General features: G+C 54.6%; 4 protein-coding genes across 6 annotated transcripts; 1 reads left to right on the forward strand and 3 right to left on the reverse strand.

The window, feature by feature from the left end:
* Window positions 1-4,758: 4,758 nt before the first annotated feature.
* Window positions 4,759-5,691, forward strand: SOX12 (SRY-box transcription factor 12; the record flags this gene model as incomplete). Its single annotated transcript, XM_082292723.1, has 1 exon — window positions 4,759-5,691. The coding sequence occupies one exon, from the start codon at window positions 4,759-4,761 to the stop codon at window positions 5,656-5,658; it is 900 nt and encodes a 299-aa protein (XP_082148849.1). The 3' UTR covers window positions 5,659-5,691.
* A 4,697-nt stretch (window positions 5,692-10,388) lies between these two features.
* TBC1D20 (TBC1 domain family member 20) lies at window positions 10,389-21,000 on the reverse strand. 3 transcript variants are annotated; one of them, XM_082292633.1, is made up of 8 exons: window positions 20,871-21,000; window positions 18,442-18,627; window positions 17,237-17,317; window positions 15,583-15,769; window positions 14,689-14,790; window positions 13,678-13,819; window positions 12,841-13,028; window positions 10,389-12,707 (listed from the first exon to the last, which is right to left on the reverse strand). In XM_082292633.1, the coding sequence occupies exons 1-8, from the start codon at window positions 20,911-20,913 to the stop codon at window positions 12,452-12,454; spliced, it is 1,185 nt and encodes a 394-aa protein (XP_082148759.1). In that variant the 5' UTR covers window positions 20,914-21,000; the 3' UTR covers window positions 10,389-12,451. The 3 variants fall into 3 exon arrangements, with proteins under 3 accessions (XP_082148759.1, XP_082148758.1, XP_082148760.1); XM_082292632.1 differs by having other exon boundaries at window positions 17,237-17,320; XM_082292634.1 differs by lacking the exon at window positions 20,871-21,000 and adding an exon at window positions 20,435-20,513 and having other exon boundaries at window positions 17,237-17,320.
* Window positions 21,001-22,377: 1,377 nt separating this feature from the next.
* CSNK2A1 (casein kinase 2 alpha 1) lies at window positions 22,378-45,198 on the reverse strand. The gene is made up of 13 exons (XM_082293037.1): window positions 45,103-45,198; window positions 33,038-33,228; window positions 32,007-32,118; window positions 31,021-31,122; window positions 30,560-30,610; window positions 29,774-29,833; window positions 29,043-29,126; window positions 28,535-28,645; window positions 27,619-27,720; window positions 26,617-26,717; window positions 25,740-25,888; window positions 24,375-24,461; window positions 22,378-23,712 (listed from the first exon to the last, which is right to left on the reverse strand). Exons 2-13 carry the CDS (start codon window positions 33,136-33,138, stop codon window positions 23,597-23,599), a joined length of 1,176 nt encoding a protein of 391 aa, XP_082149163.1. The 5' UTR covers window positions 33,139-33,228; window positions 45,103-45,198; the 3' UTR covers window positions 22,378-23,596.
* A 6,023-nt stretch (window positions 45,199-51,221) lies between these two features.
* On the reverse strand, window positions 51,222-54,093 carry TCF15 (transcription factor 15). The gene is made up of 2 exons (XM_082292596.1): window positions 53,487-54,093; window positions 51,222-51,661 (listed from the first exon to the last, which is right to left on the reverse strand). The coding sequence occupies exons 1-2, from the start codon at window positions 53,961-53,963 to the stop codon at window positions 51,587-51,589; spliced, it is 552 nt and encodes a 183-aa protein (XP_082148722.1). The 5' UTR covers window positions 53,964-54,093; the 3' UTR covers window positions 51,222-51,586.
* Between the last annotated feature and the right edge of the window lie 4,522 nt (window positions 54,094-58,615).

A 58,615-nucleotide genomic window follows, 5' to 3' on the forward strand; every position in this document is an offset into this window, starting at 1 on the left:
CTGCTGTGCTTTGGCTGTTTCAGTATGAGGAGGAGCAGAAGCAGGAGCAGGGTGACTGCTCAGATTGCGCTCAGAGGTGTCCCGTTCCCTGCATGGCAGTCCTGTCCTCAGGGGTCACCAGGTGGGTGGAGGGAAGCCTGCCTTGTGTCAGCCTTGCCACCCTCTCTATGTCCCCAGGGTCCTGCACTGGCTCTCAGTGGGGACAGCCCAGATGCTTGTTCTGGGACCCAGGACCATGCAAGCAGCTGGAGGAGCAGGGAAACACTTTAAAACCAGGTGAGGGTAGTGCCCAGCTCCTGTTTAGTGTAAAAAAGAGCCAAACCTGACCCCCAGGCAACTCAGCAGTATTTTCTCACGCCTCGTGGTCTGCTACAGTCACTGACCGCTCTGCCAACCACCAAAATCGGTTCCAGCCCAAGCCCTCCTCCACCAACCTCAGACCACCCTCTGTATGGCAGGCTCAGCTCTTGCCAGCCTTCCCAGAGCAGCAGAGCCAGATATAACTCCTGGGGCTCTGAGAGGGAAAAGGAATGAATTCAGCCACTCTCATTGTCAGTCCTGAAAGACAAACAGAAGCAGAGAAAGCCTGTTGGAGCAGCGAGGTACATCTGCTTTCTCGCAGTGGGGACAAGCGTGGCAAGCTGGGCTTGCTCAGAGCTGCCTCATCCATCTCCGTCTCTGCCAAGGACAAACTGTGTATCCAGAGTGTCCCAGCATAGGGCTCAGACCTACTGGTGAAATCCACCCAGAGCCCCTGGGAACAGGAGGATTTTTAAGGAGGGGAAGCTGAAATGCAGATGGGAATGGATACAGGGGGGGTTACAGCCCCTCTGGGCTCCACACGCTGCCAGCGACATGCAGGGACCTAGGGAGGGCCAGCATGAGCACTGTGCTCCTCTGCACCCTCACGTTCCCAGGCTGAGCAATTTGTGGCTGATTTTGCTCTTTCAAGATGCAAATCCAGTGTCTGGAAGCAAAGAGTTAATTAGCAAAATGAAGGGCTGGTGATGTCGTGTGAAAAGTTGCAGGGAGGTCAGTGGGAAAGGGCTGAGGATGGTGGAGAGGGCTCTGGCACAGGCTCCCGCTTGTCAGGGCGGGTAAGCACCAAATGCCTGACTTGTGATGTTACAGAAACTTTCCACTTGGGCCTTCCTGCTATTTTTAACTCTCCTCCCATCCACCCTCAGTAACCCCAGCCCCACCAGCTGCTGAGGCTAATTAATTCCCCTTTTTCATAATTTTTTTAAACAGAAAAAAAATAAGTTCCACTAATCTATCACACAGCCACTCGCCTCCTCCCTCCTGACATGTTCCAGGCTTTCCTCCTCCTTCAGCTCGTGCCTCCATAGCTAGAGCCATACCTGTCTTCCAGCTAAAACCCAGACCCGGGTGCAGGAAATCCAGTCCCCCTTGACACCCACACCACTGCTGCTCTGCTGGGTGAGTGGCTGCCCAACAGGGTGATATTTTCATGAAAAATAATCCCTGTGTGCACCCGGGGGGCAGGAGCTGGGACACGCCAGGAAGGAATGACCCCATGAGCAGGCCCCCCTGAGCACAGGTTGCTGTGTGTCACAGGGCTCTCCCCCCCCCGGCAGGCTGATGGGAAGATCATCCCCACAGAGCAAATGGGATTCATTCTCAGGAATGGAATTGTTTGACATTTGTAAGATCAACACAGTGTCTTTAACCGAGGATGGAAAGCAAAGGTAACATGACTGTACAGACTCATTTCACAGTGATGTGAGCAACTAGCTTCCCAGATTATTTTCCATTGTTTTTTCTATATCCTGGAGTTCTGCCCTCACTGTGTCCAGCCAGTTCTGACAGCAGGTCTGCACCACTGCCTTCATCCTCTGCACAGGGAGAAATCCAGTCACTGCTCATTCCTCAGAGCTGGGAAATGTCCCCTTGCACCAACCCTGACCTTACCCTCAGGCACTGCTGCTTGCACTGGCAGCACGGAGGAATCTGTCACCGTGCCTGGTGCCACTCCACACAGGAGCGGCTCTGGGAAGCAGAGCGGTGCTCCAGCAGCCAGCTGGAGCCAGGGACAGTATGAAGGAATGGATTTAGTGGGCTGTTGCAGGGGTGATACTGCTGCCGATCTATGGAGAACCCCTCCCAGCTGGCTCTTTTGTCCCGTTGGCAGCCACTGTGCCTCCTGGGACAGCCCTACATCCCATTGATCCTCATCATCCTCTGCCCAAAGGGGACCCCCGGACCCCATGGTCCCCCGGGAACCCCTCTTCACTAAGGCTCCTGGGGATGCCCCGTACCCCCCGAAACCTGAGCCGGTCCCCACGGCGACAGCGGGCGGGCTCGGGGACCGGGCGGGGCCCACGCTCACGGGAACGGGCGGAAGGGACGCCCCCTGCTGGCTCCGCCCCGGCACCGGATCCACCGGGCGGGGTCTGGGTTCCCGGGACTGGAAGAAGATGCGGCAGCCCGAGCAGCCCGGCGGGACTGGCCGCGTGGGGCGGGGACTCGGCTGCTTGCGGGGCGGCCGGGGCCGGGAGGGAGCAGAGGAACGGCCGTCCCGGGGAGCCTGGGAAGAGGCGGCCCCGGTGCACGGGATCAGCGGGGATGGGCAGCCGCCTCCGGCCCCGCAGAGCTGCTCGACGCCACGGGCGTTCCGTGCTAATGCACACCCACCCGGTCCTGCCGGCGGAGTGGCAGCGAAGACCGGAGGTGTGTGGGAGAGGCCGAGCAGCTGCCCCGTGCCAGGGCCATGCGGGTGACCGGTGCCGGCCATGACCTCCGGCTATACCGAGCGGGAACGGCTCGGGGAGGCGCCGCTCGCGGGCCCGGTGCAAAGCCGCGCTGGAGGACCGTGTGGTGTTACCCGCGCGGCGGGGCTTCGGGACGGCGTGGGGAGCGCTCGGGGCTGTGGGCCAGGCCGGGGGGAGGGCGGGCAGCGGGGCAGACCCCGGTGTCCCGGCTGGCCGCAATGTCGGGGCAGCCGGCAGGGGCGGGACAGGCCGCAGCTCCCGCTTAGAGCGCAGGACGGCGCCAGCCCGTGGTGCCCGGCCGGCCGCGGTGCCCGGTCGGGTCGGGCGCGGCTCCGCGCGCTCCCCTGTCACCACAGCAACTGGCGGCGGCGGCGCAGCCAATGGGCGCGGCCCCCGGCGGGCAGCCCGCGGTCTCCGGGGCAACAGCGCCGCCGCCGCCGCCCCATTGGTGCCGCCCTGCGGAGGGGGCGGGGCCTGGCCGGGGGGCGTGGCCCCACTCGTGGCACCGGGGAGCCGCGTGTCCGCCTCGTGGGCAGCGCGTCCCGCGCCCCGCGCTCCCGTCCCCGCCGGGGGCCGATCCCAGGGAGACGCCGCTGACATGGATGGCTGGGACATGTCCACGAAGGCGTCGGTGTTCCCACATGGCGTGTCGCCGAGCGGTGCAGGCCCTAGTGGGCGGCCCGGGGACTGTTCCGGGCCACGGTTCTGGCGAGGCGACCGGGAACAGTGGGTGTCCCGGGAGCCCGGCGGGCCTGCAGGGCAGGGGTCAAGCGCAGCATTCCGGGGTAATACTCGGTGTCCCGGCTGGTCACACCCGTGCAAAGACTCCCGCGAGGGGTGTAGGTGCTCCCGAGGGTGCGGGTGTCAGGGTCACCGGGGACATCGGGGTGCCTAGACCGGGGGAGCAGTGGATTACTGGCAGGAGCTGGAGCATCCTCGGTACTTGAGGGCACAGAGAGGTACCGGCGTACCGGGATGCTTGTCTGAAGGTACCGGGTGTCACCGGGGGTTCTGTGCTGTCCAGGTGGGGATACTGGGGGCTGCCGAGTTGCATCGGTATGGGGGGCATCGGCGTGCCGGGTTACCGGGGGGTAGCGGGGCGTGCCGTGTCTACTGGGGGGGTAGTGGGAGTACCGCGGAGAGCAGGGGTAGCGGGGCGTGCCGGGTAACGGGCGGTACCGGGGGTACCGGGGTGTGCCACCCTTCCATTCTCTCCAGCAACCCCTCTCGGCGGGCGCCCATTGGCTGAGCGGGATCTGCCCCCCCGCGCCGCGGCCAATGGGCGGCGGGGGGCGGGGCCCCATTGACAGACCCGGCGCGGCGGTGTTTACCGGGGCGGCGGGGGCGGGGCGGCCGCGGCTATAAGAGCGGCACCGGGGGGCGTGCGGCTCCCGGGCTGCCCGCACCGCCCCCGCGCACCCCCGACCCGCACCCGGACCCGCCGCAGCCACCCCACGCCGTTCCCGACCGAAGCATCTGCCGATTTAACCGGGGAGGCATCACCGGGGCGGCGGGGAGCGGAGCAACCCCGGGGCGGAGCCCTCGCGGCGTGCAGCATCCCCGGGCAGTGCGGAGCATCCCCGAGCCGGTACAGAACATCCCGGAACATCCTCGAGTCAGCACCGAACATCCCCGGGTTGGTGCGGAGCATCTCCGAGACGGTACAGAGCATCCCGGAGCATCCTCAGACCGGTACCGAGCACCCTCGAGGTGCTACAGAGCATTCCGAAGCATCCTCGGACCGGTGCAGAGCATCCCGGGACAGGACCGCTGCAGAGCGTCTCCGAGCCGGAGACCACCGGGCTGTCCCGGGGCCCCTCCGGAGCATTGCCGCGGCCGCCGCCCCGGCGGAGCCGGCCCCGCCGTGCGCCCCCGGGCCCCGTCGCGGCCGCCTGCGCCCCGCCCCGCCGCCGCCCGCTCCGCACAATGGGGGCGGCGCGGCGCGGCGCGTAGCGGCGGGCAGGGAGGCGGCGGCGGGAGGGGAGGAGGAAGAGGCGGAGGCGGCGGCGGGGTACCCGGCTCCGGGATGGTGCAGCGCGGCCCGCGGGGCCGGGGCGCGGAGGCTCGGCGGGAGTCCTGCGCCCCACTGCCCGCCCGTGACACCGAGCCCGCCTGGTGCAAGACGCCGAGCGGGCACATCAAGCGGCCCATGAACGCCTTCATGGTGTGGTCCCAGCACGAGCGCCGCAAGATCATGGACCAGTGGCCCGACATGCACAACGCCGAGATCTCCAAGCGCCTGGGCCGACGCTGGCAGCTCCTCCACGACTCCGAGAAGATCCCCTTTGTCAGGGAGGCCGAGCGCCTGCGCCTCAAGCACATGGCTGACTACCCCGACTACAAGTACCGGCCTCGGAAAAAGGGCAAGGTGGGCACCGGAGCACCCCGTCCGCGGCTCCCAGTGAAGATCAAACCCTCCGTGTTGGGCCGCGTCTCAGCCAGCCGCAGGCAGCCTGCCAAGCTGCCCACCGGCCCCGACACCCCGCAGGAGCCCGCACCAGAGGTGCCCGCTGAGGACAGCCCTGTGGTGCCTGGCACGGCTGCCTGGCACCCGGCACCCGACGGGGAGCACAGCCCCCAGGAGCCCCCTGCACCCCTGAGCCCTACCACACCCTGCCCGGAGCCAGGGAGGTCCCCAGAGAGCGGGTCCCCCTCTCCCATGTCGGCTGGGTCCCCTCCCTCTTCCTTCAGCTCCTCCGATGAGGAGCTGGAGGAAGAGCTGCTGGGGATCATGCCCGGGCGGGCGCCTGCCAGCGCCACCTGTGGTGCCCTGGACTGGTCCGTCTTCGACAAGGACCACGACCTCTTCCCGCGGGGAGGCTCCTCTCACTTCGAGTTCCCGGACTATTGCACGCCCGAGGTGACGGAGATGATAGCAGGGGACTGGCTCATGTCCAGCATCTCGGACTTGGTCTTTACCTACTGAGTCCCACGCTCTGCAGGTAACGCTCAATTTTATTTTCACCCACAATCAGGTCATATCAAAAAAACAACCCAGGAAAAAAACAAACAAACCGAAACCAGCTGTTTACATGCAGGAATCAGGTATTTTGCCTTGAAGCTGCTGGAAGGCAGAGCCCCTGCTCCCCCGCCCCCTGGCACGCACCCATTCTTCATCCATCTGTCTGTCCGACTGTCGCCTCGTGCCCGCAGGACGCATGGCTGCCCGCCGCGGTTATTTGCCCATGAAATGCATCTCATCGGGTTTTCATTGTCACACCCGGCCGCTTCCCCCCATGGCCCCGGCGCTGACAGCCATGGCTGCTCCTGGCCGCTCCCATCTCTGCCAGCACCGTGTGCCCTCCCGCTCTCCAGGAAGCAGGAGCATCCATGCCACCCCAGCTCTTGGTGCCCACCCTACCTTCCCCATCCCTTGGAGAATGGCTGATTCCGTTTGGTTTTTGACTGCATTGAACGCATGGCTTCAATTTTCTCCTCTTCCTCTTTGCAACCCTTGGGGAGGGATGCCGAGCCATGCCAAACTGTCCCTTCCCAACTCCCTATTTTGTGAGGGGTCCCTGGCTTGGGGGGTTCAGAGTCCCACAGCAGTGTCTCCTTCCCTGTGGCATGTGCTCCCCGCCACTCGCTTTGGGAAGAGTGAAGTTGCACACACGTGACAAGCACGTGGGCGCGGGAGGCTGTGTTGTTTCTTTTGCCAGGCAGTTGTGCAGGGAAAGCTGTGCCACGGAGGGAGCCCGTGTCCGGAGTCACCCCAAAATTGTATGGGGACGAGCCCTTCCCTGAGCAGCCAGCCCTCATTTTAACCTAGGAGCCTGTGCCTGTGCAGGACCTGCTCTGCATTGGCTGACCTTGGCCAGTGGAGCCAGGTCTCACTGTGCCCGGCCGTGGCGTGTCGTGCTGCCGGGATGGCAGGGAGCAGCATGGAAGGGCAGGGTGGCAGGGAAGGCCAGCTGTGGAAAATCTGCCTTAAGCAACCACACAAACTGGTCCAAGAGCAGCTGCAGCCAGTGCTGGTGGGCGTGTGGGGTGTGGGTGATGCTCTGACGCAGAGCTCCTCCACACAGCACCACTCTGGGCTCTGCTGCCGGCCCCGCCAAGAGCAGGAACATGCTGGCAGGGAAGATGCTGCTGCAGCGGCTCCTCCAGCTGGGATTTTCTTTGCTTTTCCTAATGGCTCCTGCCTGCAACAGCCGCCTCCTCCCACTGCCGGGAGCACGTGGCTGCAGTGCTGGCTCGGCAGCTGCCGCAGGCTGTGGTTGGGGGGGCAGGGGCTGCGCTCTGGTACAGCTGTGCTGGGTGGGGACCCCACACGTCCCTGGGGACGTGGTCATGGCTGGGGCTGGCGGCGTCTGTAGGAGCTGTACTGGGCTCGGTGGCAATTGCTGCTTGAAGCAGCCCTTGCAGTCCCCCATGACCCCGATTCCCCAGGGGCTCTGTGTTTGTGGGGGCCCCTCAGAACCTTCCCGGCCAGTGGGGTGCTGGCGGCAGCGGAGCACCTGCTGCCTGGGACTCTGCCTCCCTGTTTTGGGGCTGACAGTTCCCCCAGTCACAGGCTACCCCGTGCCTGCCCCTTGCTGTCAGGCTGGACTGAGCCATGACCAGGGGAAGGACATCCCCCTCTCATGTCCTGGCATCCCCTGAGGTTGCCTCCGAGTAGGTGTCTGGCCCTGCTGCTGGTGGCCCTGGCTCAGCCATGGGGATAGGCACTGCAGTACAGGGAGAGGTGTGTCCCCAGGCCCTTTGCAGGGAGGCTTGATGTCCCCCAGCCCAGTCCCTGGGGGCCTCTCGAGGCCCCCCGCGATGGTCAACCATCAGCAGTGTAGATGTGTTGGTGTGTAGCGGTAGCTGTGCGTGTGTGTTGGCATTAGCCACGGTGTTTCGGTACCCCCGTGCGGGTGCCAGCCTGCGGAGCCAGGCGGGCATCACGCATCAGACACGTGTTCCCTGGATAGAGCGCGTCCTCTTCTCTGCGTCCCCTCCCTCCCCGGCCATCCCCCACCGGATCCAGTCCCGCCCCCAAAAGGTGGAAAAGCCAAATAAACGCCGGGACAGCCGTGGTTCTGGCAGCCTGCTCCCGCCTCACCGCCGCCTCGGGGGGACTCTGCCTTCCCACCCCCTGGGCAGCCCCGCGCCAGGAGCATCTGAAGCCCCCTCCCATGTGTGAGCCGGGTTTGGGGTTCCCGTGGGATCCAGCGGCCCCAGAGCTCTCTGACACACACAGATCTCACCCAGCACCTCGGTGCCTTCTTGGGGTGCACAGCCACCCCGTGCTGTGGCCAGGGGTTTTCAGGGAGGGCAACGAGGCTGACGGTCACCTGCCCTCCATCCCTGTCCATGGGGAAGCCAAAGCCCCCAGGTACCAGCAAGGCCTGAAGCCACACTGAGGGTCTCGCATCACATGTGTGCTTTGCTGACCCTGGAGCTCAGGGCTCAGCTTCCATTCCTAGGGAGGACATGGGTCCCAGTGGTCCCCTATGTGCTGTGCATCACCCTTGAGCCAGGGTGATCCCTCCACAGACTGTCAGGCGAAATATTTCCTCAGGAGCAGGTTCTGGGTCAGTGCCAGAACTGGAGCCAGTGCCGGGGTCCCCTGCCCTGGCCGCAAGCACAACATCATCCGCTTTGTCCCTGTCCCCACCCCTGTCCCCCTCCTCGAGTCTCGCCGGGTGTGTTTGTCAGGGAGAACCGTCGTGGACAGTGGTGGATTTTCTGTGCCGTGTGGTTGTAGTGCTTAGAGACCCCCCCAGCGTGCGGCCCCCTCCCGCTGCGCCCCCGCTGCCTGGTGCTGGCTGGCATGCGTGTGCGAGCGTGTGTGCGTGCGCGTGCGACATCCCGTCATCACTCCAGACAAAGCGAATAATAATAATAATAGTAATAATAAATAATAAAAATAAACCAAACCTCTCTCAGGAAGCAGCTGCCCTGGTGGCGGCCGAGCGGGCCGGGGGTCCCCGGAGCTGGCGGGGCCCCGGCGCAGCCTGCAGACGGGTGCCAGCGCTCGGGGTCACCTTTGTAGTGTTGTGTTAGTGAAGGGTCCCTGTGTCTGTTACCGTGGAGAAACAGGATTTTAGCCGAGGGGCAGTGACGACCCCATCTGGGGCCGTCTCGGGGGTGTGACACTGCTGGCCCTTGCTCTGTGGAACCTCGGCGAACAATTATCCTGACTGTTGTGATTATGGAATAAAGTGTGTTGGTCTGCTCCCCACGGCTCCGGCTCTTTCTGTGCTGCCTCACTCCTCTCAGGGGAATTTGGGGTTCCCAGGGCTATGTGAGGTCCCCAGGGAGATGTGGGATTCCCAATGGCCAGCATCCCTAGCATGTCCGTTCCCACCCTGAACCCCGGTTCCTATGGGCTCTCCCACACTGGGGAGGTTCTCCCTCATCAGTCGGTGTGGACTGGGCGTCCCTGGGAGCAGTGTGAGCATGTGCACGTATGTGCACGTATGTGCCTGTGCATATGCAGCCCCTGGCCCCACCCGTGTGTGTGTGCGTGGGCAATCCCGGCACCACCCCCGACTCCGTTCAGCCAGGGGGAGGGGACCGAGGGTAATAAACGGAGGGGGAGGGGACCGGGGGTACTAATCCAGACCCACAGGAGGGCCCAGGGGGGGCCACGAGGTCACGCGCCACTTGCATCACACCCAGACCCCCGCCCCCAGTCTCGCCGCAGCTGTTGCCACGGCAACAAGAGGAGCCCAGAGCATCCCCGGGTACTGCCAGCCCCTCCTGCTGCCCCGGCGCTGCTGGGGACCGGGCTGTCCCCGAGGGAGGGAGAAGTGCAGGGGTTGCCCATGCCACGGTGACCCCCAAGTCTGCAGGCTGCACCCACGGTAGAGCCCCCAGCACCGCCCGCAGCCTGGGCGGTGCCACAGGGGCAGCGATGTTCCAGTGTGGCGTCACCGCAGACCCCGGCCGTGGGATTCATCTCTGCAAAGGGACACTGCCGAGAGCAGGGGGGACCATGGGGCAGCTACGGTCACAGCTCACTGGTCCTCCTGACCTTGCCAAAGGTCAGGGCCACACGGAGCTGGTGTCCAGCCTCCAACATGGCCTGCACAGGCACGTTGCCACTGGCCTGGGTCTGAGTCACACATGGCAGTGGCCTCTTGGCTGTCCCAAAGGTGCCACATACCTCCCACCACCACTCCTCCTTCCCCCCTGCCGCCCAAAGGCTCTCCCTCCCAAAGGGCTTTAAGCGCTATTGAGAAAATGGCTCCTGTAGAAGCCACAGGGAATTAAAAAGAGCTAACAAGGCTGCCAGCCTTGAGCCATCCAGCCAAAACTTCTTCCAGTCTGGTGAAGGCAACTGTATCATCCCAGCTCAGTGGACCATGCCCTGGGAATTGGGCATCATGCCCGGGATCTCCTCCTGCGGCCAGGCACCCGGCCTGGGGTACAGGGCAGGCCGGGAGGTCAGGCTATTTCCAGCCCCACACTGCTGATGGGGGGGGACACCCCGGAGAGCCAGCAGCACACACAAGGCCTGGCATTGGCCCAGAGGGAGGCAGATGGATGGAGAGCAGTGACCGGGGCATGCACGCACCCTTTGGCTCTGCTCCTGCTCCTCTTCCCACGGGCTTGCTGGGTGTGAGGCCATGCTGAGCTGGCCTGGCCACTGCAGGGAAGGTGCCAGTTCTGGGCCACAGGGTGCCACAAGACCGGATCTGGCAGCCCCGGCCTGGGAAGAGCAGGAAGTGTGTTTAGTAACTGTTTATTTTACAGTTTTAGGGTTTGTAGAAATCTGCATTTACAGGGGGTGTGTAAGTCTTTGTACAGAGTAACCGAAGCACCCGCAGCCATGGTCTCCTCCCAGGCCCTTCCCCCTGCCAGGGACAACACAAGAATTAAAGTGCATCATGGCCAGGGAATGGAGGGGCTGCAGGGGCTCCTCCTGGGGGGCTTCAGCCATCCTCCTTCAGGGTGGTGTACAGAGCAGTCCCGGGCCCTCCAGCAGCATCCCCAGGTCACCACACTCTCCTGCAACCAATGGTTTCTAAAGTGCTAAGTGACCCAGCTCCCAGTCCTGCTCTGCTGCTCTGGGAGTTCCAAGGGAACAGGAATTGGCTCTGCCTTCAGCCACACTGGGAGGAGCCCCCTGAGCAGCCCCAGGTCTCTCCAAGGGCACTGGCACCATCGAGGAGGGAACAGGTCTTGGTGCCTGCCTGGACAAGGGCAGTTTCACACACTCCACATTTCACCTGCAGAGGCAAAGGGAACTCCTGCTCAGAACTTCATGGGAACACAAGTCAGGAATGACAACTGCCCACCTGCCCTCTGTCCAGAAAGGCACAGCCCTTCCATGAGCAAGGGCCCACGGAGCAAACCAGAACATACCCAGGGCAGTAGTGGGCCAAGAGGGGTGGAAGTGGGGGGTGCTGAGCTTTGCAGGGGATGAGTTTTCTTCTCTATCCCCAAATCCCTTCAACTAACACCTCATTTTCAGGTGTGCAGCCCCTGGGCATGGCACAGATGGCTTTGGGCACAACAGAGCAATGATGAGGCAGCAGGAGGGAGCTGTGAGGGACAGGTAAGGGCACTTGAGGGAGATTTAGCAGCTTGGGGGAGAGGTAGAGGCATAGAGTGTCTATTGGCTTTGTCTCAGTGGGACACCGAGTTGTCTAGAAGGATTTGCTGCTTAGCTTGGAGGGCAGGGAGTGCTGGGACTGCCAAAGGGACTGGTGGGGAGATGGAAGCTATGCAGGGGTCAGGGTGGCCTTTCTGGGAAACCCCTCATGTTGTTTCCAGAGGCGATGCTGAAGCCTGATCAGCTTGTGGGGGAGGTTTTTTGACACATTTCCTAGTGCAACTTCTATCCTGTGCAAAGTGTTTCACAAGGTGGAAAAAGCCTTTCTCCATGTGGGCATGTTAGTGTCCACTTCCAGAGCTATTAAAGAAGTCTGCAATGGGTGTTTACAGTGCCACTAAGACTTGTGGTAGCATAACCTGGCACATGACAGCACGCACCTTCGGCAGGGTGACTGCACTTGTGTCTCACTTCACTGACCCCAGATATGGTCACAGCACTGCCAGTGCAGCAGTGGCAGTGCCTGAGAGCTGAGGGGAGCTAAGGTCTGCTCCTGCCCCCTGCAAACAGATCAGGCTGCAAAGATGAGGAAGCAAAAAGAGCCAGGGAATGTTATACACTGAAGAGAAGCTCACAGCATTGTGCTGGCGGGGGTGTGGGAAAGGTTTGGCTCTACTCAGAGGGTGCCTACAGGACAGGGAAGAGCTGGAGCACCGGCAAAGCTGAAGGCAGATCGTGGGGCAGACTGGAGCCATGAAGAGCCAAAGGGCTGCCCTGTTCCTCAGGAGTGCAACAGACCTCCACGCCCACACACGCAAGCACCCAGACCAAACCCTGTTGGACTCTCTCCTCCAGGCAAGGATCTGCTCTCACTCCCACTAGTTTTCCCCAATGGAGAACGCAGGATCATTTGGGCACAGCCCACACACAGCTCTCCTTTTGTACAGTCACCTGAACAGCCAAACTTGTCCATACCTCTGTTTCCTCAGGGGACAGCGGCAGTGCCTGTCTGCTCACCCTTGCACAGGGAGAGGGGAACAAGGTGAGCACGGTGTGGGAAACCGTCCTGCTGGGCTGGTTCCCTCAGTCTGTCACAAAGGCCAAAAGCGTCACTGGACGCAACAATAAAAAAAAATAATCTTCAGACAGGTCGTTTCTGGACACGTCCTTCATCAAATATCAGCACTTCCCACCCGGGAAGGATGCAGTGACAGGGAAGGCCCTTCCTCCAGCTTCAGGGGAAAATCTGCAGTTCAAACTTGGGTGCCCACTCCAGTGCGCTCTTCACAACGGCCAGGGCAGCTGCTCCCAGTGCCACCGTCAGCCCCATCACTGCCAGCTTGACAAAGCGGTTGGTCCGGGGCTTTGTCAAGATGGATTTTGTCCGCTCCTCCCCTCGGAGCCGCTCCCTGAAGCGCTGCCTCAACACAGTGTCTGGTCTCTGCTGCACTGATGCCAACTCAAAGTCCTTAAAAGTGGAAGCCGCAGTTCTGCAAGAGAAGGAACAGGTCAAGGAATGTCCTCCGCTCACCTCGGAGACCAGCCTCCAGTCACGAAGATCTCCACAGGGAGGCAAGACCTGGCAAGGGGATGCAGGGAACACATGGGCTGCCCAGCACTCACCGTTCCGCCTGAGCTGCCTGAGCTGCCTCCTTGGTGAGTTCGGATGGTGGGAACTGGACAAAAAGGTCCCCAGCTTTGCTGATCAGGGACTCATAAGGAAGGTCCTGTGGGATCTGGGACAGGAGGTGGTGGACAGAGGCCATGTCACACTCGCAGTCCAGAACTTCCTGCTCCCGGTGCAGCACGATCTACAGAGGAGTGAGAGGAGGACAGACAAGGAAGTGGGGACAACTCCTTGGTACATGCTGGCACTTGCTTCAGAGCCAGAAGAAAAAAACACTTTACTTCCAGCTGAAAGACCTTCTTCAGGAGGACACACTGCAGTGAAGCATTCACTGGGAAGAGAAATGCCAAACCCCTTCTGAGACTCTGAGGCCATAGAAAGCCTCTTTCAGGGTACTTAGAGCCTGCTATTGGCAGGTCAGAGGTGTGGGCAGAACCTCAGCAGGGTTTAACTCCATGACTTGCCCTCTGCCATAGGAGGATGGGCAGGGGGACGCATAGTGCAGGGCTGTCCCCAGCCAGCCAGGCATCCCAGCATGAGACCAAAAGCAGGACCAGCACATGAAAGGAAATAAAAACACTGTATCATGCTGCCTGCACAGCACTGAACTGGTATGGCCTGCACATTTGGACACTCTCAGGCTGCCAAGTTCCCCTGGATCCTACCTGCCCTTTGTCATCACCAAGGACATCACTGACCTTGGGGGGCTCTGCAGAGCAGGGTGCAGCTGGGGACTGCACCAGCACTGGGTTTACCAGCCTCCCTCTGCAGCCCCAAACTCCCACCACTTCAGAACAGCGCAGTTAATCCCCGACCATTCCATCAATACCTACCACAGCCGCAAAATAAATGGGCATCAGTGGGTGGCAAGCCAGGAAGAAGTCATATAATCGCACAACGTGTCGGAAGTCGGACAAAACGTGGCCAAACCAAGTGATCAGCCAGCTGAGAGCAAAGATGGTGCCCACCTCCGCACTACAGAGAGAAAGAACCATTAGGTCAGCCTGGAAACAGGGATGAAATGCTCCCAAAGCCACCCCAGCCGTGCCTGGGGAAATAGAGCTGGCTGTCAGTGGAGCACTGAACCCACCCCCAAAGCAGGAACTGCACCTCTGACACAACCCCCAGGCACAGTGATGCCACTACTTGTGTCACATCCAGTGGGGGCCACAGCAGAGGCCAAACGCTGCTTCCAGGGGACCCTGAATGTGTGATGTATCATGGCACTGTCTGGCTTGCTGGCCTGAGGGCAGCTGAAGCCCTGCAGCACAGCCAGATGTTTGAGTTCCTTCCCACCCTGAGGGCTTACTAATTCTGGGAGTTTGCAATCAGGGTTGGTACCCAAAGACATCCTGGCTGTGAAACAAAAGACACACCTGCCCCAAAAAGGGTTCTGAACTGACTCTTCCCATTCACCTTCCTGCTTCTGCTTCATCTGCCCAGGCACACTTGTGTGTCCCTAATGCAACATCGGGGAATTATCCCCAGAACTAACAACAAACCACAGCAAGGTGCCACCAGCTACACAAGTGGTCACGTGAAGCAGTTGTAGCATTTTGTACAACACTGTCCCCAAATCCCCAGCCTTTCCAACAGACTGAAGACAACTGGGATGAAGATAGCAGCATGTAAAGCCCCTCCAGACAGGCAGCACAGGTTTGAGCCTGCTCAGAAATGAATGCCACATGGCTTTGGGGTGTCACCATCAGCTGTGGGACAGCTGTGGACTCCCTGAAAAAGTCACTGTGGTGCTGGGGATGTGCTGGTGCAAACGGCCCTATGAACAGTAACCTGAGACCAGCAGCAGGGGAGAGCCAAGAGGCTCTAAGGGAACATTTGCATACCTCTGCATGAAGTCATGCACCTCAGGGTTCACCCGGTCTATGATGGGCATCAGGTAATTTAAAATGTGCTTGGTATTATCCATTGTTGGGTCCATAAAATCCCTGAGGAAAGATTTAAAAAAAGCTTTGTGAAGCAACAATGTCAGCCGGCTCTCCCTCCAGGGAGGCAGCAGAAGGTGAAGTACATGCAAGAAACAGCCTTGCTGGCAGGGTGGCCCCCAGCCCCAAAGAATTCTGTCTCTTTGGAACAGCCTCCTTCCTGCTTGTCTGGGACACACAGGGCTGAGCTGCACACAGAACCCAGGCCCAGACCATCATGCTGCTGTCAGCTGACACTTCTTATTTTGCTGCTGTGCACACAAGAACCTCAAAGCCTTTCCAGCACCCAAGATCTGACTCCTGCCTGGGAGAGGAGAGATAATCCCTCCAAACCACACTCCCCAGCTGGAAGCCTGCTCTTATCTTATTTCAGCGCACAGACAGGAGAGACTCTTCATGTGAAGTACAGGACACCGGCAATATAGACCCCAGTGCCCAGGGCTATGCAAGGACAAGTGGGAGGCAGGTGCTGAACCAGCCCCCAGGACTGGAGAGGCTCTGACAGCCACACAACCATGAATAATGCATGTCCGTTGGCTTTTCCAGCTCCAAGAGATGCTACAAATTAACTGACAGCCGTCAATTATCCCTTCCCCAGGGCACAGCTCCCTGCAAAGCCACGTGCTGTTGTGGGTCAGGCTGCTCTCACAGCACCCCTCTGGGTACAGGCACGACAGGAAGCTGCTTTAACGCAAGGCTCTGCCTTCCCAGCTCCCTTTCCAGGCCAGCTCCACCTGCGCAGGTATCCCCACAGCCTGACGACACGCAGTTGGCTCCTCTCCTCCCACTGAGTACCTGAGATGATGCGTCGAGAGCTTCTCCACCAGTGCCGTGGCCAGCCTGTCCCCCACCACCAGGAGGAAGGTGACCACGATGTCATGGTATCCCTGGTAGTAGTGCAGCTGGGGGTTGCGCTTGAGGACGTGCAGGATGATGTCGATGAGCTCCTCCTGCAATACTTCCCTCTGGTCATCTGGCATCCCTGTGGGAACAGCAGAGTTGGCACAGCTGTGTCACCTACCAGTGCCTGCTGTGGGAGCAAGGACGACTGTGGTGTGCAAGGAGCACCTGTGCATTTACTAAATTGCCTGATCCCAAGGGAAGTGGTGCACAGCGGAGGGAGGTAAAACTGGCAGAAAAAACTATTCAAAGCCCTAATGCTGTCTCCCAAAACTCTCCAGGCCCAGGGAAAGCTGACCAGTTGCTGAGAGGTTTAATCTTTAGATCTGCAGAACCCTTATCTGCAAGGAAGCCACTGTGGAGGATGAGAGCAGGGTTTACTGATGTTTGCACAGTGCTGCTGTGAAGAGAGAATTGTTCTGCACATCCAGCACTGATGAGGATGTTTTAGTAATTTCTAATTTCCCAGGAGTTCTAGAAAAAAATTCAACGGGACCCATTTTCACAGAAACTGTGCCAACTGCATCAGACTGCGAGGCCTCCACCAGAACAACTTTGTATCAGTCCCCTGCTAACAACGTGTTTAGGGACAGGATGTCACAGGGAAAACATTGTTCCTGCCCTGCACAGCTGCAGCCAGTTTCTGGCAGTCCTTGTCAACAGATAAAACGCCCAAAGGCCAAGCAGAGAGTCCCAGCAGAGATCCTGCAATGACAAAGTTCTCCTTTTCCTCTGCTTCACTAATGTGGTTAAAAATAGGCAGGAGGCTGCCATTCAAGGGCAAAAAAATCCGTAGGAGCAGAGCCTTCAGGAATCAGGCCTGCACACAGCATCCACGCCTGCAAGAATCAGAGCGAATCAAGTGTTTACACAAAATAAAAGTGGCAGAAGGGGGAAGCAGGTTCTGGCCAAAAATAATGACTGCTCTGCACAGAAAGCTGCTGGATTTAGCATTTTATAAATAACACAAGGCACAAGTCTCCCATCAGAACTAAACAACTGCAAAACCATTTTTCTTCTAAATGTTCCAAGTTCTATTAAATTTGGTGCAAGAACCTGATTTTGAGACTGTTTTATACCAGGGGTTGTTCTAAGCACAGACAAACCCGCCTTCCCTGGCCCTGAGCTAGACCATGGACTAAAATAAACCAAAGCAAATGGCATGTTTCTCAAGATTTCCATCTGTCCTAATCTCAAGAGGTCATAGTGCACAAGATCCATGCAGGATCTGTCCTCTCTCTGCTGCAACTATCTACCAGTAGAAGCCTGCTGGCAGAGGGGCTCAGTGGGGCAGGGGAAGTGCAACGTTGAAAGAGCCACATCAAAAACCATCTGTGCAGAGACAGCTGAAGGAAACTGATGACTGCAGAAGGGCTTCACTGCAAGAAGCAGCTGCTGTGAGCTCACCAGAAAAAGGTTTTCTAGAAGTCAGGCCCCTGGAGTAATGGAGTGTCACCTTCTGCAGCCTCCCAGGGAGGTCTGAGCCAGGAGGAGCCCCATGGCATTGCTCTTGCCCCCACAGAGTGGGAAGAACAGAATTCTCCCTCACCTGGTGGGAAGCGGCGCAAGGATCGCCGCACATCCAGTAACACTTGCTGGTAATCCTTACTGTCCTCTCGTAGCTCCTTCCCTGCTGAGAAAAAGAGGAACAGGGTTCACATGAAGTAGCGCAACCGTACTGGGAAGAGAATGAGGTGAGGGAGCTGGGAAGATCCCTGCTGAAGGTGGACATGAGGCTGCACACACTCCTACTCCACTGTATATCCCCTTTTTCATGTCAGCCCTGTCCCTGCACTTTTACTGCCACACACTCTGATGCTAGCAGCAAATGAGGCAATTATTTCTTTAAACAACACATGTTAAAGTGCTTAAACTGACAGCACTCCCAGCACTCCTAGAAACATCTCTGCTCCACAGTTTTGCTGTGCAATTCAAAGTGTACTCAGCAGCAGAACCGGAAGAGTGCTGTGGAGACCACAAAGAATCATTTATAAAATAGAAACAATTCAGAAGAAAACCTCACCCAGGATTAGTTAAGACAGTTAAAACAGAAAAGTTCAGCAAGCCAGCAAATTCTTTCTATGCGATCATGTAAAGTTAAACATTGTCTTCCAGCAGCTCTGGTCACCTCACATCACCCCTAATGTCACCCGGCTCTTGACTGAGGCGGGGGGGTGCACATTTCCAAACGACCACAGAATCAGGAACAACAACAAAACCTGTCCTAGGTGACTATAAAAGCTACAGGACCCAGAGCTCCTGCATTGCTAAGGTTTAAAAACCATGTGGGTACTTCACCAGGAAGGTTGTTGTCCCTGTGCCTGTTCTGACCAAAAACCACACATGCTTCACACAACAAACTACTTCCTGCAAGTGACACCTCGGGAGGATTTTGGCTATGCCAGGGCTCAGCACAGCCACCTCTTCATGGGAGCAAAACAAATCAAGTCTGATTCTTTCTGCTGCAGGTGAACATACATATGTCAGCTAATGCTCAGGGCCACGCTGACCGCATCCATAATGAACTGATTCCATGACTATCACTAAAGGAAACAACAAATGTTGTTTTCAGGAGTCGTGTATTGTTTACATACAGCACACTATTGGTGCTGCAGTGAGTCCCCTTTGTACATGAGCTTAGTGGGAAATGCAACACACAGAGGGAAAAGACAGGTCAGAAAGCACGTTCCTCCTCTAGTGACAAAGGTCACTGAGCCGTTCTTCCTGAGCAGCTGCGTCCAGGCTGTTCCATACCTGGAAGAGGGGGCAGGTCGTCTGTATTAACACTGAGCAGCTTTGGCCACACTTTGCACCGGATCTCGTCCGTCAGGAGCCCGCCCTCGCTGATTGCCATCCGCCGCAGCACCGCCACGTCGATGGGGTCACTGTTCAGAGCCTGGTAAATCTCTGCCACTTTTCTTTTCTTCTTAGCATCAAAGTCTGCAAAAGGTCACAGAGATGTGAGCTGACAGGTAGTGCCAGCACACAGTGGGGGCGAGCAACAGCCACTCACAGCAATGTCACACACACACATGAGGGAGATGACACAGGACAGTCGTCACACTGTCAGGACAGGGATGACTCTGGTGGTGACTCCTCCAGCTGAGTGTCCCCATTTCTGCAGGCTCAGCATTGGGGGCACCTCAAAGGGCACTCTCACTGCTTGCTATCAACCCTGGGGGTCCCACCGTGGGAGGCAAATGCTGCTTCTCCTGAAACAGGAGCCACCACCAGTGTCCAGACAGATCCCTCGGCTCCCATCCTTCCCAATGGCTCATGGCTCCCTATGGGACCAAGACAGCCCTGCAAAGCCATCCCGAAACTCTTTGCTCTTTGATGCAGCTGCCAGCTCAGATGTCAAGTGTCTCCTAAGACCAGAACTTAGCAAAGCATTCTAAAAAAGTTAGGAAAGTGTTCCCAAAGCTGTGTTCCTACCAACTCCCAGGTGCAGCCGTCCTAGAAAAAAGCCTGAGCATTTCCACTGACAGCAACAGACATAAGAAAGGACATAATTATACCAGAGTTAAAGAATCATAAGCACACTGACTTGTCCTACAACAAATCCAAACCTGCCAGGCATCAGCACACACACAGCTCAGCAAGTAGGAAACAATTCCCACTGTTTTGAGAAGCACAGGAACTCGGGGCAGGGAGGAAAGGGGGTAATACACAAAGCACATGGTGCTTGGGTTAGACACACTTACAGGACACCAGAGCGCTTCCCAGAGAGCGGAGAAGGGACACTACTTCACACCACATGGTGGAATTTGTCACCGCTGCCTCATGTGAGGAAGGAGAGAAGTGGCCAAGAGCCACTCGATATCCCACATTGGAGGAGTTCCCAGTAAGGAGGCTTTGCTGAGCAGCCGCAGGACTGGAGTGCAGGATGACGACACAAACGCTGCTTTTCCCTAAAGGCTTTTCCCATAGATGCAACGACTCTTGGGATCCAAACAGGAGTCGTTCTATAAGGGCCGTGTCTATAGGATTTGGGGTGGGAGGAATTAAAAGGATCTCGATGGAGAAACAGCTGTTTCCCAAGGCCGCACCCTCCCGGCAGCGATAGGGGAGCTCATTCCTCTGCCCACGTGGCACCTCAACCACTGCCCCGGCCCTCTGCCTGCGAGCTCCCGGCTGGAAGCGCAGCTCTCAGCGAAGTCTGAAGGGAGCTGGCAGGTCGGCAGGCTGCTCACACACTCGGACGATAAATAGGTCGAGCAGTGGATGCTCTCCCTTCTCAAAGACCCTTTTAAAACACTTCTTGGATCAAAACAAGCTGTAACAGCCTACGACAGAGCTCCGCCTCCCTCCGAATTCCAAGTTCCTGGTAACATTAAATCTCCTATCGCTCAGGCGGTGACTACAGTTTCTTTTATTTCCTTTCCCGCCCCTTGTGTAAGCCGAGTTATTTGCACAACAGAAGCCAGCTCTGCTCAGCCGGTTCCCTATTCCCAGCCAGTTCCCTACCCCCAGCTGTTCCTGATCCCCTGCCACACGCACACACTGGGCTGTCACATACCGATGCCTGGGGAAGGAGGAGACAAAGCCTACGGGAGAAAAAACTCCTGTTCACACACAAAGAACTTAAGGAGTAGTGGGAAGGAAGGAGCACATCTTGCGGGCTCCTCCTCTCCGACTTAATGATAAAGACCCCAATAATTACACTTTTCAAACATACAGTGGACAATAGCTGCGAGTATTACCAAAACCAGTGCATTTCAAAACATGTTTTATGCAACCACAAGACCTTAACTCGCAGGTTCACACTTGGAAGAAGAGACACAACCCCAAGGTGACGGCGGTCTAAAACCCAGGTGGGTCCGTCGGTGCTTCTGCAGCGCTGCAGGCACCGAGCACCGGCACACGGCCTCGCCAGGTCGGGCCAGACCCAGCGCTGCCGCAAAGCCCTCGGTCACTGCCGGGACCGCCAGCACCAACCGCGCCCGGCTGCTTCCTGTCCGCCCGAGCCCGCGGCGGCCGCACAGTCGCAGGGTGGGCCGAACCCTCTGCTCGGTCCCGGGACCCCCGGTTCTCCGGCCCGCTCCCGCCGGGGCGGCTCCGAGCGCAGCGCCGGCCCCGCCCCGCCGCCAGGGGGCGGCGCCGCGCCCGCAGGGGGCGCTCCAGCCCCCGCCCCCTCAGCGGAACCACCGTCCCCCGCCCGCCGGGCCCGGCCCAGCCCGTACCGTGGCCGCCGACACCGTTGCGCGGCGGGCTCTGCCGGGCCATGTTCCCGGGCGCTGCGGCGCATTCCGGGCCGGACACCGGACCGGGCCGGGGCTCCGCGCTCCCCGCGCCGTCCGGTCCCGTCCCGCCCCCGCCCGCTCCCCCCGCCCCCCGCCTGCCGGCGCGCGGGCGGGACGTCACGGCGCCGCAATGCGCAGGCGCGGCGCTGCCAGGAGGGTCACGCAGGCGGCGGCAACCGCGCATGCGCAAACCGGAACGTGCAGCCTGCCCGCGCCCGCCCGAGTGCGCCTCAGGGGTTATTTAAAACAAAACAAAAAACCAAACCCCCAGCCCTCCCCTATGTCCACGGCACGGGTTATTCGCTGCGCTGTCGGGGGCGGGTAGCACACCCACAATGGTGCCGCACGCAGTGGTTGTTGCCACCACATAAAAAATGGCCGTAAACCCTCCAAACTCCCCCGTCAACGCTTTGAGACACCGGCAGTGGGAGAACAAGCGCCCGGCACTTCTGTAAGGGCTCGTCAAGTCCACAAAGCTCCTTCCGTGCACAGGGTTCCGTGGTTTCCTTGTGCAAGGGCTGACGGGCACCGGGACCATCCACCACTCCCAGTTTCCTCTTCCACACGTCTTATCCTGGTGAAACCTCCCTTGCTTGGAATAACGAAAGAACTGGGTTAAATGTCCTGCATGGCTCAGAACCAGTGCAAACAAGCTGTATTTTGTCATACTGGGTGCTTTTACGTTACAGCACATTGAGGTAACAGTCAACACAGTCCAACTTTCACATCACTTTAGGATATAAAAGATTAAGTACAATGGATTTCCACTGGATGAAGGCATGGAGAAGAAAGCTACCCTGGTATATGTGAAAAACCTCAACTCCCTGCCAGCAATCCTCACAGAAAGGGGCAGTGTTCCATGTCCCGCAAATCAGTTTAATACAGCCCACATATTCCATCCTAAAATTAACTAAGCAACGTGGAAGCACGTCTATCTCCTCTAAAGAACAGATGAGGGATGAGTGCCTGGGACAAGCAGGAGCTGCAGCCAAGGCATCAGCACCCACTGAGGAACATGAAGATCACTCAATGTCCAGGAGAACAAGTGCTGCAATGGCTTTGGGATGAGAGGTCACTGACAGGGACAGGTGCCATTGTGCCTGCAATGCACAGCCACACCAGCTGAGCCACCCTAGCAATAGGTGATGGAAAACAAGTCACAGAAATCCGGTGCGGGGCAACAGGCACAAACACCTAACAACTGGCTCATCATCTCAATTCCCCACCATCATGGCTGAGACAGAAGAGGAGGGTTTTTTGTTATGGCAAAAGATCCTTCTCCCAGGAGATACTTTGGCTTGTGACATCTGTGTAAGGCTTCTTTGCACTGCGCCCCATGGGTGTGACAGGGACATGGCCTTCCCAGGGCACATGTGGCTGTCACCACTCCTGTGTCAGTGTATGACCACCCCAGGGAGGCCTCTACACAGGGAACTTAAATCTAACCTCGATAAATAAAACCAAATGTTTATTTACACCAAAGAATTCCAACACTGGATCTTTCACATATGAAGGACAAAGTATATATACACAGCAAGGGGTAGCAGGGCTGTAACAAGGGTGCTTTTCCGTTGTCAATGATAATATTTGTCCACAATTACTGATCTACCATTTCAGTTTAAGTTAAACATCTCCTCGCTCCTTCCTCTCAGTGCATATTTACAAGACTGTGAGGTAACTGGTATTCTCACCACATGGCACATGAGGGAGGGGATGGTGGGTGAAGATGTGGGATCGGACTTGGCGCAGTCTGAATATTTCCAGCTTTAAGTAGCCACCAGCTCAAAACCTATAGAAACAATTTAAAAACAATATACCCAATAACAAACTAATTCCAGAGATCCAAGCCAAGCAACGGCTGGAAGAACCCTCCGTGAGAAAGGGGCTGATCAGAGCAGGGCTTACTCTACAGGAGCACCTGTCTCAGGAGGCGGCAAGGACTCAGTTGGATCAGTAACTTCATTTTTAAGACTAAAATTACATGCAAGGGGTGAGTTGGCATTCTGGTTGACTCCTAAGGAGACATTATCCAATCCAATCAGGGTTTTGGACACTATCTGCACTTACTCCTTTTAAGCTTATCCCACCTCTCCCTACTGGAATTGTCTCCTCAGTGTACCCTGGCTGGGACATATGCAGGACATGGGGTTCAAGTGAGTGGTACTTAAGAATCCCCTCCCCTGCCTCATGAAGACTTGGTTTGGTAGTCTCTGGAGAACAGCACAATCCCCCAAGGTGTACGCTTGTGGAGGAATAATGGTGGGAACATGAAGAGAAGAGATTTCCAGCAAGATGCAAGAGCTTGGAAATGCTGTTGATTCATCATTGTTATTACATGAAGAGTTGTTTGTTTTGTCTTTTTTGGGGGGAGGGGTGGGGGGGGGGGAAGAAAAACTGTCCAAGAAGTATTCCATCTGTAGGTATTTTCAGGGAATCCCCTGAGTTACGAAAAGTTCAAGTAAAAAAAGAAAAATCAGCCTATAATAATTTTGTATATAATGACTGAACTACTATAAATCCACAAGCAACAGTTCAGACACGGTGTCTCCAAAGCGTTCATCCCCTCCCTTCCCCTGCCAGGCACGAGCTGCGTCCTGAGGAGAGGTGGAGGGGGAAACCTCTTCCCCACCTGACTCAGCTCAGGCAGCAGGAGACAGAGCCCGTCACTACTGCTGGGCGCCCGCAGCAGCTGGAACCGGCATCCCCAGGGTGGTGGTGGCAGAGATGACGGGTGAGCCTGCTAGAGGTCCAAGGGGTGAAGGTGTTGGCACTGAAGAAATCCCTGGAAGAGAGACAGGTAAGCAGGAATTAGAGTGAAACCACAGGGCACTGCTATCCAGGACAGCTTCTGAAGTCAAGTGGGAGCTTTGTGGGTCAGTTACATTTTCAGAACTGCCAAAATAACTGAGACTAAAGATCTGTCACTGTTCTCTGCAGCTCTGGGGAGGGCACAGATTTGCACACACCTGAGTGGCACTGATGGGCAGAGATGTGGCAGGATCACAGAACAGTTTGGGTTGGAAGGGACGTTAAAGCTCCTCTTGTTCCAACCCCCCTGCCATGGGCAGGGATACCTCCCACTAGATCAGGTTGCCCCAAGCCCAGTCCAACCAGGCCCTTAAACAATTCCAGGTATCAGACAGCCACAACTTTTCTGGGCAGCCTGTGCCAGTGGACTGTCCTTCAAACTGCTGCCAGAAAATCAACTGCAAAGCACTTACTGTTTTTTTAAATAAGACCAGAAAAACAGGTCAGGCTGCCCAAGGCCTTATTTATCAGGCTCTCCCACCCACTTTGCAGCTCTCCTTGCCCTTGTCCCCAGTCCTGGGAGATGACCCAACGCTGCCCCACCTGCTGAACTCTTCCCTCCTGGATCCTCCCACCCACCTCACATGTACAAATGCTTTAGCACACCAAGCACCAAGAAGAGTTGATAGAACCGACCTGACATCATGCTCGCACTGCTGACAGGAGTGCTGCCACCTGGCATGTTGGACGAGCCCATCCGAGCCTGGTCTTTCACAATGGGATCTAGGAAGAGCACACTACCAGTAAGTGCTGTGCTGCCAGAGAGCTGCTGAGGCACACGGACTGCCCGTGGCCTCTCTGCTCAGCCAGTCCTGGCACTCTGCCTGTGTCAAGTAACATCAACCATCATCTATTGAAACACAGACATTTCCACCAACTCCAGTGGGAAGCACTCAAGAAGGTACCAAGGTCATGCAATATCAGGGAAAGTCAGCTAAATGATGTGATTTGGGGTTCAGCAGGACTGTCTGTCAGGAAAAGCTGAGGGATATTATGGCAAAGTTGATCTTTCTGTGCTAAGCAACTACGTAATTGCAGAAAGCCAAACCCAGAAGCTTTGGGTGTAGCAAGCAGAAAGATTATCAGTAATTACACACGTGTCATGTCTCTATACACATCTCACATCTCTGAGCTGTCAGGAGTGTCACTAGAACTTGTCTTCCGTGAGATGATCACAACTTACTAACTCTTTGTTTTCAGCTGCATGTGAATAACGCTCTCACTTGAACAGGGACAACCCCTTCCTGCCTCCCAGGCCTCCTGCGTCAGACAAGGGAATTCCAAACTCTGCCTTTGCTCATGCTGAGCTCAGCACGACCTGTATCTTTTTGTGGACACAAGTTAATGAACTGTTTGTCCCAACTCTCACATTCCAAGCTTTTGGCTTCACTAGTACTCATACTTGCAAAACATTTCCCTGGGATGTTTCCAACAGGTGTAGCACAGATCAACAGTTTGTTAATTACAGGGGTCCCTTCAGAAGCAGCAGCAAAAAAACCCAACCAAATCACCTGAGCAAATATTGACATTATGCATTATTGCAGCTGCTTCAAACCCCGAAATAGCAGTATCAGTGAAAAACACCAACCATTTAAAAGCATTTACTAGTGAAAATAACATTTTCACTTGCAAAATCAAGACCTGAATATAGCAGTAGCTAAGCAATTTAGCAACAGGAGTTAAAATGCCTGTTTATCAACAAGTCTAGGTTTATCCAAACACAGGAATCCATGCATACCTGCAGAAAGCAACCCCAAATCACATAATTTAGGTGACTTTCCTTGATATAACCTGTTGATTCATGGGCCTGACATGGGCATCCAACACTGATTCCTTGGCTGGTGGAGGTGGCACACAGAGACCAGCAGCGTCAGCTCCAGCACAATTATTTGCAGAGACCAGGCTTATATCATTGTTGCCATTCTCAGTTCCCATCTGCACAACCCATGGGAACGGAGATTTCCCAGAGGCAGAACTCTCAGGACAGCAGCTGATACTCACAGAAGTAGGGGTGTTCCATGGCTTCTCTTGCTGTGAGTCGTGACTGGTGATCATATCGCAACAGCTTGTCTAAGAAATCCAGAGCTTCTGGACTCACCAGATGTTGGTTCTCGCTGTGGACAAAGCGCTCCCATCGCTTACGGGAGTGTCTGCAGGAAAAGAGACCCAAATTAGGCCAGGCAGGGGACAGTGATGCCAAAACTCACTTTCTGAAGGAGCAAGAACTGTGACAGATATCCAGCCCTGAGGGAGGCTGCAGCTCTGTGCAGCAGCCGCGGGACTGAGACATTCCAGAACAGAAAGCAGTGTCACTGTGTCTCCACGCGGTGGCACAGCAGTCACAGCCCCAGCACAGCCACCTCTGCCACCACAGCCCCTGCATGGCCCTGCCACGACTCCAGACAGCAGCAGGACTAATGTTCAGAATGGACTACAGGCCCAAAATTGCATGTTCTGCTCTTCTCCGATACACTTGAGTTCCTTTAATTTTAGTACCACTATGAGGGGAAAAACCATATAAACACCATCTTTAGCAACACCTGTTGTTTAGCAACATTCTGCACTGTAATGCAGTGAGAATGCAATTAGAAACACCATTTTGGTTTTTTTCCCCCCAGACTGAAGAGAGCATTTGCCCTTCATGCTTTCTGCTCCAGTAGTTCCTTTATTGCCTAGATGACATTTAAAAATCTTTCCTCAGGTCCATTTCCATATAAAGGACTACAGGAAGCACTGGCAAAAGGGACCAAAGGCACAAAGTGACAGTTCTCCAGAATCCTGGCTCTGATTTCTCCCACAATTTTTTGTTCATTTCAAGGTCTCTTGACAAAGCTGTAACTGTCTGGGTCTACCAAACAGACTCCAGACCTTGGCTCACCTGCCCAAGATGTCATTGAAACGTGGATCCAGCTCAATGTTGTATTTGTCGATGTAGTCATACAGATCTTCTGTCCCCAGCACCTTGGCTATCCTCACCAGCTGGGAACAAACACAAAAACAAGTCACTGCTATGAAGTTATGGTAATACCAGAGCCTGCATGAAGATACAGCAGCACATTCCCTTGGGAGCTTGAACCTGGTCCCAGCAGAGTGAATCAGAAGCCACAGGATTCAGCCTGTGGCTCTGGCTTCCCCAGCCACACAGTCCCAGGCATCAGGAACATGCCTCCACTCACAGCTGGAACTCAGTACCCCAAGGCAGCCAGGAAGGGAGCCACAGACCCTAAAATCTCTAAAACTGAGACCTTGCAACACTACCTTCCTTAGTAGCAAGAAAATATTCAAAACCAACAGAGGGTAAGGCAAGAATAACTGGTCAAAAAAGCTGAAACTCTGATCTTCCATGTGAAAGGTGAAGCACCATCCCAGAGAGCTCGAGAATAAAAGTTTGAGAATAGAAGGTCCCTGTTCCAGAATATTTGCATGGCAGTCACATGCTGAGCATGTGATAAAGGTTTAAATATAAAAAATTTGGCCTAAAGGCAACACATCAAAGATTTCAGAATCTGTATAAACATGTACCAAATGCGCAGTTTCTATACAGAGTGGCTGGAGAGTGAATAGTGGCAGGAGCTTTCTACATAACATAACCTCAGAAAGAGTCAAACTATGTACTAAAACACACCAGCCTTAATATAACTATTTTTACAGCTTTTCCCAGACACCTACTGAGGAGCTCCTAAGTACAAAGCTCTATAAATCCATTTCTATTTAATTGGTTACATAATCTTGCACACTTGAGAAAAGGAATGTGGCTTCAAACTGAGCAAAGAAGCCATTAGAGAAATGCTTAAAAATTCTCTGGATGACTCGATAGAAGCCTAAGCAGGAACCCTTCACGGTGCTAAGAGAACAGACATTGTACATGACCAGCTCTCACCTGATCATAGTTGTCATGGCCATGGAAAAATGGCTCCTTTCGGAATATCATACTAGCCAACATGCAACCCAAGCTCCACATATCCAGACTGTAATCATACATCTGTACAAAACCAGAAGGACAATTCAATTTCTAATGAATTAAGCAGAACAGACCTCCAAGACTAACAGGGTTTCCCCCCCCCCACCCGTGATATGAACACAGCCATGTTATGCTGGAAACAAACTGAACTATCTTCACGTATCTTCGTCCCTGAACACTGTTCAGCTCAGTGTTCCAGTTACTCGAACTGGGATACAGCAATTAGCAGGACAGCAGGTATCCTAGTTCCATCCCTGTCTGCCAGGATATTAAAGATCAGAGCTTTCTTCTCTTTTCACTGCAGACTCCAAATGTTATAAACCACTGAGAAATGTGCGTTGGGAAAGGAAGCATTGCAACAAGCAACAAAAGGTGTGGACTCCCCAGGGTCCATGGGCAGGTGAGGATGTGCCTTTTTCCAGAACCAGCATGGTCTGAAAGTCACCAGGAACACTGTGATTTCCATAATGCAAACTGCCGTCAGATATGAGGATGCTTTTATAGTTTAATTTACAAGTTTGTGCAGTACTCGCTGTTCCCACAGGGGCTTTGTTTCATTCCTGTACCCCACTGCATACACAGCCTTGCTAAAAAAATATTCAACATTTGTATTCCAAGATCCATAATGATAGCTCTGCAGCTCTTCCTCAGGTCCTGAGACTACTCATTAGTTTCTTTCATTCAGTGGGCTTTATGGCCACTGCTTTCTGCCATACATTTTGGAACAGACTGTCTTCAGCTTCAACTCTCTAGACATCTGAATTTTGGGTTTATTACCTTGAAATGGCACTGACTTTCCATATAAAAGTCAGTAAGAAGCCCTGGTAATTCTTACCTGATAATCTACAAGAAGTTCAGGTCCTTTGAAATATCTGGAAGCCACTCTGACATTGTACTCTTGGCCAGGGTGATAGAATTCAGCCAAACCCCAGTCTATTAGTCTAAGCTAGAAATGGTAGAAAACAAAGAAAAAGGCTCAAGGGATGCTCCAGCTTTCCATTGGCTGAATGACACTGGTGAGCTTAATTTGAAGTTATTTTACAAGTCTTCCATTTTTAATTAATTTGATCACAGTATCTGGTTACATATTCTCCCCAAACCTGTATCACCAAGCAGTCTAAATAAAATACCTCTCGTTACAACCCTGCCAGTGTGTTATATGTGACCAAGTAAAGCCTCAAAAAGCAGCGCAACATTCTCATCTTACATTTGTCCACACCATGAGAGCAGAGCCCCCCTTAAAGAGGTGTGCTACTACCACAACACAGGAGTACCCAAAAGGGATCCCAGTTTGCCAAGAGAAAAGCAGGACCCCTCCCTACCCCCCAGCCACCCCACACTACCTTTCTGTGCTCATGGTCAATCATGACATTGTGAGGTTTGACATCTCTGTGCATGATTCCCATGCTATGGCAGTAATCTAGAGCCTGCAGGTGAAAGGAAACAGATGCTGGAGTTACAAGAACCTCTCAAGTTCAGCCATATTCAGAAGTATTTTCACACATATCAAGTCTAACTATATGACAAGATTGTCCCATGTTAGATCCTGGACTAGACTCACTGATCACAGAAAATACTTCTAGAGCCCCCTCTCAAAGGGAGGTCCCAGCAACACAAGTGTTTTGACTTCACTTCATGCGCTTCCTCATGAAAATTGGAATTTCAGAGTCCCTAAGAGCATAGTTACTAGGCACTAATGATCACACAAGCCCCCCTTCTCCAGACTCCTAAAGAGAAATTACTTAGTTCAGAAGAATAGACAAAGACATTTGACTCACATTATACTAGAGCACAAACCCAGCCAGTAACAGCTCCCAGTTTTCAGAAAGCTACGTGTACTCCTGATTTAGGATTTTAAGGTATCTCAATGTACCAAAAGGCTCTGTTAGCCACAAAAGAAAAAAAAAAAAGACTAGAATTTGTTGCAGACTTGATATTTTTCTGCCCAATTCTCTCTTTCCTGCCCTCAGTGATATAATGTCACTATCATCAGTGACATGAGAACCATCTCTACAGGATTAGCTGACAGTAAATACAAGAAATAAACCAACGAAATGGCAAAACACCAACTTACCTTCAAAATCTCATACATGTAGAATCGAATATCATAATCTGTTAATGTCTGGTATAATTGCTGTGGGACACAAACACATCATGTCAGTGTTAAACATCCAAAAAACCCATCACATCCCAGTCAATCCAGAACATCCAGCCCTGTTCTGGGCTGCTGTCATTCTCCAAACCCATTTGAAGGTATAGTCCAAGTTTCCCAAGTTACTCTGATTCCACATCTGACTCTGATCAGTCTGTTCCTATCCCTTTACAAATCCCATACATAGTTTACTTCCAGATCTGCTCAGACAGCACTTCCTGGCTCCTGTCATTATCTCCCTCTGGTTGTACCCACCCAGCACAAGCATGGTGGATGACATTGCACAGCCCTTCTTCTTCTGAGGCAGGTCAGTACGATGGAACAAAGAAACATTTAAATCCTTATTCCCAGGACCATGAAAGGCCACAGAGACAGCTGTCTACTTTTAAAGTGGTTCCAATAAATACCTGTACACATAAAAAGCAAAATGCCTCAAAGAGGCACTGATGGGCCACCAGATAACAGATTGATTTGCTCCCAAGGTTAAATATTTCTTGGAATCTGCATTTTCATCTTGTAACTCTTGTGGCAAAATGGTACTGGTGGGCTACTTACAAACTTCTGTCCCAACTGTATTTACCTTTAAAATTAAAAGCATTTCCTATGCTGGAAGGAAATGCCTGTCCTACATACTTGCCCCTCCCCAGAAAAACAGAACGAGTGGTTTTCAAACCGAAAAAAAAAGCAAAGTCACATTCCGCACTGTACCTTAAAGTCTGTGTTGTTTACATGTTCAAAAACCAAAGCGGGTGTTCGAGACTGAAACAGAAAAAAAAATTCAGCCCTGTTATGTTTCCACTTAGGATAATGCTTTAAATAATTTTTTCTCCTAAAACTGCAAAAAACCCCTCTGCCTTGGACATATTTATGATTCCACTCAGACAGAGAGAGCGGAGCCAAAGCTCACAGCCCCCAGCAGCACTGTTTGCAGAGCGAATTAACTTGTCTCAGCTCACTGTTATCTCCTCCTCACAGAGTGAGGGGCTGGAGGACCTGTGGGGGAAGGGCCCTCTAAAAGAAGTTTATCAGATTAAGAGCTGATCTGATTAGTCAATTCAAAAGCAGGCTTTAGGAGCAGGGGAAAACAAAAAGCCAGGTCAGAACCGAAATCAAACAGAGCAACTTAACCCATAACCCCAGTGTACCCCTTGAGTTCCTCTCTTACTCACCACAGGATCTTTTACTATATCTGCAAGGGTGATTATATTGGGACCGCCTCGCAAGTTCTCTAAGATCTTGATTTCACGCTTGATTTTCTTCTTTTTAACAGGCTGAAGAATAAAAACCCGAAGTGTAAGATAAAGCCCTGCAGTAAAGTGAGGCTAATAGCTCAACACCCAGATGACAACACCCAGGTGACTGCAGATCAGCAAAATATATTGGAACCTTTGCAATTTAACCTGAGCATGCATCACACCAGTAAGGGCTCAAATATCTTAACCATACAATCCTGACAGCTACAGACAATAACTCCATGTGAAGGAGAGGCAGGAAGAAGGCATTTTTTAAAAAAATCTCTCTGAACACGATCTGATAGGACAAGAGGGAATGGCCTCGTGTCATGCCAGGGGAGGTATAGGTATCAGGAAAAAAATTCTCCACAGAAAGGGTTGCCAAGCCCTGGAACAGGCTGCTCCAGTGGTGAAGACACCATCCTTGAATGGATTTAAAAGATGTAGATGTGGCACTTGGGGACATGAATGCTGGGGTGCTGGCTGGACTTGATTATCTTTGAGTGCTTTTCCAACCTGAACACTTCTTAACTGGTATGTGGCAAATGTTTAACTATGAGAAGTCCATGGGCTATTGGAGGCTCACTAAATGAAGGCCAGGGCCATGACAGCCTGCCAGGACACTGGCACTTAGAGAAGCTGAGAATTTTGTATTCAGCTGTTAAGTGTTGCTTAGCTCAATGTAAAAAGGTGCTGCATATCAGGGCTTCTTTAAGACAGAGCCTAATTCCTTACAGGCAGAAATCTGACTTAATAACCAAGTGTAGGGCTTATATCAGGAGGCTCAAAACAATGGCATGTTTCACTGAGTGACACTCCAAAGCCAGGCTTTAAGGATTTCAGTTTTAGAACATCAAACAGCCCTTTCTGGCTTCCTGATCACCTCAAGACAGATTTTATCTTTTGCCCAATTCCCAGCTCACCTTGAGAATTTTAACAACTACTTTTTCGTTATTTGTAATGTTGATGGCTTCAAATACTTCACTGTATTTGCCTCGGCCTAATTTTCGAACTAGCTGGTAGTCATCTTGATTTCTGTGGAGAGAAAAGGTTAGAGTTCCAAAGGGCTCAGTCATTTCCATCACAATTTATAAACTGCTCCTTAACACTCAATCACTGCCTCACTTCCCAGACAAAGGGGATTAACTAGTGCATTACCTCTCCTGAACAGGATGATTTAAGAATTAGGAGAGAAACAGGGAGCTTCTATTTGCCCAAAATAGATTCAAGCCAAAACTATGGACTGAAAGCCCAACTATGTGTTCAGCATCAGCAAACCTGAACTATCCTTTCTCTCTGTACTTGGAAGCTCAATTTTTCTTTGTATAATGCTGGTAAAATTCAACAAAAGTAAGAGCAAAAATCTAAGTGCAAGGCTGTTTAAAAACAGTCTGGGCACAAAGCAGCACTTAGACGACTGTGTACATTCCAGAAACTGGGAACTGCACAGCTGAGGGCAGAACTCTATCTGGGCCCTCCATACCCCAGCTATGAAGCTGCCACCACTGCTGTCTGATTCTGGGACACTTTAGTCATGAGCTCAATTTAGACACCTCCTTCCTCCAAAGAGAAGCAGCCATGTCTTTTCCAGGCACTTGCACACAGCTGAACAACAAGTCATAAAATAGCATGTACCTATTTAAGTCTGTGGAGTGTCTTCCCTCATCCAAGTCAGCAGCAACTTCAGTTTGAAAGTCTTTTCATGTCTTTTCAGCCCTGCACTCAGGACTGTTCGGATTGTTTCAGAAAAAGATTTTCTTCCCTCTGAAAGGGTAAGTTTCCTGACTACCTGGCAAAAATTCTTCAAACTTTTAAGGAAGCTGCTATAAATGTTCCTCCACAACTGGGGATTTAAAAGTTTGGTAAGAAACATTTTTCTGAAGAGAAGCTGTAATCCTTTCACTTGCTGTCTGCCAAGAAGTGTGAAAAAGCCTCATGCAGCCCAGAGACTTACCCCCACTCAACAACATGCGACTCATAGTCCCAGTACTCCCGGGGTCTGTGTGTGTTCACATCCGTGTAAACTCTGGCCCTGCTCGGCACGGGTCCCGACATATCAGACAGCTTGGCAGGCGGAAATGAGATGTGAAATCAGATGCGACCTGGTCTGCAAAGCCGACAGAGAAAGGCCTCAGATTCCCCCACCTGCAGACAGAATATAAACCAGAGGTTAAATTCTCAAGGTACTTCAAAAGTATTTAAGTTAATCATTAAAAGCTGCTGTAAATGAAGGGCTGGAGCCTGCCCAGCCACAGGCCTGGGATTGCTTGTCAGCGCTTGAAAGCCATTTGTCTGCTCTCCCTCACACAGGACTGGCCCCTAGCAAACCAAACCCCCGACCTCACAACTTTCAGCACCTTATTTCCAACTGCTGGTTTTAGAGGTAACTTTCCAAAAGGAAAGAATGCCATGTGCTCTGTATCTGCAAACAGATTACCTCCTTTTGACTCCAGAGTGAAAGCAACAGCCACAGGCTGCCATCTCACCCTCATCACAAGTCTTGGGCCATCCAATGTTACCAAATCAATTCTGCTGGGATGGGAACCAGCTTTAGTCACAACTCCCCACAGTCAAAATATTAAATCTCACTGTCCAAAAGACAGCAGCATCTGTATTGGATTATGATGCTTTAGTCAAACATGAAAGAAATGCACTGCTGCAAGAGTCTGAAGATGTTCCTTTGCATTCTGCTTGCTCAAAGTACCTCCAAGCCTTCCTCCTTACAATGCGATTTTTGCAAAGCTTCTGGTAAGTTCTATCACTATTGAGATTAGTCAAAATCACTCAAAAGAAAGTTACTGTATGTCAGAGACAAACACTGTATTTTTATCCTATATGTCTGAATATTTTATCATCTAGATCTGAATATTTAAGACAGAAGTAACTCACTACAGCTTTGTATCAATATTGTCCTATCTAAAATAAATGTAGTGCCTTTGCATCTCTCAAATCTTTCACGAGGGGAAGTTAACACCTTTTTAGATGTTTAAATACAAGAATCCCCTTGTCAGCTTCCAAAATAACTTACAAGAAAGGGAGTTGTACTGGAGCAGGGAAGAGCATTGTCTGATGTGCAGCAGCACATGGCAGGGCCATACAGCCCTGTGTATGTGCTCAAACAGTGGGCAACGCCTATTATCTAAATTAATATACTTATTCGCTATGCCAATCTTATCCCTTCACAGAAAATGGGCAACTGCCAGACTGCAGGAGGAAGTAATAGCCCCATTAATCACACATTAATGAGAAAGACCTAGAAATGTGCTTGGAGCAGTTAGCTTAAGCTATTAGGACATGTCACACCAGAAGAAAACTCCAGAAGCAAAATCCTGCTCTACAGGCAGAGTCCTGTTGTTTATCTGAGGCCTGCGGCACTCCAGCTCCTGTGAGGACCCAACAAGAACCACTGGCTGTGAAGATGGTGGAGGACCTGGGGGACACAGGTCTGATGTCCTTCACCGTGTCACAGAACCTGACCAGCAGCTGGTCCTGCAGCCAGAGGCAGAAGTGCATGCAAGGGCTCTCTGACATGGACGAAGCCTCCTCAGGTGGGACAAAGCCCAGCACTGGGTTATTTTTTGACCTACTGACACACAAATGGTAGACAGGGTTGCAGTAATCCAGTCCCAAGGTTAAACAGGGACACAGCACTATCCCAAAGTCCACAATGAAGGGTAACCAAGGCCTTAGACCAATAAAAGAAGGATGGGGCACTTCAGCCATGTGTCCGGCTAATGGAAGAATATGAAGTATTCCTAAAAATATAGTAAGTCTATTCCTGGACAAAATGCTAGTCCTCTCACAAAATACAATTTCAGAAGATGAGGCAGCAATCATCTAAGACCTCAAAGCATTTATGTGGCATGACTCAGACATTTAGAAATTAGATGTCCCCAGGCATTACTAGAGCATGCAAGTTTACTAGAACAGTTTAGTACAGTGAAATTTATTAGATTTCGAAGTTCAGTCACTGTGTTTTTGTTTCTCCTCATTTCATGTGCTTCTGGCAGGAAATGCATTGGCCCATTTCCTCTGCCCAATACTCCTTGTGAAGGAATTAACTGAACTTACACATGTCTCAGATGACTTAGCGATTTTAATTTTTAAGCACAACCCAGTAACAATAAATCACACACAACTGCTCCCCTCACCCAGCTTAGCAAGATCAGTTTCAGCACAAAAAAAAAAAAAAAAAAAAAAAGAGAAAAAGAAAAATCAATCACATTATCTAAAGATAGATCAAATTTCACAGTGGCTATTTTTTGTCACGTAGCTCTAGCCTAGCTCAAGCAGCACATTGTAACAGGCTGCTCAGGGAAGGGCTTTTTCAGGAAATTATCAACTGTAGCTTCTAAGAATGGCACACAATGTCTATTTACGAGGGTAGGTATTATTGTCTACTGTTCCTTACGCAGGAAGGGGAGAGAGTCTGCACAGATAACTTAATTTTAAAGCAAACAGAGTAACAGACATACACAAACTTACCCTGCCTGAAAGCTGCTCACTCACTCTGCTCTAAACTGCCAAGGAATTTGTATAGATTTTGCCTTCAGTGCCCCTGGAGGGGGATTATTTTGCAGTGGATCCAAACTCTTTGGCAGAAGGGAATGATACAAATAAGGACAGATAATGGGGACAGGAGCTGACATGCAAGCGTCAGTTGAGCCTGCAGTTTTAAGGCAAAAAACCTTACAGTATGAGCAGTGATTCCACCTAGAGAAGTGTCCTGAGCTTGTTCTAAAAGATGAGTTCTATTTCTGCAGAATCAAAACAGAATGTTGTCATTTATTAATTCCTGCATTAATGACAGAATCATAGAATAATTCAGATTGGGAGAGTCTGCTAAATATCATCTAATCAAAGTAGATGTGGTGGGATCAGGGTCCAGTGTAGCCTTGAGCATCTCCAAAAATAACATTAAGATTTTAATTTCTCTGGTAGAGAAGTGTTTTACTAGGAAACAACCATGAGCTTTTAGGCAACACACCAGAGGTCACAGAGAGAGGAAGACAAAGCTCTCAACTACAGTCTGACATGATGTTCACTGCCAAGGCCTGCCTGTGCAAGGACACAGAGCACAGCTTCTCTTTCAGCACCTGTGGTGACACCCCTTGGACAGTTATCACCCAAAAGGGCTCACACGACAGCTACAGCAAAGCAGCACCACGCCAAAGTTTCACTGTTGGCTTTTCCCCCACAGGCCTGTCCCCAAAAATGCCGTTGGAGTATTAGCAAACTGATAATTAGCTGATTTTTCACACAGCAGCCTTATCAAGAGGAACCCTGCTCATCCCACACAAGAACAGAGCCAAACACAGCTCCTGTCCTGCTGACAGAGACTCCACAGGAGTGCCCAGAGATGAACAATTGTGCTACTACCATACAGGAATTTTTTAACTGAAAGGCCTACTAATTAAAAAAGATCAGTTCTTAAAAGTTTTAATTCTTCTAACAGTAGCCTGTTGTCTGAATAGTTTGGCAGGTTTAGATGTTTTATGCCTAAAGTTCAATAAAAGAGTAAAAAACCTCTCAATGTTCACTTTGAATCTGATTTTTAAAACATTTTAATCTAAACCAGTTACAAATCCCCTCATTTTTAAAAAGGGATGTTATCATCCTTACAATGCATTCTAATTCTAAGGGCAACCATGCCCCCCATGAGAATTTGATATTTTGTGAAGTATCCATACTTCCAGGACCTACTCCAATTAGTACAGGAATTTCCTACACCCTCTGTCCTTCCAGATGCATGCACTTAGAGCAAGTAGCAACAAAACACAGCTAAGAAATCCATGCAGATTAGTTTCAGAGAAACACACCTACTTTGCCTCTAGTAAAATTCGCCTTTTTTTCAGTCCACAATAACTGAGATACTGGAATGACTTTTTTCTCCTCTTAAACGGAAATGTTCTTGGCACAGAACTTCTCTCAAGCAGTTACTCACACAGAACTTAGAACCTACAAAGTTGCCCCAGTATGATGCAGCTCATATACAGGCTCCCAGTGAACTAAAAGCCAAGAGCTTCCCAAGTCCAAGGAACTCACAGGTGCTATTCAAGCGATGACCTTTGTGGATAAGGTTTGGAGTAGAAATAATGTACCCAAGAACACAAGCACCGCTTGACACTGGCTTCCCTGTGGATTGCTGCTAACAGCATGCCTTGCCCTCAGTGTGAGCAATATATTGCCAGGAAGATCCAAGTTCACGCAGAGAGAGTGGAGTGAACCCAGAAAACCTTGTTCAACACCATATAAACCTGGTTATTCCTGATGACCCACCTGAGCTTGGCTTCAGTGAGCCCACAGCAGTCCCAAAGGAATAAGACAGGCCTTGAACTGCAGCAAGCTGGACTCAAAGAGGCAAGAAAACATTTCCATTGCTTTATGAATTCCAGATAAGCTCACCTTCCTCTCGAGGAGAAAGCGAGGTGGACAGATTGGCCAAACAGGTCTAGAGACTTTCCCCTCACTTCTACTTTCCCTATGTAAGCTCATTACAGTGGCAATTGTGCCAGCCTAAGACTGTAAACAGGCTGAGACAGCAGCGGGTTTGTTGTGAGAGAAGAAAAGCTCTGTCAGTGGAGAAGAGCAGAATTACAGTGTGGAGTCTGGAATCAAAAGGTTATTCCCCTTCTTTTATCTACAACTGCAAGCGAGATGTTACCTTTCATAGCAGAAGGCTTAAACCCAGCCTCTAAAATCATGAGTGCAAAATGTGATTTGTTAGGGTGAGCAAGAATTACAATTATCAGATAAAATCGTTGATGATTTCCCTCACATAGCCCTGTAATCCTCCCAAGGAAGAGCACCCACTCCTTCAGAGTTTGGAAAATATCTAATACTGAGAAACACCACTGAAATTAAAAAATCAAGACATGCCTACATATTACAGTACAGCCTTTTGCCAGTCAACATCAATCAACATCCAGCTTACCTTTAAAAGAAATAATAGCAATCAACTTTATAAAATAATATGCTCTATCTACAAAAGAAACATGATTTGTGTGTTCTCATGATGCTGAAACTTCAGCAGTACAAGTACGGAACAAATGACCTCCAGAAGTCCCTTGCAACCTATATTTTTCTATGATTTTATAGCCAAAATAGAAACAAACCTGGATTAACAAAATTGATATTTCACATCCTTTCCTGAAGATCATTTACCTACTAAAGGGACCACATCAATAGAAAAGGAAATTTTAAAATCTGAGTTTAAAAAAAAGCTTAGGTTTGGAATCAGACTTTTCTCTGAGTATTGTTTTGGAACAGCACAGTCTGCTTTAACTGCATTTTCCACCAAAATTATTTTCCAGATTTCTTTTAAATAGCTGGTTGTGTCCGACTGTGGAGATATAACAAATCATGATATGTAATGACCTCAACATTCTCTTAAAAAAGAAACATGAACTGTTGTGATTAATTCAAAACAAGACACGGCCAGTCTGTAGGGAAAGCAGTTGACAGGTTTAGCTATACTGGAGGAAACATATTGGAGTAATTCTGCACTAGAAACATCCTAAATTTAGACTGGCTCTTCCTTCATCAGCTCCACTGATTCCTCTCTGAATTCTTCACAGTTCCTGCCAATGAAGAAGTCATCCCCTGTAATGAGGATCACAATCTATAGGGAAGTCACAGGAATGGTTTTACTGTAACTCCATGTTTTATGATACTCTTCACAGTCCTGGGGAAAACTTCACTGTCCCACTTTCCCAACTCGGAAAGCAGCGTCTAACACGTCTGTCACCCTCCAGGATGCCCTGGCAGTGGCTCCGGTGCCACATGCTCCCCTGGCAGCAGGTCTGACATGCTTTGTCATCCTTTTTGTTCAGATCTGTAACAGGTGAATTTTAGCACAGCTCACATGAACCCTCTATGGGTCTCCAGCATCTCAGCCTGGTTGGACATCTGTCCTTTGCCAAACATCAGTGTTGGCAACAGGGCATGGACCTGGGGCAGAACACTGGGGTTACCTCCAGCAGCAGTGACAGGAATGCTGCTCGCTCCATCTCCTAAGGGATTCTATGCTGAACAAACAACTTCCCAAGATCATGAACACTCACATTTTCAGAGCTAAGTTAGTCAACAGCATGTGGAGCAAAGGGAAAGACCCCAAAACACAAAGACCCCAAAGCTGACCTTGGATGAGGCCATGTAGCTGCAGGGGACAGCAACATCAGCAAGACACCCAATCCCCACCACCCGAGCACAGGCTCTGCCTCTTTCCATGCCTGCAGCTTCTCCTGCTACCGCACCCAACCACCCATAAACCCAGCGGATATCCTCACTGCCAGTGCCAAGGACTCCTGACACAGTCTGATAAAAATGGCTGCAATATAACCAGGCACTGCCAAACGAACCTGTCCTTACACACACACACACAAAACAGAAGCCAATGACAAAACTCCTCTGCTTGCACCTCTTCCCCAAACCGACAGTTCAGGCTGAGCAGGGAGTGCAGGAAAGGTGGGGGGGATTTTCTTTGGAGGAGTATCGCTTTAGGTCTGCCCTGAAGCCAAAGCAAGACTTCAACAGGAAGCAGTTCTTTTTCTTCCAAGAGCACTAACAAAACTAAAATCTTCTACTCGTGGAGCTTTGGACAGTATTCCAGTTACCAAACTACAGTTTCTGGGACCCCAGCAACACCAGGGAACTCTTCCTGGAGGCTCACAAAGGGGAATGTTTCAGCAGCACCACAGGCTCTTCACAGCTGACATCAGGTTCCATTGGCAGCATCCTCTGGAAAGTTCTACCTCCCTAATTGCTGCTAAGCGACACAGTTGTTTTCCTCATTAATTAGTACGCATAGAGTACTGCCAGGACAATCATTCAGCTGATTTGACTCCTATGGCTCATGTACAGAGAGGGATTTAGGCAGAACTCAGAAAACTGACCTATACCAACCATCTGTAAAAGTTACAAAGTTTTAATTGATCTGATCATGAAATTCTTAGAAGCAGGAACAGTTACCAGAGCCAAAGGATAAACCAGAGGACACTGCCTGCAACTATTTCTTCAGGAAATCCATGTGATCAGCTGTTCCATGGAGCAGGCAATGCACCACAAACCATCTCCATCACTCAGCCAGCATCCAGCAGGCTCAGCGAGAGACACTTGGTGCAAACCCCTGCCAGCAAGTGAAGTTCTGAATAACTCTCTAAAAATTTATCATTATTAACATAAAATGAAACTAGCTACCACCATTCCAAGAATCAAATGGAAAAAACCAGCTATTAAACTCCAGCAATCAGCACTCTCCTTCACACCTTACAAGCCCCCAGTAATGCCATGGTGCCAAAACTTGAAACTTAATTTATAAACTCAGTTGAAATTAACCTAGATGCTGCAGAGTGAGCAAAAAGCCCTTTTTTTCCTTCTGGAGTACAACCAAGCATGGAATAAAGGCTGGAATTCAAGAGCACTCTGGTAACAGATACAGAAACCTGCGACAAAGGCCGTAAGAGAAGGAACACTGCAGGATCTCTTGCTTTTCTAGACTGGAAATTAATGTGTTGTGCGCGTCCACGCTCATCCATTTTCTGAACACTAAAAATAAAGACTTTCTGACAACTCACATGCACATGTGCAAATATGCTCTGAGAAAATGCCTTCTCCAAAGGCTTTGGTAACAACAGGGAGAGGCACCTTTTTGGCTCTCTGGACACACAGGAGGATTTGGGGCCACTTCTTCCTACCACAGGAAGACCTTTCCTAGCCACGGAAAGCAAGTTCTGGCATGTAATTCTGTGTTAGCACACTGGATTCTCCCTGAACTTAGCTTAATTAAAAGAGGACTAATTTAGCCTTTGGTTGTTCCAGAAGGTGCAAGGGCAGAGCCTACTTCTCTGCAAACACAGAGTGAGTAACTTCAATTTTCTAGGTCTGCTGTTAACACTCAAGGCTATCCAATGGGAAACGTGAAGCCCAACTCTTGCCTTGACTCAAAATTGTTTTCCATCTAGCACACATTTTCTTCACCACTCACATGAAATAAACTGCCATAATATGATGCAGCCATTACATGAACAGGAGCTGGACAGCCTCCTTTAGAAACCACTTCCCTGTAAATAGTAATATTAATTAAAAAATAGAACTCAGTAAGGAGGACATAACCTAAATCTCAGAAATAAACTCTGTGGAAAATTAAAATTATTGAAGTTGTAACCTTCCAAATGTGAGTCTGTGATGGTACCAAGTCCACAAAGACCTCCAAGCCTCCCTTCTGCTCTTCATCCTCCCAAAGCAGCAGCATGAAATGGGCAATAAAATAATTTGTCTGGAATAGTGTGAACACAGGAGCAGGTAAGACTTTGTGCCAGGCTCATGTTGCTGCTTCTCTACTGGACTCCTGACCAGAAAACATCCATGAACCACTGATCCTATGACCTCATCAACAATTCCATTTCTCATCAGTCTTTCCTACCAATATGTAAGTTTGGCACCTTGATGGCAAAAGGGGCCAAAAACCAGCTTGGAAAAACACTCTACATACAGCAACAGCACTAACACCAGCTCAAAAAGCTGCAGCCTCCTCTTCCAAGCAGTTTTTCAGGTTCAAAGGAGAACTCCCTTTCTCCAATTACATTCTGTAAATTCCAGGGAAGTCAGCTCTTGGAAGCCCCTGGAAGGAGATATCCAAGCCTAGAAAAATTATCCAAGAGCTGTCTTGCAACAAATGTTTGTAGCCAGACTGAGTCAAGGCAGTCCTTCCTGATTTTAAAATCTTGGGGTTTTTTTTCCTCTCAAGACCCTTATGGGACAATAAGATCTAAGATGGCATCAATCTCATGCACAGAGTTTCTAAAACAGATATCTTAATGCAAGCAATTCCATAATGGAGAAACGGTGAGAGGTGGAGGTGAGAGGTCTGGTAACCCAGAAATAAATCTCTGCCTCTTCAGAAATGTGACACGAAATTAATCACACCACCACAATGTCACCCATTTGTTTCTCCTGTCTTCCTTTCCCTTATTCCTCAGAGGACATGGGAAAGGCAAAATGAGAAAATTAGTTCTGCAAGGAGAAAATGGAGAAGAACTGAAATGGAAGTATAAGGACACCCACCATTTAATAAAATTGGGAAAAGTTGGGTAGATGTCCCTTTTATCAGAGCAGAAAGTTTCTTTCTCTACAACTCCACAAATCTATAACCACCTTTCAGCATCCTATATACCCTGAGATTCCTACTTCCAACCCATGCCATGCTGATAAACCTAATCTGCATTACTCGAAAATGCCCCGAATATCAAACACTAAAGTCTTTCCACATCTCACCTTCAGGAAATGGTATTTTACCAAGTCAATTCCCAATCTCAGGACTGCATCTTCGTTCTCCCATCTCACCAGCTTTTTTCAAACAAACAAGTTCCACTAACTGCCCCTGCACAAACCTCAACAACCACCAAACCTCAACAATCCACTCTAAACCACCCTGCATGAAGCTCCATGCCATTCCCCCAGGTCCTGCAACTGATCACCAGAGCCCACAGACCAAGCAACATTCCATGATCCAATTTCCTCCACATTTGCTAGAACCTACTGCCAATTTTACCATCACTTTTCCAAAGAGCCATATTCCCAACATCCAACAAGCCTCACTTTCCCTCAATCTATGAACCCATGAGCCCTGCCAAACCCAGAAAACCTGTTCTGAACCTCTCACTTGGAAGTCACTGCTTTCTCCTCCAACATCTACCTCTCACCACCTTTGTCCATGCTCTGTGCCTTGTCCCCTCACCCAGGCACATCAGCCAGATATTCAGCTGCATGAGTTTTTGCTCCTTTGCTGCAGTCAAAGCCAAGACTATGCTCCCTTCCTCACTCCAGGGCTGGTGTTCCCTTCTTCAACCCTGTTTCAACTCCCCGTGGGCAGCAGCTGACTGGTCAAGCTCTCTGGTCTGAGTGCAGGATATGTACACCCAACTCTACCCCCACACACACTGGGAACAAGAAGACAGCAGGTTTCACTAACAGCAGAAATTATTTTACCAGGTATTGCCATAAATCACCAGAGAAAGGTGAAATAAAGGGAACTTCTCTCCACTGGCAAGATGAAAGGGAAGGATCACTACCTACCACCACACACAGACATCCTTCATGCTCAGGGAAAGGTCTGGACCTTTACAATATGTCCTTCCCTGCCTGCAGTCATCCAGGGATTCCAGCCACAAGGCACAGGTAGATCTTCTCCTGAGTGCAGAGTACTGCCTGCCCTGTACCTGGGATCGGACATCCCAATTCCAGTTTTTGTTTTCCAGTTACAGACACAGTGCGTGTCTCCCCAGAGGATGTGATGTAGGGACGGGAACATTATCCTAATCCTAGTTTTAGGGCTAATTAAGGAACTGATGAAGCTTCATGCTTTCCCCAAATCCTGCCTTGAGTCTTCCCAACCTCACTTTCTCCTCTCCTAGCAGAAACTTCACCCTTTTCTACATCACACCAAAACCAGCAACTACAGGATGAGCGATTCCTCTGCCCCAGCTGACAATGCACCCGGAATCCACGCTGGATTCACATCCAACACCCAGGTCTGCTGGCAGGATGGCACAAGCCCCAACTCTGAGTTTGAATAATTTGAGCAATTCTGTTTCAGAAAACAGAGGGTGTTCAAAGAACAAAGAAATCACTCCCAGCCCCGAGCAGAAATGCTGGGTGTCCATTTGCTTTCCTCTGAACAGCTGCCACTGTGCCCAGTCCCCTCTGGCAGGGACTCTTCACAACCCATCTGTGGAGTGCACCTAGGATTGAGCTTCCATGAGGAGCCAGGTGAGCACATGGCACAGCCCTCTCCAGAGACACGTGCCCAGTTTCAAAGCCCAGCACCGAGGGTCAGTGCAAGAGCAGCTCCCCAAAGCCCCAGCCCAGAGTCAGGTTTGAGCAACACAAACCCCAAACCACCAAAGACCCCGCTCAAGGGTACCAGGGTTGGAAGGGACCCACAAGGATCATCAAATCCAACTCCTGGCCCTGCACAGGACACCCCAACAATCCCACCCTGTGCCTGAGAACACTATCCAAATGCTCCTTGAACTCTGTCAGGCTTGGGGTCATTACCACTGCCCTGGAGGGCCTGTTTCAGTTTCTGTCCGCCCACCGGGTGAAAAAACCTTTCCCTAAAATCCACTCTAAACCACCCTGCATGAAGCTCCATGCCATTCCCCCAGGTCCTGCAACTGATCACCAGAGCCCATAAATCAGTGCCTGCCCCTCTGCTTCCCTTGAGCATTCACAATCCAAACTTTATTGGTTTTACCCCAAGCCCTTAATAAGAATAAAGTGATCTGACACACATGGGGTTCCATAATATTATCTGACATCCTCCTCTTACAAACCACATTTTACCAACAGCCACACAGCTCTCGGTCCCAAAGCACAATTAACTAAATTACAGCGGGGGCAAGACTGACCACCACTGCTTCCACAGGCTGGTGCGGGAAGTCGTGAGAACGACCTTCCCCTCCACCCAGAAAGGCCCAGAACGGAGTCCCTGCGCAGCCGGGAGTGGAAGCGAGCACAAACAGGCCTTTTCATACCCCTACGCATCCCCCCGCTTCTCCGGGCAGGGCGAGGAAAAGGCACGACCGAGCAATTTAGGTAAATAACACCTACACGGCCCGAACGTGCGAGCTGGGAGGGCTGGGGGAGGGGACGGCTCCCGTTCCGCGGGGCCCTGCCCTTCCTGCGCGGCCGAGGGCGGCCCCGCACCGGGCTGGGGGCAGCGGGGCGGCCCCTACACAGCCCCTGCCCGCTTCCCGCGGGGACTTGGAGCCCCTCCGTGGGCAGCAGGCGGCGGGCCCTGCCCTTCCCGCCGCACCGGACCCGCCCGCTTTGCCCGTTCCCCCTCAGCGCCGCCGCGGCCCCGCTCTCCTGAGGGGCGGCCGCGGCCCCCCGGCCCACACCGCGCCCGCGGTGGGGGGGGGCAGAGGGGCTCAGGAGGCGCAGCGGCGCCTTCCCCCCGCCGCCCGCTCCGCCCGCCACCGCCGCGGGGCCCCGCGTGGGCGCCGGAGCCGCCGGTACCTGGCGCGGCCGCCGCCGCCGCCGCCGCCGCCGCACACAGACAATATGGCGGAGGCACAAGGCTCGGCCGCCGCCGCAGGGACCAGAGCGAGGCGCGCCGGAAACGGAAACCGCGCGAGCCCCGCCACGCGCCGCGGAGGCGTGCGCAGGGAAGGGTGGAGCTCGCCGCGGGGTGTTATGGGAGTTGTAGTCCATAATGGTGACGATGGCGTGGAGTGGACGCGGATTTGTTCCCGCTCCGTGTCCAGTTGTGTCCCCGTGAACTGCGGGGAGGTGGCGGGGTCCGTGTCGGCCTCCGCGGCCCCGGCGGGAGGCCTGACCGTGAGCGGCGGCCGCTTGGGCCCAGACCCTCTGTGGGGCTGTGCGCGGAACGTGCCGCCAGGGGGCGACTGCGGCCTGCGGAGCTGCCCCTGTACCGGCGCTTTCATCGGCCCCGGTACCGGTCCTTCCCCCGCTCTTACTCACGGCCTTCCCACGGTCCTGTCCTGGCCCTTCCACAGCCCTGTCCCAGCCGTTCTCCAGCCCTTCTCTGGCCCTTCTAGCAGCCCTTTCGCGGCCCTTCCACTGGCCCTGCCCCGGCCCTCCCAGAGCCAGCGGCCGCCGCAGAGCGGTGGGGTCCCGCCAGGGTGTGGGGGCTCTGGCGCAGTTAATGGAAGGGCTTATCCCTCTGCTGAGCCTGCAGCCAGGCCAGCAACCAGGCCAAGCCTTGACCTATTCCTGCTCCCCATGACCTTCTTTCCCTGCTTTTCATCTTTTTAGCACAATTTCTTGCTGTGCAACCCAGGACATCACTTTTCTCCCCAAGGATTGGCCAGAGAAGATGGTCCACCGACACATTTGGTGCAGGCTGAGCTGTGGGAGACCCCGAGGGGGAAGGAAAGGCATCCAGGTTCAGCCTGAACTCGAGCAGGAGCCTGGGCTTATGGCACACTCAGAGCAGGGCTAGCTGGGGACATGCAGCTCTGGGCTGGTCACTGTCCTCCCACCCTGTTCACACTCTGGCTTGAGCTGTGAGCCCGCCTGGAGGGGAGTGGGTCATGCTGAACTGTGTCTGCACCCCTCTGACCCCCCCCCCAGATCTCCCCATGCCCTTCAGAAGGGAGCCAGCCTGGCCCACCCCGCCCCAACCTCATGGAAAGCTGAGCACAGCCAGGCTTCACCCCACTTCCCTCCCGGTGTGGGAGTCTCCCCCCAGGGGAGGCCACTGGCCCAAACCTCGCAGCCCCTCACCCCGGGTCACTCCCATTAGGTAAAGGAGCAGCTCGTCCTGGCGGGGGTATCTCCCTCTCGCGCTTTCCTTGTATTGTACGGGCCTGGGTCATCGAGGAAATCTTACAGGTCCTTCTGCTGCCGAGTGGTCACGGGGGAAGCCCGGCCCCCTTCCCCCCATTGTCAGCGGCCGGGCTGTATCCTCGCTCCAAGCCCCGGCCCCTAAAAATAGCTCTTTGTCAGGCGATTGTTCCGACACCTTCGCGGCAGCATTGACGTGGGCCGGAGCGGGAGAGCGGTGGGGTAGGTGGAGGGGAAGGGCTGGAGGTCCCCCCTGGGACCACTCCGAGGATTTGCCGCTGATAACGGCCCCTGTTGTGGGGAAATGGGCTCCCGGCGCGCGGCACGGTGCCGAAGGCCTTCCCGTGCCGCTGCTGCCTGCTGGTTACCTCTCCCCCACCTGCCCCTGCCCTCCTGCCAGCCGTGCACTGCACCCCACCCTGGGGTCACCAAGTGGGGAAAGCGTCTTCCCAGGGCACGGGGGGGGACAGCGCCCTCCCAAGACTCCAGTTCATATCCTGACCCCCCAAACCAGCTCCCTGGGGTGTCCCTGCCCTGTTCGCCCCATTGGGTCCAGGGCAAGCAGGGGCAGCCCTGGGGCAGTGGGGCTGCTGATGTGTGGGAAGGCCGCATTTCAGAAGGGTTAAGGCCATCCCTGCAGCACTGTCCCTGCCCCGAGCATCTGCAGGGGGCCCCTGCAGTGAGACCCATCCCCACTCAGAGCCCCATCTCCAACCACAATGCCTGTTGGATTGAGTGTGGGCCCTGCTGTGGGATCCTGGGGAGCCAGCACCACTGCAGGGCTCGTCCTGGGAAAGGGGCTGTGCAGGGGAGACAGCCTGGGACAGCCCCTCCCTTGTCACCCCCTGCCACCCACTGCCAGCTGAAGGTGACGGCCCCCCCAGGCTCTCTCCTGCCCAGCCACCCCAGCTGCAGAAATAGGATTTTATTTCCCATGAAGAGGTCTGGATTAAAATAACCTCCTGGCCCAGATCCCTTTTCTGATGTGGCAGATGTTTGCCCACAGCCCTGCTGGGTATCCGAGCCTTGACCCTCCAGGCTGCTGTCCCCATGGTGGGGACATGCCCATCCTCTGCCTGGCCCTCAGGGATGTATCCCGCTCCCAGCCATGCCCGGCCTCACTGACTTGGAGCTGCTGACCCTGCTCAGCTGCTGTCCCCAGGCCGAGCTGAGCCCCCAGGGCCGCCAGCCGTGGGGCAGGGCACGGGGCCAGCCCTGCTCTGATTACCCCCAGCGCTTTTTCCTTTTTCTTCCTTAATTTACTGAGTGCTAAATCCAAATATTACAACTTCCCTTCCACGCCGCTGGTTACGCAGGCGGCCCCAACCGGGCATTGTCTTATTGTTTGCAGAGGGAAGCTCCAGCGGGAGATTAACCTGGCGTTCACCCCACGCACGGCCTCACACCCTGTCCGTGCTGCGGGGCCTTCATCCCCAGGGACCGCAGCCGGCACGAGGTCCCAGCAGGGCGAACGGCTTTGAGGGGTCCAGTGCGTGGGGGGGACATGGCAGGGTGGTGGCAGCCCCACAGCAGTGTCCACAGCACCCCTGGGATGGGTGGCACGTTGGGGCATTCTTGCTGTGCATCCCTTGTGATGGTGAGGATCTGGCAGGTGTCTTGAGGGTCTCAGGCAGACCCTTTGCCAGGTTTCTTCCCCAGGGACCCTGGCAGGATGCTGGAGGGTCAGTACAGTCTGAGTCTGCTGGCACGGGGAGGCAGGGACTGCCCAGCATCCCAACCTAGAGGACCATCATGCTGCCCCCTGGTCTGCCCATGCCATCCCATCCTATCCTAACCTATCCCATCCTATTCCCCCCATCCCATCCCTGACTGCCCATCCCTCCCTGATCCTTTTCTCCACCCTGCCCTGGGCAGCAGAGCGGTGTCATCCTGTCCCCACTCACTGCCATCTAGACCTTGGGGATCCCTTCCCAGTCCTTTGCCCCCAGGTCCAACAGGGCTGGGAGTGACCTGTGACACTCACTTAAAGGCTGTCACTGTCACAGGGAGGATTTCCCAGGCAACAAGCAACTGAGCTTTGCTCCAGGATACACTGGGGTCTTAAGCATGAGCCTCCACTCTGGGGGAAGCCCAGGGAGGGTCAGGCAGCACCCAAAGGTGTTGCCAAAGGACAAGGAATGAGGAGGACTGGATCCTGGGCCCAAAATCTGCCTTTGTGTCCTCTATCCCTGTCTGGCTCCTCCTCCTTCACTGACTCAGGCTCAGACATGGTTTGACCCTGCAGCCCCATCCTGGGGGTGGTGGGTCGGGACAGCAGTGCTGCCCACAGACTGCAGGCTCTGCCTGACCCCTGTGCCCTCCGTCCTCCCACACCCCATGACCAGACGGACCCTTCTGTGTCCCTTTCTGGCCAGCAGCCCTGGTGCACAGCAGTATCAGGGGCTGTCAGTTCCTGGCCCCCCATCACTGGAGGTGAGCCCCAGGCTGGCCCCCTGCCCACAACTCCAGCAGCTCCTGCCTGGCCAGACCCAGCCTCATCCATCCTATCAGCAAGGCAGCTCCCGGCACCCGCGGGTGCAGCCCTGCTGCATTCCAGCCTGGCTGGCCAGCCTGTGGGGAGGCTGAAATATTTGGGAGGGGAATGGAGAAGGGAAAGGGGAAAAAAAATAATAAAATAAAAATCTATAAAAAGAAAGTTTAAAAACACAAGTTAAAGAAAAAAAATACCAGGCGCAGAGTGCAGCTGCGGTTCTGGTTCCAGTTCCCAGGTGATGTCAGGCCTGGAGCCTCTCCAGCCCTGGCCCCTCAGAGACGGTCTTTGTGGGTTCAGCACTGAGTGTTTTTCCTTCCTGAGACTCGGGGACACCTTCCTGTCTCAGAGAAAGCAGCCAAGAGCCTTTCCAAGGGTGTCCGCATGCAGGAAGGGGAGAGGATGGGAGGGGAGCGTGACTGGGCTCAGTGCGGGGCTGCGGCTGCCGGGGAGCTGGCGGTGGCCGTGGGCGATCAGTGGCCATGACGCTCACCCCACACGGGGCAAAGGGGCACCCGGCTCCCACCAGCCCGGCAGCTCTGAGTCACTGTTTCCCTCTCATGGTGCTGGGAGGGGCTGGAATGTACTGGGACCCATAGGCTTGTCACTGGGACATGCTGGGATCCATAGCCCCAGCACTGGGATGTGCTGGGATCCATAACCCCAGCACTGGATGTTACTGGGTGCCCAACTTCTGCACTGGGATGTGCTGGGATCCATAACCCCAGCACTGGATGTTACTGGGTGCCCAGCTTCTGCACTGGGATGTGCTGGGACCCAGGGCTGTTACACTGGGGCTTGCTCTGGGGTCCTTGTGCTATCCTTGGCACTGGGGTGTGCTGAGATCCATGGCCCTAGCACTGGGATATGCTGGATCCCACAGCCTCAGCACTGGGACATATTGGGGTGCATAGTCTTGATACTGGAGCTTTCTAGGGCCCTAGTCTCTGGCACTGGGACATACTGGATGCACAGCTCCTGTGCTGGGATTCACTGGGGCTCATGGTCTTTATATTGGAGCTTGTTGAGGCTCCACTTGCTTGCACTGGGACATCTTGGGACACTGGTGCTCAGCCCTGGGACATACTGCGACCTATACACTCAGTGCTGGGACCTGCTGTGCCCCCAGCACTGGAACCACCAGCCCTTGCTGGCCCCCTGGGGGGCTCCAGAGCCGCTACTTCATGGGGACGGTCCCCTTTCATGTGCGGGTCGGGCTGTTTGCAGAGCACAGCATCCCCCACGGCCCCTGCCCCCCGATAAACCCGGGGACAGGGATTCTGTGTCCTGGGCTGTTTGGAGAATCTCACGGCTGTTTATTGGGGTCTGGGACACATTAGCCACGCTGAGAACAAACCTCTCCCACCCACCCCGGTCCCTGCTTGGGACCAGCTCTCACAGCTGCGCCGCGCTGTCAGCTCCATAAATCAAACCCGGGGGAGGGAGCCCTGGGCAGGCTCACCTCGGTGAGCAGGGGGCCGAGAGGTGCTGTGGGCTCCCAACAGAGCCCCTGCCTGGGGCATGCTCCAGTGGGACCCCCAATGTGCTCCCCCTGCTCCATGCAGGCTCCAGGACCCAAGGGAGATAGAGCAGCTACAGTTCTTCAACCCTTGTGGGGAGCCCCCAGCTGCCCCATCCACAGCTGCCTCTGCTCCGTGGGACACACCGGCCCCTGGGAGCCACCAGCTCTGGCACAGCACCATTCCCAGGCTCAGCTCTCTGCACCGCCCAGCCATTCCAGCCCCCTCAAGCAGAATCCCATGTGGGGATCTGGCCTGGGAATCCCCCATGTCCTCACCTGACCCCAGGCAGGTGCTGCTGCCTGCTGCCCCACCATGCACGGCTCTGCATGGTCATGCACAGCTCTGCATGGTGGCAGTGGCAGTCACAGTGGGGACAGTCATTGTGCTGGTGGCAGTCATAGTACTGGTGGCAGTGGTGGCGATGGTGGCAGTTGTGGTGGCAGTGACATCGCGCCAGTCATGATGTATCAGGTGGAGGGGAAGGCACAAAAGCAGTTACACCAACCCCGACCCACCAGCTGGGCACCTGTGGCTGCAGCACAGGGCTGGAGGTGCCATCCCCATCCCATGGCGTGGCACTGACCCCCTTGGAACTTCTGCAGCCTTTGCGAGGCCAAAGCTGTCATCAGGGCCTGGGGACACAGGGACACCCAGCGGTTTCACCCCATGTGAATCCCACTGTGGCACAGGAGTGGGTAGAGCTGAGATGGTCACACTGGTTCCAGTAGCAGAGCAGCTGTGCAGGGCAGGGGGGTCCAGGGCTATCTTGAGGACCCCCACCTCACCCCACACTGGGGTGACAGGCAGGCACTGGCTCATCAGAAAAATAGGGTTTTATTTTCCAAGCGGCTGCACGTGCACAACCAGCGTCCCCAGGGCCACGACACCGTCCCCCCGGAGCACCTCAACGCCGGCCACACACAGGCCCCTTCCAGTCCAGCCCCGGGGCGCGGGGACCCCCCTCCCCGGCCCTGCCCCACGTGGGCAGCCTTGGCCACGGGAGCGTCCTCCCGCCCCACTGCCGGCTCCAGGGCCAGTGTCGGTGTGGTGCCAGCCTGGGCTCGGCTGCTGCCACCTCGGGTGAGCAGCTCCCTCCCTCCCCGCTGCGGTCTCTGGGCTGGCATGTGCGGGTTCCATCTGCCTCTGCCGCTGTCTCAGGTGGGTGCTGCCGGACCCCGGCTCATCTCCGCGACACTCGCAGGGGGGTAACCCCTCGCATTTTCAGGCAGTTGCCCCCGAGGTCCCTCCGACTGCCCTGCAGAGAGAGGAGGGAGAGCTGCAGGTACCATGGGGTGTCCAGATGGGGGGCACCCCATTCCTGCCCATGTCCACCACGCCGACTCCTCCATGGGGACCCACTGTGAGATGGCCAGTGGCTCAGTCCTGGGGCAGCTCCATGCTGCCTGGAGTGGACAGACAGACAGAGGGGGCCATGCCTGACGAGTGGTTGGGTGGGTGGTTGGGAGGTGGGTGCTGTGGTGGAGCCCTCCAAGGTGGGTCCCCCTTGGCCTTGTCATGCTGCAGAACACAACCCCCATGGCTACTCAGCACCTGTGGCCAGGGCCAGTAGCACCCCAGGACAGACACATGGCCCCAGACAGATCCACAGCCCTGGAGAGACTCACATAGTCCGGCCCCACAGCTCAGCCCCACCTCCCAGCAGGGAGCTATCAGTTCCTGTATCAGTATAACCCAGCACAGACCAGCATGGTCCAGATTTAGCCCAGAACATTCCAGTAAAACCCAGCATGGATCAGCAGGGCCCAACACAGCCCAGTTCCAGCCCAGCCTATTTCCAGCCTTGCACAGCCCAGCATGGCCCAGTACAGCCCATTTCCAGACCATTTGCAGTGCAGTACAACCCATTTCCAGCCCTGCCCATTTCCAGCCCAGTACAGCCCCTTTCCAGCTCAGCCTCAAGGCTGGGATACACAGTTGGATCCCAACCCAGTTCCCACCATTGCACTCCAGCAGGAGCTTCGCAGCCCCAGTGCCTCCACAGGGTCCCCTGGAGGGGTCCAGCACTGTGCCAGACTCCTGGCTCCAGCCCCAAGAAGGAGCCAGAGGATCCCAGCTGGGGCAACTCTGCCAGGGACCAAGGCTGGAGGACCCCAAGAGGGCTGGAGAGGCTGCTGGGAGGGTGGCAGGAGCAGGGGAGTAATTAAAAATGGAGCAGCAAAACTTGAAAAAGCTCTGAGGGCTGGAGTGTGACCCGTGGCTGTACTGCTTGGGGTCACACATGGGACACCTTGAGGGTGTGTGGGGACAGTGGTGGGTACAGCAGCCCCTGCTCACAGCCCTGCCAAGGGATGTCAAAGAGGTCAGGCAACTTCCAGCCCTGCATCCCATATCCTGCACAGCTGTTCCTCAGTCAGGGGCACCCAGGACCCTGGCATGGGCAGCAGGGTGGGCTCACCATAAGAAAGGTGTCCCACGACCTTCAGGATGCTGGGGGGGATCAGCTGGGTGGGCAGGGCAGGGCAGGGCAGGGCAGGGCAGGGGTGCTCTGCCATGGCCATCTCAGCCCTGTGGGAGATGTGCCAGTGCTGCCAGCAGACCCTGCATGGGAACACTGGACGGGAAACTCTGTCTGACCCCCCTCGGGGGGTGTCTGCTGGGCTCTGCCTGTCCTCCTCACATCAGAGAGCTGCTGGAGTAGCCCTGCCACAGTGCTGGTGGGCTGGCAGGGTTGGGTATGCAGATGGGGATGAGGATGGGGAAGGGGTCAGCCAGCGAGCTCTGAGCTCCCCCTGGGACAGCCAATGCCGCCAGCTCTGGGGTGGCTGTTTAACCCCTGAGACCTCCCAGCCCGGATGGACGTGGGGGAGCAGCCCAGCCCTCTGACGTGAGCAGGAGCTGTAGGCGTGTGGCTACAAGCAGGATTTGGCCAGGAGCAGCCGAAACCTCCAGTGGGAGCTGCAGCCAGAAGCTGTGGTTCTCACTGAGACATGAGTCTCCTGCCCCGCTCAGCCCAGGCACAGTGTGCTGCTCCCCATCCCTTTGGGACATGCTGAGCCTCCTGCCCCACTCAGGCCAGGAGGGGCACGAGGATCCCTAACCCATCCCAGAATCCCGCTCACCCCTTTCCGCTGGTTGCTGAGGCAGAAGGTGCAGATGCTGCGGGGCTGTTTGCTGTCCAGGTCGCCCTTGGCGCCATAGATGGCACTGAAGCAGGGCTGCCCGTCCTCGCAGCCCTCGCCCAGCAGCAGCACGTTGGCCAGGTGGGAGATGTAGCTGGAGGCCAGGCGGAGGGTCTCGATCTTGGACAGCTTCCGATCCACCGGCTCGGTGGGGATGAGGGTCCGCAGGGCGGTGAAGGCCGTGTTGACGCTCTGGGTCCGGTCCCGCTCCCGTGCGTTCGCTGCCTGCCTCTGCTTCACCATCACCATCGGCCCCGGCTTCCGCGGCAGCTTGCGGCGAGCCTCGGCGCCCTCGCAGCAGCCGAACGACTGGTCCGACGTGTCGCTCTCGCTCCGGTTCTCCTCGTCCTCCGAGAGCATGCTGAGGTCGGGGTAGAGCACGCGGGCGGCCACGGGGCGCAGCATGGTGAAGGCCATGGCGGGGTGCCCGCCCGCACCCCCGGCCCTGCTGGGGGGACCCCCCGGGCTGCGGGGAGCCTTCCCCCGCCGGCACAGCTGCGACGGCGGCTCCGGACGCCTTCCCGCTGCTGCTCCGCTGCGGCAGCTGAGCAGGGCTGGGACGACTGTCTGCAGGGGGAATCGGGATTTATACGGCCGGGGAGGGGCTGGCTCCGGAGCCCACCCCCAGCCGGCCCCCCGAGCTCCGGCCAGCGGCCAGCGGCCAGCGGCCAGCGTCCTCACCCCAGTCCTGAGAGCCAGTGCTGGCTCTGGCCACTGGCCTGGCCCCACTCCAGCACGCTGGCCTGGCTGTGGGCACCTTGACCCCAGGTCATGCCCGCGGTGGTTCTGAACCGTGGCAGCGCCAGGGCCACTGTCCGGCAAGTGCTCCCTGTGCCATGGCCTCTGGCGCCTGCAGAGCAATGTCACAGATAATCAGCCCACAGGCAACGTGTCCCCAGCCCCTGCCTGGCTGTCCCTTGCCAGCCCTGGGTCCCACACAGGGTGGCATGGGATGAACACAGGGCACAGGAGCTGGGATGGGGAAGGCAACCAGGAGTGGGTGACACTGGTGCAGTGCCTGGGGTTTTTATTAGAGGGATGCCAGTGGGAGACACACTGCTGCCCACACCCTGCCATGCCCCACTGGGGCAGGGTCTGTGCCCAGGAGGATGCCTGGGGCAGGCAAGGAGCAGCAAGGGCAGGCAGCCCCATAGGAATGCACTCCTTGCTCCTCTGTTCCCAGGGCCTGGCACGCTGCCTGCCCACAGTGGGAGGGGGCAGGGGGACATGCAGAGACACGGGCAGCACTGCCGGCAGCACTGCCAGGAGCATTTCCTCCCGCCCAGGAGGAAAGTGTGTGCCGGCAGTGGAAACACAGAGTCTTTTCCTGAGAAGGGAGAGATGAGCCAGCAGCAGCGGGAATCACCAGTGTCCTGGGAAGGGCTGGGGGTGTCCCCCAGCCTGACGGTTGCTCCTTGTCATTCCTTGGTGCTCAGTACCACAGACCATGGCCCTGCTCCTCCTCACCAGGGAGGTCTATGTGGGTCCCACTCTGCCTTCAACCCCCCTGCCCTGAGCCCAACGCTCCCAGGAGCAGGCAGGGGGGCAGCCAGCTAAACCAAGCAGTCAGGAGGCTTCCTGCCTGCCTTCCTCCCTTCCTCCTCCTCCGCGATGCTCCGGGCATGATTCAGGTCAAGTGGCAAAAACATGTGGAGGGCAGGACCTGGCTCCTGGCAGATGGCGCCAGGGCTGCCGGAGATGTTGCTGGGGGATTTGGCAGTGCCAGCTGCAGTCCCCACTGTCCAGCAGCTCCACAGCCAGGAGAAATCTTGGAGGCTTTCCAGGGCCGGGACAGTGGCCATGGAATACAGCCGGCATATCACGAACACCCCAGTGAGGTGGTCAGTGGGGTGCCCTGGGGGCTATGGAATGGGGTGGCATCATGTTCCTCAGTGCCCCACGGCCAAAAGCCTATGGCTGCAGGACTGGAGTTTATGATAGGGCTCCTGGGGTCTGGGTCCCCCCAGGGGCTCTCCTGGTGCTGCCAGGGCTTGTGGCTGCTGGACCACAACAGGGGCAGCTGTGCTGCCTGGCACCAGCACAACTCCACTGCCTCCATGCTGCTGGCTGTGAGCAAACGGCCCCTCTGCTCCCTGCGGGGCACAGGCAGTCCCCAGCCGGAGGGACCCCCCTGCCCTGTTTTCCTTCACCATTTGTCTGCCTGTGCAGAGCCTGTAAATCACGCGGTGGGGGGCAGAGAGATGGGCTGGGGTCTGGCGGTCCTGCTGGGGCTGAGGACATGTAGGGCTGCACCAAGGGCCAGGGGGTCCCACTGGGGGAGGGGAAATGCAGGGCTGAGCAAGAGGACAGGGATCCCCTAGAAATAAAGGTGCGCAGGGTTCTGCACTGTGTCCACACTGACACCTCTCACCATGCATCCGTCCCCATGAGGGACCCCAACCTTCTGTAGCCCCTGCCCAGGTGCAGACCCCCACAAAAGGGCATGTGCAGGCAGTGCCAGGAGCAAAGCTGGGGATGGGCAGGCCCTTGGCATGACAGGCAGGGAGCAGGCAGGGAGAAGGCAGGTGCCTGCACAGAGAGGGGAACCCCCACTCTGCCCTCCTCTTGCCCCTGAGTCTTGCTGGGCTGGGGGTTCACAGCAGCCCCTGGCCCTGACAGGCAGCAAGACGGATGGCAGGGGCTGTGTACTCAGCTGCACATCCCACACATGGCCACCAGCTGACGGGGACAGGCTGGGGGGGTCACCCAGTCCCTATGCCCAGCCGAGCTGCCCACGGGCTTTTCTGGAGGGCATGGCCACGTGTGGGGTGCTGGTGGCCTGTGGGGTCTGGAATATGGCGGGGCACAGACGGGGAAGGAGCAGCAGACAGGAGATGGCTCAGTGTGGGGTGGGGACGGCACACATGAGTGCGTACATGTGAGTGTCTGTGCGTGGGCGTGCAGCTGCACACATCTGTACATCCAGGCATGCATGGATGTGTACATTCATGTGTGTGTGCACAGGGCTATGTGTGAGTATGAGGGTGTGTGCACGAGTTTGTGCAGTTGCACGTGGATGTGGATGTGTGTATGTGCACGTGTGCCTGTGGGTGCCATGTAGACCCTGAATGCCACCACCTCCTGCTGCAGTGACATCCCCACAATGGCATAGACGTGTATGTGTTACCACTGCCTCTCCAGGTGCTGCACACAGAAGGATGGACAGACAGGAGCTGTCATCTCTGACTGGGAGAACAGCAGGAGCCATAGGAAGGAGGGAACGCTGCCGGCTCCCTGCCTGTCCGGCTGCCTGTGGATGCTGTGGCTGCGGGGCAGGAGGACGCGTGGCAGCAGCCGAGTTTTCCTGTGCTGCCTGGCAGGTGTGTGGTACAGAATGAGCCCCTGTGCCTGGGCCCCCCCAGCTCCCCCAGCTCTGTGGCCTGGGCTCTGACTCAGCCGGGCAGCACGAGGCACAGCCAAGGCTGTGGCATTACAAACCTTCTGCGGGCTTGAGCGGGTGCCAGGACATGGTGGGGTTTGGCATCACAGCTCTCCTGGCTGATCCAGCCAAACTAACTGAGCCCCGGGCAGAGGGCAGCACCAGGCAGTGGGTCAGGCATTCACGGGACCCTGCATGGGACATACAGCATGGAGGGGACATGGCCTGAGCATGAGGTTGCAGCCCTGACCTAAGCTCAACCAGGCATCCCTTGCTTGGGGGAGCATTGTGGGGTTGGGTTGCTGGGCACCCTGAGGGCCAGGTCCTGCCTCTGCTGCCAGGGAAATGACCCCTGCCCCCCACACCAGGGAGTGTTTATCTTCGAGGTGATACTTAAGTGTAAGAAAATAAACAGGGAGCAGATGGGCCAGGGACCAGGGCTGCCCCCAGCCCCGTGGGATTGCTCCAGCCCTGCTGGGAAAACACCACGGCCGGCGAGGCAAATGGATTCCAGACCCACGGCAATGCTGGAACATGTGGTCACCAGGACACTGGGCCTGACCCTGTTGAGCCCTGGTGAAGCAGTGCTGGACTGATCCATTCAACCCCACCCCATCCCATCCCACTATATCCCATCCATCCCATTCCATCCCACTCTGTCCTATCATATCCCATCCTATCCCATCACAACCCATCCATGCCATCCCACTGCATCCCACCCCACTGAGTGCCCCAAGTCCACAGCCCTGACCAGACCTTGGCACCAGGGGATGTCCAGGACTGGCTCCTCTGCCTGTAGATCCCCAGTTTCAGGGTGCTCAGGCCAGTGAAACTGCAGGCCTGGGAGCTGCCCTATCCCAAAACCACAGTCCTGTCCAGCTGGGCACACACAGCCTCTGAGTCCAGCTGCCTCCTGCCCGATGCTGAGCCCAGCGAGGCAGGAGTCTCATCCCAGGGGAGTCTATCCCTGTTCCCCAATGCTGCGAGATCAGAGATGGCAAACTTGGGAGCCCCCGGGGCCACTGGAGCCCCCTGGTGGGGAGGGACATGAGTCCCATGGGGACTGGGCATTGTGGAACATTTGGGGGAACAGGAGTTTCCCCATTTCCCAGATCGGGGCTGTTTTAGGGTGACCTGGTGGGTCCCCAGGCAGTGTGGGAAGCACCAGGCCTCCTCCACCCCCCGGGCTGTACCTGAGGGCTGGGGCTGCTGGTCTGGAAGGCATTACACGCCTGTCGCGCAGGGAAGTCTGTCCCAGTTCCGGAGCTGGGACCCACCCCCCACCCGGCCCGGGCTGGGGGGAGCCCACAAAGCGCCTTTGTTCCTGCCCTGGAACGAATGGATTGGAGGCAGCCGGATCGGCTGTCAGCCGGCGACACCAGAGACCCTGCGGGTCAGGCAGAGGGAAGGGGGACAGGTGGAGGATGGATGGATGGAGGCAGTGCAGGTCTCTGGAGAGACCCACTCCTGTGCCAGCCAGGGGGTTGTGGCACCAGCAGCTCCAGCTGGGAACCTGCTCCCACTGCCCACACCATGCCAGCCCCATGGATGCACCGGTCAGCCCTGGAGATGCTCACAGCACCTTGGGCACAGCGCTGGGTCCTGGCTCCCAGCTGGTGCCAGGGAGCCCTGGGAGTGGTCAGGACACCCTGGGGCTGGCACGGACCCCTGGCACTGTTTGCAGGGGATG

Source organism: Coloeus monedula (assembly GCF_965178545.1).
Source record: "Coloeus monedula genome assembly, chromosome: 17".
NCBI lineage: Eukaryota > Metazoa > Chordata > Aves > Passeriformes > Corvidae > Coloeus > Coloeus monedula.

Excerpts from the sequence above, each read along its gene's own strand:
- TCF15 (XM_082292596.1), bottom strand. The coding sequence starts at position 53,963 with ATGGCCTTCACCATGCTGCGCCCCGTGGCCGCCCGCGTGCTCTACCCC. Across the intron at positions 51,662-53,486 it reads TCAGCAACCAGCGGAAAGGG|GGCAGTCGGAGGGACCTCGG; the intron begins GTGAGCGGGATT and ends CTCTCTCTGCAG.
- CSNK2A1 (XM_082293037.1), bottom strand. The coding sequence starts at position 33,138 with ATGTCGGGACCCGTGCCGAGCAGGGCCAGAGTTTACACGGATGTGAAC. Across the intron at positions 24,462-25,739 it reads CATGGAACACCCCTACTTCT|ATCCCATTGTGAAAGACCAG; the intron begins GTGAGTATCAGC and ends TGCTCTTCCTAG. Across the intron at positions 23,713-24,374 it reads CAGTGCGAGCATGATGTCAG|GGATTTCTTCAGTGCCAACA; the intron begins GTCGGTTCTATC and ends TCTCTCTTCCAG.
- TBC1D20 (XM_082292632.1), bottom strand. The coding sequence starts at position 20,913 with ATGGCCCGGCAGAGCCCGCCGCGCAACGGTGTCGGCGGCCACG. Across the intron at positions 13,820-14,688 it reads GTGCATGACTTCATGCAGAG|TGCGGAGGTGGGCACCATCT; the intron begins GTATGCAAATGT and ends TTCTCTCTGTAG. Across the intron at positions 12,708-12,840 it reads CAGGCAGCTCAGGCGGAACG|AACTGCGGCTTCCACTTTTA; the intron begins GTGAGTGCTGGG and ends CTTCTCTTGCAG.